At 37.9% G+C, this 72,089-nt stretch overlaps 1 pseudogene; it reads right to left on the reverse strand.

Annotated features, from left to right (window-relative positions):
- Positions 1-13,440: 13,440 nt before the first annotated feature.
- Positions 13,441-37,759, reverse strand: LOC121148212 (annotated as a pseudogene).
- Positions 37,760-72,089: the final 34,330 nt, after the last annotated feature.

Here is a 72,089-nt window from a genome sequence, read left to right on the forward strand (position 1 = left end):
ATTGTCATAAACTTTGCCATAAAAAGTGCAATAAAACACTTTTTTAGGGAATGGAGGGCGATGTATGAAGAGGGATGAAATTAGGCTCACCAGGTTTGTAATCAGCAGATCGCAAGGTTTGTGCTGTAGAACTGTCTCACTATTTAATGTTCCAATGAATACACATATTGTTGCATGTATTGGGTTGCTTCAGGCAACATTGCTGGCATTCCATTATAGGAATAGTGAGTGTACACAGAACTGAGTCTGTAGAGAAGTTTTTCTTCTCATTGCCAACAGAGTCCTCTGGGATATTCTGCTGTTGTTAGAGTGGAGTTGAAGGGGACTAAAAAATAAAGCCAAATAAATGACTAACGAAAAAAAGGAGTTTCCTTGTGTTTGTAAGAAATGGACCAATCACAGCAAAATTAGATCCTGAAAAATGTTGAGAGGGGTTTCAGATATCATTGCAAAGACATACAGATCAGGAAAAGAAAGGGCAGAAAAAAAAGCATCTCCATTTGTAAAGAAAATGTGTTCTCTTCCACAAAGGATTGGCCAAATAGGTTACAACCTGAAAGAAGATTTTGCTTTTTGTCCAGGTCATTGAGGTTCACAAGCCACTGACTCATTTAGTGTCTCTGTCAGCCCGTCTCTGCTCAAACTTTGCTCACCACCCATTGCCATTTAAACACACACACACACACACACACACACACACACACACACACACACACCATGGCTTTAAACATTGATTTCACGCTCTGTGATAATATAAGTCTAATTGTTCACTTTAAGATGTTTATCCCTTCATCAGTGAATCAGATTGGTATCTTATTCTTACATTACATAAAAGACTGAGTAATCTTATGGGCAGGAACATTGACTTACTTATCCTTCCGCCCTCAAAGGAAGTGCCTTCTAAACCCTAAGATAGTCTTCCTCCAGTAACGCGGATTTTTAATTAAGAAAGGCTGAATATTTGGCTATCATGAGTTAGAGTGCCATTGGATATGGATGCCTCCTATTACATTATGTAATCAAGCAAATAGTTCTAATTCTGCTCGATGGAGTAAAATATATAAAAGAATTATAGTCTCTGTGTCCAAATTCTGTGGAGTTTAAGTAAATAACTGCACAGTTTTCTATTGACACATAAACGTATTCATCAAGATTTATTAGACAAAACTTGGTAGTGGTGGTTCAATCAATTCTATAAACAAAGTAACGTAGGGCTTTCAAATCAGCAATCAATACAGAATATTCCTACTCATCCCTTTGCCCATCACCCACACTTGTATGCAGATGGGTGTAACTATGAATAGGAAGACAGTTGTGTGTTTACGTTTGCTTACCTTTTCTTCCAGTTTGGGTTGCCTACAACTTAATCTCATCACAGAGTGGTGCCATTCATTTATGCCAGAGTATCCATGAGTTTCCAGTAAAAGAAGCAGAGCATATAGTAATAGTGTTTACGCTTGGTGATCTCCTGTGTCAGACTCAGGACCAGGGCTCGATATCGTCTCTGATATTTGTCCTCCAAACTACTTATTTCTAAGACGAAGCACCAATCAAAGCACAGTAATGCCCAGATGTAAAGCACAAAGTAGAACCCGCAGTGGAAACAATCTTAAAGGTCTGAATAACAATAATAAAAATCAGTTACGCATTGCGGATCAACAAAGTGTAGGGCAGAGAGTACAGAGATAACACGTAAGTATCACACACACATTAGTGGGGTGCTATTATCAGAACTGTTTAATAACATGAGGAAATTCAAGCTCAGATAATTTGAGAGATTTGACTGGAAGCTTTCCCAGGAGCTAAATTAGAAATCAAATTCATGTCTGTAAAACACAATACGCTCATTTATGTCATCCATTTCTCTCTTATTATCTGTGTCATATCATGAAGGAAAATACTGTTACAACGCAGGAGAGACTTGTTGCTGGTGTCTAGGGTGTGTGTATTTGGAAGACTCTTTACCCCAGTATTTACTTCAGAGAGATAATTTTTAAAAGAAACAATTGTCTATAACTTGGGGCTCTGTGGGAACACATATATTTTACATATATGGGGAAGTGTATGAGGAACATGGGAGAAAGGAGAACAGCATTGAATAACATGCGCTGCTGAAATCTGATGACTCTCCATCCAGGGAGACTCCTTGTCTTCGTCATCCAAGAGTGAGGAAGAGAAAAATGTGGGGACGAAGACACGGTGAAATAAGGAGTGATGTTCTGAAGCTCATTAACAACACAGAGAACACAGAGGCAGGTGATTTAGTCCAGCTGTGATGAGGGAGGTGTAAGGGGAGAAGTGACAGGCGAGAGGGAGCAATCGGCTTGAAAACAATGGGAGTATGACTGATGTTGCCTTCCCAAACACATCAGAAATTCCTGGGCAGAGTAATGACTCAGGACACACGGGGATAAAGTCAAAGCAAGAAATACCCTTGCTTTCAGGCACACAGAACCTGTTAATCAGGGCCAGTCATATACACAGGCAGTGCAAAAGTAAAATTCAGTTAAAAAAACAGAAAAAATGTGGTGCAAGGCTTTTATTTTTCTTTCATGGAATCTCTCTTTTCATGACTTTAGATCATATAAGTGTCTTTTTATCTAATCACTTTTAAAACATTATTGGAAAGGCAGAGAGTGCTTAACCTCTTGATCATTCATCAACTGATGGGACTGGACTGGGGCGAGAGCCAGGACTGGGGGTTGCAGTCCAGGCCTCTTGCAAGGGGCAGGATTTCAATTACTTGTGCTATTACCACGATCTCCCAGGATCTGCATTGCCAAGAAACTGGAGTCAGGATCTGGAGCTGGGGATTGAATCCAAATCCTCGAATGTGTGATGTGACCGTCTTAACTGCTATGCTATGTGTCTGTACATGTATAGTGTTTTTATTTGCCGTTTAATATCATATAGGTAAATATCATTATAGGTAAAGAAAAATTTAAAGATTCAACTGTTAGCATGGAATACTATGCAGTTTATATTTTGCAATGTTAATTTTAAAGCAATATGAGTATTTAACTAGGATGTGAAATTAATGGAAATCCTCAAACCATATTTATAGCTTGTTTATATTTATGTGTATAAATATACATATATATATATATAGTTCTGCAGAAACACTGCGCAAAACTAACTCACCTATCTTTATTTTTTCTTATTGCAAGTGTAATCTGCCGATCCAGTATATTAATCTTGTTCTGCTCTGGAGGCTCTTTAATTCTCATGCATCATGCTCCTGGAGCATCACAGGTAGGCTATGGGAATAGGGTGGCAAGGGATGGAGCAATCACATATTTTGTGTATTTTCTCTTCTCATGCATGTTCTCTGCTATCTCATTGGATGTCACTTACAGAACATCTGATCAAAGACAAAATTATTGAGAATTTCCACACAGTGAGAGGAGAGCATTTATCAGTCCCTTGGAGCTTAGGCTTTGGTGTGATGGCAAGTCCGGAAACCCATCCTGCTGTCAACACAATTTCATCTTAGACAACAAAGCAAGGTCAAAAGATCAAACAGGAATTCTCTTTTCTTTGGTGCTTAGGCTGACGGAATCAACCATCTTTCATTTTGTAAAATTCAAGACAAGGAAAATAGAACATATTACTGAAAAGTAAGGACAGATGATTTTCTCACTCTGTACAGGGAGGACTTGAACAGCGGCACTCACATTGATTTGAGCATTATATTGGTTCTCTAGGTTTTCTAGACTGGAGAGCTTGAATTTCCCTCCCTGTTAATAATTTGGCAAAGAAACAATGGAAATCTGATGGTTGTCTCTCTTTTGTGTGAACTCAAATGTCAATCTGACAGTGGGGACCAATTAAGACAGGAGTCTCAGGAACACATTTCGTAGATTTTCACATACACACACACACACACACACACACACACACACACACACACCCCTCGTGTGTACACGAGCTGGGATTGGGAGGTTGGCCAGGCCAGGCAAGGCTACGCACTTGTCAGCATTTGTGTGGACCAGATCTGGTAACAGACCAGGTTAGGCCAGGCTGCATTATAGACTGGCATGAATGAGAGACAGGACAGGGTGTGGTCATACCCAGGTGCAACATTGTCAGTTAGAGCTGAGACTGCAGATGGGCCATACCAGACTGGGTCAAAGCATCTACCAGCAAGACCTTGAGCTGGGAACAGTGCTGGTAGAGTAATTCTGGAGACTCCCCTGTTAGGTTGCAGCTCCTGCTGGTGACTGTGAGAGCCAGGACTATGTTCAGAGCAGGTTGGGCAAGACTGTAACACCCATTATCATCCATGTGGCTGGGTCTGGGGGTGGGGCAGGCTGGGCTATACCCCAGCACCTGCTAGTCCTAGCAAGAGTCAGAATGTATGTGAGACAGGCCAGAGTTGACTGTGTTACATGCTAGGTTATATGAGAGCTGGTCTGGGGATGGGACAGGTCAGGCTAGGCTGTAGTACCCATTGGTGAGAGCCAGAATGGGTGTGGGCCAAAAGGGATAAGCCTCAGTATCTGCCAATGTGTGCCAGAACTGGAGGCTGCCCATTTCAGTTTGGGTGAAGCACTTGCCAACACACATGACATCCATTGTTGACAGCAGACCTGGTAGGAACTTAGGGGATTCTCTGGCCAGGCCATTGCTCCCTCTGGTGAGGGCAAGAACCATGGTTGGGAATAGGCTAGAGGAGGTTGAGCTGTATCACCCATTGCCAGACTTATGAGCTGGGTCTGGGGGTGGGCTATGCAGGGTCATTCCACAACATACAATGGCACAAGTGATAGCCAGAATTGAGTGCAGACCAGGCCAGGTGGGAAGGCATCACTCATTGGTTCACATGAGGGCTGAGAGTGGACCAAGCTGGGTTAGAACGCTTCATCTGTTAGCATGAGCTGAGACTGGGGGTAGGCTGGGCTGAGCCAGGCTACAGCACTTGCTGGTGAATGCTGAGACTGGGGATGAATCGTCTCTGACTGGGCCGCAGAATTTACTGGCACATAAAAAACCCAAGGAGCAGGCCTGGCGGGAGAACATTGGAGACACCTTTGTCTTGCTGGGCTGTTGTTTCCACTGATGAGCATGAGGGCTGGGACTGGATGTGAGCTGGTCTGGGTGTGGGTTAGGCTGGGCTATGCTGCTGTACCTGCTAGTTTGAAAGAGAGCCAGAATGGGTGCGGGTCTGCCAGACTAGGCCACGGCACCAGCTGGCAAGCGCCAGGACTCGCCATGAGTCATGTCAGGCTGGATTGCAGTACCCCATGGCAGGTACAGGATCCGGGGCTGGGAGCATGCCTGGCAGGGGAATTGTGGGCATTCCCTGCTAGGCTTTACTTACCACTATCAAGCATGAGAATCAGTGCTGGTGGTAGGCCAGGCTGGATAGAGTGACAGCACTATTGGCATACTTGAGGGCTGGGTCCTGGGGCAAATTGGGCTGATATAAGTTGAATGGGATAAGGGCTGGGATGAACTAGGCTGGAACAGATGCTGGCACACACAAAACTGGGTCCAGCAGCATGCCTGACGGGGAGTAATAGCATCCACTGGTAGTCTAAGGACCGGGTCTGGGCTGGTTACAGCACTGATCAGTTTGTGTGAGGTATGGGCTATGGGCAGAACTGAGCAGGCAGCTGTATCCACTGGTATGTGCATTGGCTGGTGCAGGTGACAGACTGAACCCGATTCTGCACTAGCTGATATACAAAAATTGGGGTCTGAGGTCACCCCAAGGAAAGTTTTGGGGAATTCCTTAACTAAGATGCCAGCCACATGGAAAGAATCAAAGCATGTGTTGCCCAACCTTGGATTGCATCCTTCAAGACTGGACCTTCTCAGTTTCTGATACCTGTGCAGTGAAGAGCACTGAGGACCACGATGGCCAGCTCATCTAGGCCGGCAGGGGACACTGACTGCTACATCAGACAATGGAAAGCAGAACAGGTTGGACAATTCTCTTGGCTAAGCTTTGCAGCATGTCCCTGGGTCTGTGGGTGCATTAAGGTGGACTTGGTCAACCAATAGATCTTGCAAAGATTTTTCAATACTGGAACAGTGAAACCCATGACTTCTCGGAACTATTAAAATCACTCATACTCGGAACTATTAAAATCACCCTTGCTATACTCTTTCCCACATTAGGGTTCTTAAGGCATAATTGCTGATGTAGTTTGACCTCAAGGAGTGGTCCCCTTTCCCTCCTCCCTTGTGGATGCAGGAGTAACAAACAAATATCCTGAAATATTTGTCTCACCCACCATCTTCCATACCTGATCCTCCCCACCCTAAACAGAGGCCCGCTTGAGCAGCCACCTCTCTCAACCAGGTAAAATATATTAAAAAGAAAAGTAAAAAAAAATTTAAAAATTGATGCTCAATCTAAGTTGAGACAACTTTTAAAATCCCTTATTTATTAAAGATTCCTTATTCTTTTTAAAATAAATTTTTCAAATTGCTGATTCTGTTTTTCTCCCATTGGCTCCTCTTCTGTCTTTTCAGAAGTGTTAGAATACGTTATTAGTAATAATGTGAATACTGAATGATTATGTAATATAAATGTTGAATGCTAATTTTGCTGAGGAAAAAAATACTTATCTGCTGTTCTTTTCACTAAACCATACTGAACTCACAGGAATGAAATCAGAATGACGTACACCTACATTTCCAATTGAATCCTCTTAACTCTGCTCACCTTGAGTAGAATACAGATGTATTATAAAATTGTCCTCAACGAATTATACTCCTTACAGAGTAATCTACTTCATTTTATGACATTTTTCATGAATTCCACATAATGTGTTATGATATTAATATGTCCACTACTGCTTTAAAGTGTTATATATATGTGTACATATTATTTAAATCTACAGCAAATATAATAAAATACTAAAAATTGTTAAATGTATGTGTGACTATTGAACTCTAATGTTCTGTGTCATTGGAATTATTTTAGAATGGAAGACAAAATGCTTTTGAAAAGAAATCAATGCTTATGACGTGAGAAACTCAGTTCTAAGTATTTTAGATAGGTCAACTCAAAAAACACCCCTGTCTTGCTGATAGTATTGCTAAAACTATTTTCAGTACAAGGCGTCTCCAACCAGTGTTTGTATCTTGGTTCAGCTATGTATCACTAAAATGACACGAACAAATCAACCTGTCGGTAACTCAGTTTCCTTGCTGATAAACAATGGTTTCTTGCTAGCCTTATTTGGACACTCAGTGAGGTACTTCTGTATGCTAAGGACTTAGAACAACTGGTGCACATAATAGCATTTGATGTTTCTGCCTTTTTCCGCTAGTCAGGGCTTTCTGCTAGTGGCTGTGTGTCTTAGAGATGGGTGTGTCACTCCTCCATGTCTCTTTTACTTTGTCACTGAATCTGTGCTACCCTGGGAACTAAATGGGATAATATTTGAAAAAGGCTGGACATGGTGCTGGACAGAGGAACTATCCTTGTGAGTTGCTGTGAATGCTTTATTAAGGAATTTCTGCTTCATTTTCACTGTTTTGTGGATTTGGATGCAACACCCTGTTGTATGTTTTGTCTTTAATGCCTCAGTAGTTCCTGCATCCAGTTTCGTGCCTGACAATTTTTTCTCCTTTCTGATTAAAACCTGACCTCTACTTAATCTTTTTCTATGCAGTTGTTGCCTTTCTGCCCCTCTCTTTACTCAAGTCCAATTGTACTTTTACAACAGTTTTAATGGCCTCTCCCACCACGCCCATTTCTCTGTAGTCCCTGTTTATGATTTAATTTTGAGAGAAAGCAGTGACCTAAGTTTGCAGTCCATAGGAGCCCAAGAGCTTCACCACAGATGTCACTATGTGAAAAGGATTTGGAAGTTGGACCCTGGAGAATAAATCAAAAAATTTAGGGCAAATTTTAGGTTTCCTGTCTTAATGAATTTTTCTGTTCACTTTTTGTATGTATAAAATTAAGAGACTATGGCCTTGGATTAATCTCTCTTTACCTAATCTTATATACTTACTCCATTTGTTTTATTCTCAAACACAAGTTTCCCTTCTATTCTATAAGGTGATGACAAAAAAGAAACCCCAAAATGCAATTACCTTGAAATTTCTTTGTGCACTAAGGTTTAAGTCAAGAATTAAGCTTATTTCTGTCCTTTGAATCCTGCCATTAAACAATAACTCATAGTTAATAAATTTCAGACTGTATCCCCTTTCATTCCATTTTATGACATGTGTCTTCCTAAAACTCAGCTTGCCTAGATGTACAATTGCATAATTATATCTTCTTCTGGAATATGATGGAAATAAATGATTTTGGTTCTATACAGTGAATTGAGTGCTAGTGGATTATTTCGAAGCTTCTTCAAATAGAACCATCACCATATTTTACAGTTTGAAATATGGATCTTCCTCCAGAAGGGCTCACTCCTTATTAGTAATTTCAGGTCATGGGCTTTGTTATATCTTGCTCTGCCGCCATCCTTGACTCATCTTGTCAGCATCTTGAGACCTCATTTGTTCAGATTCCATCAGCAACAGGTTTGTTGAGTCATCTAATTAAGTGGTAGAAAACCACTTTTTCTACACCCTCACATTTTTATTATTAAAATATATAAACATCAAATTTAGTACAAGTGTACTCTTTAAGTTTACTTGCAGCCTCATGGGAATGATATTTACAATGCTTACAGGGCCCTTGATTTTTAAAAATAAAGATATTATGATGCAGTAGATTTTTATCTTAGGAATCAAAGGTCCTTGATTTACGTACACATTCAGCCAATATTCAATTAGTTAGCCCTATTTTCCTGACGTTTTGTCATCTAACTACTGACTGGATATTTAGAAAAGAGAGTTTTAAAATATTTTTGGCTTATACTTCTCTATAAAGCCCTAATTTTTTATTTCACTTCCTGTAGTCTATCTCTACCTGAAATATTTATTCATAGTGTCCAGCTTAATTATTTCTATGAAGAAAAGGGGCCTAGAAATGAATTCTGAAGTTATCTGAAACAAAATCTAACTTGCTCTTCTGTAACAAACATAAATTCCATTTAGTCATTAGTTCGCTGTTTCCAGAAGGGCCGTTTAATCTAATTGGCTGTTTTGGAGGTAAGATTCTTTCCCCAGAGAGCAGAGCGGAGTGCTCTTTATCTGGAGCCATGAGCTTGCACAAAAATCAGAGCAGTACAGCTGCTCCGAGGCCTTTCAGGGGCCCCTAACGGGCCGCCATCTCTCTGTAATAATAGTAATAAATATCACTTTACTACTATGTATGGCTTTATAGTAAACGATGCTTTCATATGCACAGTTTCGTTTGATCCTGAGATGTTGCTTGGTTAAGTAGTAACCCTATTTTATAGTTGACTAATCAGACTCAGAAAATTTAAATGCCCTTTCTAAAGTTAAGGAACTAAAATGTGGCAGATCTTATTATTTCAAATTAAGCATCTTTTCCATCACAGAGCTGGTCTGACCCATATTATCTTTGGGAATTTCTCTGAATAATTAATTCCTGCCCATATCCCCAACACCTTGCCTTAACACATTCTCTTTTTCCCCATGATTATTCTTTTAAGTCATCTACTCTAACAAACCTTCTATAATTCTTCCCTTTCCAGATCTCATGCACAAACCTATTGAATAGTCCTTCCAAAAAATCATAGATAACCTTGATGCTTTCACTTCTAAATGTGATGTCCTAACTTCTTTTGCATGCCGAGTTTCCACTCATCCAATCTCTTCCATCTGCACCTTCAGCATATAATACAGGGAAGATAATATGCATTTTGAGTGGAGGTGTCTATGATAAGGAAGAGCAGAGGGTTGTGATGATCATTTGGACAGAGGAGGAAACAGAAAATGGTGGTGGAAGATGAAACAGGCAGTCCAGTTACACAGAGAACAGGGTGGGAGCAATGTCAGAGCATTGATTAGCCGGAATTTCATTCAGGAAAGCAAATATAAGCATTGGAGGCACTGGCAATAGCACTTCATGGAATAGTTTTACAGACTTAGGATTGCAACTCTGAGTTAAAACAATCTCTTTAGTATGATTAGGATAAGTCGCTCTCAGGTATTTGCTGCTTGATTCATTTGTTGTCATCACAGAAGTCGATACAGGAATACTTTTCTGACTGCAAAGGTATTCACAGTTGTTCCTGTGCAAACAAATCCTTTTTGGAATATATGCCTATGGTTAATGTTTCACCTTTCATTTGACTGTAAAATTGCAAGATGATCCTAAGTTGCGCAACAAGGCTTTTGCTGGTCAGGCTCACCCAGGTTAATGCAAAGCCATTGACAACTGCTTTCAGGATGCTCTGTCCAGTGGGCTGTGCATCCCCTGAGCAGTTGTGGGGTTGAGATTAGATCTACTCAGTTTGTTGATGAGAATGTCAGGTAGGACAGAATCAAAGGCTTACAGAATTCCAGGGAGATTACATCTATTGCATCCTTTTTATCTACAAGGCCTGTCACTCCATCATAGAAGGAAATTAAATTGGTCTGGCATGATTTGTTTCTCTAAGAGCCATGGTGGTTACTACCCAGTCTGTTACGCTCTTCTAGGTGATTGCAAATTGATCATTTTGATGATTTATCTTAGCAACTTTCCTGGCACTGCGTTTCCGGCAGACCAATGCTTCCTTTTCATTCTTTTAAAGATGAACACAGTATTTATCTCTTTTTCTTAAAAATTTTCTTCATGCATGACTTTAGTGTAACTGATCAAATCTGACAATATATTTTTATGTATTAATTCTCATGTTATAAATTAGCATTGGGTAAAAGTTCAAAAAGTTCAAAATTGACTATTGTTTCAGCCCATGTTCAATCATTGTCTTCATTCCTCTGTTTATTCAGGTATTAAACATTTATTGAGAACTGAGGAGATTGGAAAATAATAAACAGATAAATGATGAATTAATATATCTCTTGAGAACCTGATATGGGAGACATACAAATTAAAAAATGATTGTGCACTGAAAGCATTGTGCTAGGATAAGGTGGGACACTCAGTACAGGTATTATACCTATCTTAGGTACATCAGGAAAGCTCTCAGAGAAGGTAGGGCCAACCTGAGTGTGTAATGCGGAGTGTGAGTTAGCTGATATAACATAGGGAATAGGATGGAAAAAAGAGTAGTAGAGAGAGGAGGAAGATACGCCAGGAAAAAGGGACAGAACATACAAAGGTATGGCTGTGGGCCCAGTGTGATAGCCTAGTGGCTAAAGTGCTTGCCTTGCATGTGCTGCTCTACTTCCCCCCTTCCAGCTCCCTGCTTGTAGCCTAGGAAAGCAGTTAAGCATAGCCCAAAGCCTTGGGACCCTGCACACATATGGGAGACCTGGAAGAAGGTTTGGTTTCTGGTTTTGATCCGTCTCAGCTCTGGCCATAGTGGCAACTTTGGGGGGTGAATCAGTGGATGGAAGATCTTCCTCCTTGTCTCTTCTCTCTGTAAATCTGACTTTCCAAAGAAAATAAATAATAAGTTTCAAAAAACAAAAACAACAAAACCACAAAGGTATAGCTGTGAGGATGAAGTGGTATAGGGGACAGCATAGCAGTGCAGAATGAATGAGGCATGACTTGCTCTGTTAACCTTGGGAGAGAGACAGTGAAGGTGGAATGAGAAATATATATATATGTGTATATATATATATATATATAGAGAGAGAGAGAGAGAGAGAGAGAACTACAGAGTATATAATTGGCAAATGATGAGGCTCTTGAGTGTCAAAATAAGTTTGGGCATTTTCCTGAGTGTGGTGGAGATGTTTAAATGTCACTCACTTGATTTTTTTTATTGAGTATATATAATTTTAATTACATGGATGGCCTTAAGTATCAGATGCTAGAAAACATGTAGGATATAATCTCATCCCCAAGCACCTTGTAAATTACTCAAGGAGAGAGAACTTAATAGACACAAAGTACTTAACTGCAATATAAGTAATTGAGGTAAGAGCCAAATAAGTCTCTCCAAGGAGAATTACTGGGAGTTTGGAGAACAGTCTTTGAGGTTGAGTTTATCTATTTTATCTAAATTAAGGATAAAGTAAGAAGCACCTCTGGCTTCAATTATTTGGGTGGAATCCAAATAACATACACTCAAATGATAAATTACCTTTCAATTCCAACAGTTGTTGTCTGCCAAGCACACACTAAATTTGCCAGTGTCCCCAACTGCCATAGCAGTAATTGAGAAAAATGAAAGCAAATGGGAAAAGGTTACTTTCTCTTCTGACATTCAGAAATTAAATAGCTCAAGCCAATCTCTTGCTAAGAAAAAAAATTAGACAGGCTAGAGAAGCATCATTAGAGATGCACTTAAATATACTGGAGTGTTTCACAAATTAGAGATGAATTACTGGGACAGAATCGAGGAAGTTTGGAGGGTTAGGATAACAATATCACTATCTTAACCCTGTGTTTTTCACTACTCCCTCCCTTACCCCTACCCCTGCCAGATATGGAGAGACCGAGTGGCACTGTGACAACTTTGCAGGGCTGTGGTAATAGGAGAGGATATATAGGGTGTATTCCAGCCATGGACACCTGTAACACACTCTGGCATGAAGGTTGCATCCTGGGTATATGAATGAAGAGGAGTAGCTTTGCAGCTAATGATGTTCAGTTTTGTATTGTCTCAATCCCTAACTTTCAAGTAAGGATCTTCAGGAATATTCATGCATGAAGGCACCTGACTGACTCAAACTTAACATACATACATGATCTGGAGGAAGCTAACATTGACTTTTGTGGTCAACTATTTCCAGAATAATCCAAACATGAAAGACCTAGGCAATATGAAGAAAAACCCACAGAAGTATTTAGCATTTGAAAACGGTCTGTGGAGATTTGGATAATGGAAGGTTCAAATATAAGCACTAAGGAGTTACCATTGAATGATAATTAGGAAGCTTTTAGAACACTGGAAAGTATAAAAAGAATTCAAATGGAAATTCTGAATTGAAATAAAAATGTGTAGATGTGGTAGTAATAACAAATGAAATGTTGATTAAATAGTGTGTATGATATAAATTTAAAAAGAAACAGATTGAATTTTTTAGTTTAAAAGCCCTCATCTTTAAAAATATAAATCTCACATAATTACATAATGTGTAATGTAATATCACATCATACTTCATGGTATTTTTTTTTTCCTCAAAGATTAAGAGCAGAGATTATCTACTTCTACCACTCCGCTTTTACACTGTGTTGGAGGTTCTGGTAACGCAATAACCAGGAAAAGGAAAAAGCAACCATACTGGAGAGAAAGAAGTAAAGTTACTTGTTTTGTTTTTGTTTTTATTTGTTTTTTTGCAGAGGATGCGATCATCTATGTGGAAAAATCTACTTATCAAAAAGGATGAGAGATAATCTGCAACTCCATTAATTGTGTTGCAGATGCTAAGATTTAATTTCCTTTTTTTAAAAGACCGAATAAAATTTCATCAGGTATACATGCCACATTTTCTTTATCCAATGAAGTTGTGGCTAGCTAAGTTGCTATACCAGGAGATGAGCTTGACAAAGTGATCGTTGATCGAGATGATGTTCTGGACAGCCCCATGGCCATCACATCACAGATTCACAGAGGGACCGTCCACAGTCTTCTGCGTGGTGGTGATGGCGTGTGCTGTGCTCATGAGTCCCTCCACAATGCCGAAGTTGTCATTGATTACCTTGACTGGAGGGCTAAGCAGTTGGTGGTACAAGGAACATTGCTGACAATCTTGAGAGAGTTGTCATACTTCTCATAGTTCACATCCCTCATAAACAGGGGGTGGGGGTGATTATGACCTTTTACCTCCACCCTTCAAGTGAACCCCAGCTTTCTCCATGGTGGTGAACTCTACCACACACCTGGCAATAGTATTGCCCTATGTGATGTTGGCAGGATCTTGCTCCTAGAAGATGGTGTTGGCTTTCCCACTTAGACAAGCTTTTGCCTGTGTCTGCCATGATCATGCCATGAAACTTGTTGTGGGTGGAATCATACTGGAACCTGTAGACCATGGGAGTTGACATCAATAATTGGATCACTGATGGCCACAGTGCCCACTTTGTAGGAGTGAAAAGCAGCCCCAGTGACCAGGCGTCCGATGAGGCCAAATCCCTTCACTCTGACCTTCACATTGTGTCTCAAGGATACACTGACACTGCAGGAAGATGCAGCTGCTGTCTGTCCAGAAGGGAGAATGGAGCCCTTTCAATGTCTACATCTGAATGTTCATACCTATTTAAATGGTATTTTTCTGCTTACCACTTTTTAATTCTTCAATTAGCAGAGGGTTAAGCTTGTGATTGTTGAGAAAATTAAAAGCATGTCATTGAAAACACCGGAAAAAATTAAAAAGAAAGAGGAGAGAGTGTGGAAGTGACAGAGGAAGGGTGGATATATTGGGATATATTGTTATGTTATTAAAACTGTATATATAAAATACAAAAAATGGTATTGCTGAAATTAAGGGAAAAACGGGATAGAAGAAGAGTTTGAGGGATGGAGGAAGTGAGGTAAGTATGATAATCTATGAAATACATAAGATATATTATATGCACAGTCCAATCTTCTTTATGGACTTTATGGAGCAATTTTTTTTTTCTGGGATAACACGTTTTTTGTTACATGAAATGCAATGTGTTGGTAATTCTTTGGCTCTGGTTCTAAGTGAGCCAAGAAGTATAATCTCTGAGTGATTTCTTCAGTTGTAATTAATGTCAAAGTGTCTATGAGTCCAAGAGTTGCAGCATTTCATTGAGATAGTATTAAGCCTTTGTAGTTGTTATGGGCTTGCAACGCTATCTGCCCCAGAAAGCAGGGTGTCAATCATACCAGAGTTTGTGATGATTGCACCCATGATTTCGGGTGGGGTGGAATGCAGAGGTTCTGCCTCTTGTCTCATCAGACAAGAATGAGTGGTTCCTGTGGCCTTGAAATTGTGTCAATGAAATGGGACCTAACTCAGGAGCCACTGCATGATGCTGGGGCTTAAAGTACCAGAACTCCCAGTCCTAACACTGGAGGATGTGAAAGGGGTCTTGCCTTAACCACAACTGAATATAGGTTTTGCTGGGGGATTGTACACTGGCAGGTGGATCTGAAACAATAGAGGCATGTAGTGTCTTTGGATCCTTATGGAGGTTTCTAGTGAGTCTGAGGCACATAGTACTAATGGCTTTAGAGAGTCTTTTTTTTTTAATATATATACGCAATTATTTATAAGGGAGAGAGAGAGAGAGAGAGAGAGAGCTGTCAAGATCTGGAATCTGCTGATTCACTCCCAAATGTCGCGAGAGTTGGGGATGGTCCAGGCAGAATGCAGGATCCAGGAACCACATCCAGTTTTCGCAGCTGGATGATCATTCACTGCTCCCAAGCACATGAACAGATGAGCAGCGCAGCTGGAACTCAAATCAGGCTCTCAAATCAGGGGATGGGACCTCTCAAGTAATCACTTGACTGACCGTACCACAATTCACCTTTTAAAAACAAATTTGCAAAGTGAATTCAGGTGAAAAATTGTAATCTTCGGAAAACTGTTGGAACAATGGAGCATCCAGTTGGGAAGGAATTTTGATTCAGATCTCATGTCACATCTGAAAGTTAACTGAAAACTGATCACACACTTAACTTTTTAGCTTTAAAGCAAATTAATATCATAAAAATTATAAAGAAAAATATAGGATAAGATTTATTTTACCTAGTTCAGTTGTGTGCTTGTGTTGCTATAATGAATTACTGCAGATAAGGTGGTTCATGACACAGATGCCTGTCACAGAGCAGGAGGCCAGGAAATCTAAAATCAGTGTCCCTCTATTTAATGTCTGGCTCTTGTCTGTTGTGTGGACAGTCTCTTGTCCAGTTTTATTTTTACGTGTTGGTGGAAAAGAGAGAGCATCCAGGTATCTCCTACCATTAAAATACTTACTGTACTGGACAGGGCTATGTCCCTGTGATCTGATTTAATCTTAATTAATCCCAAATTCAATCATTAGGAATTAGGGTTTCAACATGGGAATTTTGAGAGGGGGCACAATGCAGTGTATATCAGCTAGGATTTGACTTGTTTCTTAAATACAATGCCAAGAGCCTATTTCATAACAATCACACATCGTAATTAACCTAAATGAAAGCTTTTTCATCTTTTAAAGTGGTAAGAGGAATAAGTACTAATTGGAAGAAAGACTCTCAAAGCATACATTTGTTAGTCTAGTATCTAGATAATATAACAAACTTCAAAATTTAGGAAGAAGAATTCAGTGCCTTTTACAAGATAAATGGGCAAATGGTTTGAACAGATGTTCATCAAAGAAGAAATAAGACGTGAACCAAAAAACGATGCGTGCACCATCAATTACTAGATAATTATAAATGTAAACTCCAGTGAGATATAACTACATATGCTAGAACCACCAGACTGGCTTAAACGAAGAAGACCAACATGAAACTGAAGTAGCAGGAACTCTATTTCTATTTCTGAGGATATCAAATGATGTTAATATAAAAAGCTACTATATTCTTTAGTCATGTCATGTATGAAGATTTATTTGTGAAAAAAATGAAAGCATATGTCAAATCAAAGATTTGCATGCACCTTATAATATTTCCGAACTGGGAAAAAAAAACAACCTCAGATGACTTTAACAGATAAATGGACAAAGAAGCTCCTGCCACCTGCATGCCATGAAATGCACTTCCACACGAAATGAATGATCTTCCATATAAGGAGCACACAGATTAAACTCAGAATAAATGTGATATATGGAAGAAGCCAGGCCCCAAAAGGCACGCTGTGTATTTCCATTAGTAACAGAATTCTGCAGAATGCAAACTAATTCATAGTTCAAAAAAGCAAAGCAGTGCCTGACTGTGGGCCAAAGGTCAAGGGTAAATGTTAGAAGGGTTACAAAAGAGCACAGAAAAACTTTTTGGAGTGATAGAAATGTTCATTGTCTTGATTTTGTGGAGATCTCTTGGGTGTACACATGTGTCAGTACTTATCAAATTGTATGTTTTAAACGTGTGTGCTTATGGTATGTGAATTAGACTTGAGTAAAGCTGTTAAAATCAGTTTACATTTCTATACACATGAAACAGGATATGAAATTGAAAGATATACATGTTATAATAGCATTAATAACAAGAACCATATTAGAATACGTTTTAAAAAGTCATAGTTGTCATCAGAAAATTAGAAAAATAATTGAAAAAATAGAAGGACTTAATAAAAGTTTGTTTAAAAAGTCAACTTTTCCCAGTTCTAATTAAATCACAAATGTACGTGAATATGTATGAGAATTGGGAGTTATTTTTATAATTCATTTAAAATCTACCTATTGAAAAACTTGCAGAATTTGTCTTTCTGTGTCTAACTGATTTAGTTAATATAATGTTCCACCCATTTGGTTGAAAATGGCAGGATTTCACCCATTTTTATGGCTGAGTAATATTCCATTGTGTATATATAAATATATTGTATTTCCTTTATCCAATCATCAGCTGCAGAACAACTAGGTTGAATTTACATCTTTGCTATTGTGAATGGTGCTGTCGTAAGTATGAGAGTTAAGGAATCTTTCATATACTGATTTTCTTTGCATGCATTTACAGAAGTGTCATAGCTGAATCATATCATGTATCTATTCTTAGTTTTGGAGAACTTTGTTGTTTTCCATAATGGATTTACTGATTTCCATTTTTACCAACAGTATAATAGGTTTCCATTTTTCCACATTTCCACCAGCATTTGTTATTTTGTGACATTTAGATAATCAATAGCCACTGTAGCTGGAGTGAGGTACCTCGCCCTGTTTTTCTTTGCATTTTCCTTATAACCAGTGCCACTGAGCATCGGTTGATGTATCTCTGGACATTTGTCTTTCTTCTGGAAAGTGCTGACTCAGATCCTTGCTCATCTTAACAGGATTGTTTGTGTTGTTGATTTTCCTGAGAACTTTATATGCCTGAATATCAATCCTTTATCAGAGATATAGTTATAAACTCTTTGTCCCATTCTGTCGTTTGTCTCTTCACTATATTAGTTATTTGCTATTCTGCACCGAAGTTTCTTGTTAAAATTCTATTTTTGTTTTATTGCTTGTGATTTAGAATTCCTGGCCTATACCAATGTCTTGGAATGTATCTCTTACATTTTCCTCTAGTAGTATCATAGCTTACTAAACATTTTTTCCGTTAGAAATAAGCCTGTCTTTTAATTCCAATTTTTCAAGAACTTTTTGAGGTACCATTATATAAGCCAATGAGCAAATGGCTAAAAGAATTAAAACTGATACTGTTAAAATGAGACTATTCAACACACAATACATTTATAAATGATATTCAATTTCATTAGCTGATTAAAACCACAATTACATTTTCATAACACTACTTATCCCTCAGAATGACTAAAGTGAAAAATTCAACCACCCGGTGTTGCCAAATATAGAAACAAGTTATTGTACTACATATTTTGTTTGAAATGTATTTTAGCATCAGCCATTCAAAGTGTTTACATTCACCATGATCCATAATTTTATTTCTTGGTTGAGCCCAGTAAAAGTGTGTCAATGCAGTAAACAAAGGCGTTCAATTCAGGATTATTTTTCCATATTAAAACTTAAATGTAACCCACAAACCATTAATACTAGAATAGACAAACCAGTTCCTTGGGATATGTATTGCAATGAAAACAACTGTATTTATGTTTTTCTCAAAAATGTATTTGGGGGCCTGGCAGGATACCCTAGTGGCTAAAGGCCTTGCACGCACTGGGATCCCATATGGGCATCGGTTCTAATTATGGAGGCCCCACTTCCCAATTGGTGCCCTGCCTGTGGCCTGGGAAAGCATTCGAAGACGGCCAAAAGCCTTGGGACCCTGTACCCGTGTGTGAGACCCAGAAGAGGCTCCTGTCTCCTGGTTTCATATTGGCTCAGCTCCAGCCATTGCAGCTTCTTGGGGAGTGAATCAACAGATGGAAAATCTTCCTCTCTGTTTCTCCTCCTGTCTATATATCTGACTTTCCAATAAAAATAAAAATGAATCTTGATAAAAGAACATAGTTGGTACCAATAATACCATATTGAGTGAAAGGAACTAGATAAGGAAGACTTACGTTGTGATCCTACTTTTAAAAAAGTTAGCAAGCAGTGATAGTGTGAGGAAACTTACAGATGTGTGCCTGTGGAGGGAACGTGGGCAAGGGGATCACCACAAACTGGGCCGATGCAAGTGTCCTTTGCAGAGTAACGTGGACTTTGAATGAAACGTGGTAGAGGGGGAATTTTAGGGAGAGGGATTAGAGTGCAGATGACAACACCTTATTCCCTGAACAGTGAGCATCTCCTTTCATTGATGAGAACCACTCAGTTGTGTGATTAAACGTCATATAATTTGCTATGTATGTCATAATTTTTTCAACGATCCATTTTCTGTAGAAGAGGAAAAGAAGCTTTGAAAACAAGGAGTATCTTGGGTGAAAGCAGCGTCAGAGGTAGATTTCTAGGTAAGCCTCACTTACCTGCATTCTATGGTGCCCTCACTGGCTCTTTTCCACTTCCTCCTGAAATAATACATGCAGTTTTGCCAATTGTAGCTTCATTCTGGCACACTAAGCACCTTTTGTAAAAACGCAAATACCTCTAGTAGTTTGAAGAGCTGTCATCACAAGTCTCCTGTTTCCAGATCTCAGAATTCTAACAAGTCCACAATGATTCATTTACATTATGGGTTAAATTGTCTTTCCTGAGCTAGACAGGAATTGAACTGCCATTTAGAACATTGTTTCTATAGGGATTAAATTCAGATTTCAAAACAAAGTATAGGAATATGATCTATTTGTCATTTGGGGAAAGCCTATACAGTGAGTGGCATACCATAGGAGAGATTTGACAGATTTAGATTCCAGCTAAGTGGAGTTAATGTTTGGTTTTACTTATTAGTTATTTGTTATTAGGGAATATCAAACTTTTATATACTAATTTTTCACATTTGCAGATGTGGGTAAAAATACCTACCCCTAAAACACTTTAAGAGACTCAAATTGATAAAATGCTATATAAATGTTAGAAATGGAGGTTTAAAATTCCCAACTGTAGGAATAAAATTGGATTTAAGAAAGAAAAAAACGGAAAAAAAAACCAGTAAAAATATACTACAGGACCAAATTGTTAGTCCAGTTGGCATATATTCTATCTCTCCCAGTGTCTATATTTTCAACTTCATAATTAAATCCCTCTGTGTCATTCTCAAAAGCCCAGGAAACAACCATGGAGTGTTTCTCACTCCGATTTTCATCTGAACTCCTCACCTATAGCTTCCACAGCGGTGGAGATAGGTGCCTGGCATAGAGTCAGCAATAAAATATCTGCTCCATTTGATAATTTTTTGGTTGAGTTGTTTTGTCTGTAACCTGAATCACATCTCTAGATGGAGTGGATTTGTAAGATGTTCATCTGCTATCAAATGTGTGTCCCTTTATTTTTGCTGTTGTGTAAATTCAGAATATTCCCCTGAGACTTAAGATATAAGGAAGATGGCCTTATAGTTGAAGTCATACTAAATGCTGAGGAAAATTTTGAGACTTTTTCTTTGAAATTCGCAAGTTTGAGGCCACCTATCATAGTTTGACTAATTTACATAGTTTTTTTTTTTAAGAGGGGCTACTCCAGATCATGATGAAAACGTTATGTCTGCTTTCAATGCTATGTGTTCATATTTGTCTAAGTTTCTGTGTTGCTGTGAAAGTCCTTAGTGTGATTAAGGGGCACAGTCTGTGTTGAACGTCATTTCACGTAAATCAAAGGGCAAATGAGTCCTTGAACTTCCAGGTCTGCCAAGCCAACAAGGTGTGCAATTGCCATTTAGAATCAGAGGAAGAAGTCACAAGAGTTCCTTACCTGTCACTGTAAAATGCTGCTTTTTTTTATCAACCACAACAGTTTTATGATAATGCATAACGAAATCAACATGTGTAGCTTTTCCATTTGGCTCAAACATCTCTTTCAGAGATGCTATGAACACATGCACGCGGCCATTAAAGTGGCCTGTGTCATCCTTCTCATGACAGCAACTGTGAAGAGGAGTGATGGAAGTGAATGAGTGTGGCCTACAAACACAGCAGGAGAGATAGCATCAGGATTAAATTAGCTGCATAAGCTGTTGGGCTGTGGTCTGACAAACTATTTGAACAATAGGAGAATCAATAGGACACTCCAAATGGCCCAACAGCCTGGGAATTCTATCGCTGTCCTTATGGAACTCTTACCAGAGAGCCTTCAATACATTATTTCATTTACTATTTCAATTTAAATTAGAGTGGAACTTAGCTGTTTGATCCCAATGGTGAGAACTGAATAAAACATAACTAAATATTACATGATGCATTTATAAAGTTCACAAAGGTGTATGTCTTCTATCTCATATGTTTACGTTTATATAATAAAATTATATTTGTTTGTTACCCTCCCCACTGTGGATGAAGCCATCCAAGAATGAAGAAGACCGAGAAAGAGTCTGCCTCTTGGTACTTGTGGTTTTTGTAGTTTTCCTAAAGCTTTCTTATTCTGGTTTTTGTTCACACTGACCAAAATGTAACCTGGTTGTGGTTCTGTTGCTTTAGGCGCACAGGGTCAAGGTTCCTTGCCGATGAGAAGCACGGTTAGTTTCATGGTGACCCAAAATTAGCTTGGACTTCAAAGAACTTCCTCTTTTCTCTGCATGAAGAACTCTTTTTAAAAAGTCCTTTTTCCTTTTACAAGGTGAATGCTTCAAAGCACGTGGGAGGAGTATTTCCTTCTCCGTGTTTACCTTTCAAAGGTGAGGAGTTCATAGACATTTCTCTGTTTGTTCAGTAAAATCTAATCCCGGGCTTTGAGGCCGGGGCTCTCCGCGATCCTCTTCTACTGTCAGGAGTTTCCCGTGCTCATTTTTCACTTACTGATGCACTAAAGAAGCTGTGCCAGGAGCCAAAAAAAAAAAAAAATACTCACATTAAATTCCTCTAGAGTATATTTCTGCCAACATTGTATTTCACCGAAAAAAATAACTCAGTCCTGTTTTCAAAGCCTTCCTTTCTTTCATGGGTTACAAATGTTCAGTGAGTAACCAGAAATGACAGGCAAAGTGCAGTATGACTGTGCCTTTGCTTTCCCGCTACACATTCGGAAGACTCATTCTAAAGCAGTGAACAGGTTTTATTTCTTGCTTTATTTTTAACCTATTCCACTGACATCCGTTTGATTCTCAGGCCCTCAGTGAAGATGCTCCACAAGACACTCTTCACTGTGTCACCTAGTACAAGAATGGCTTTGGGTATGTATTGAGCTTGCAATCTTACTTGATTTGCCCCTGGAAACAGTGTGAGGATTTTAAGTAAGCACTTTCCCTTCTTAGTCTAGAAACTCCCCTGAAACATGATAACAGAAATTTGTACTTCTCAAGAGTTGTTTTTTTTTTTTATTAAATGTGTACTTTTCTCTATTAGCATGGAAATTTTCTGTCAGAAACTATTTTTTAAAAAATATATATTAGGTAAAGTGGCAGATGGAGAAAGAGATCCTTCATCTGATTTTTCACTTGTCGAATGACTGCGATGGTCAGGACTGGGTCATTTTGAAGCCAGGATCCTGGGTTTCCCCCAATGGTAGCAAGTACCCAGAGATTTAGGCCATTTTCTGATTAGCATGCTGCTGGACAGAAAGCAAAGCAGCCAGAACTCTAGCTGGCTCTTGGATTTGGAATGCCGGTATCATAGGCGACAGTCTAATTTGCTGTCCCATGACACTGGACCTGGAAAGTATCTAATCTTTTGGTGAAATTTGTATTTGAAAAGAGCTCAAAACAACTTATAATAGACTCCAGAGTACATATTAATCTCTGAAATAGCACTTGCAGTTAGCATAATCACCAGTAAAAGACTAAAAATTGAGGGCATGAATTTGTATGTATATGCATATGCATATACGTGCACATCTGATCATGGATAATGAAATATCACTAGAAAATAAGTGGGAAAGATTATGGTAAATTTTTTAAATGTTCATACAGAGTAGAGAAAAAGTTGATTTTTTTGTTTTTAAACATAGCAGGGCAGATTTTCTTTTACAATGAACACACATCCTATGCTTGGAGGAAATTATTAGTGAATAATCAAGGATAATTTAAACAATTAAATCATCCTTGTGAGAAACTCATTGGAACAAAGACAAAGATAGTTTCCATTTATTAACAAGCTACTAGATAACAAGCACTGTGTTACATGCTGCATGCAAGTTATCTTCATGAGATTAATATTTTAATTTTTAACTTTGGAGTATGTCGAAATTAAGTCACTTACCTGAAGACATTTAGACACTTGGGATGGGGTCTGGTTCTTATCAGTACTCCTTGAGTGACACCGGAAAACCTCTTCTTCTATCCATGCACTCTTCCTACTGGTTAATGGCAAATGCCCTGAACTTTAGACACATTTATAAACTGACTTAGGCCTGACTGGCTGAACTTAGTCTTGCTCTGTAGTCCAAGCCACTGACTCCTTTTTAAAAAAGACTTATTGATTTTTACTGGAAAGATGGATATACAGACAGGAGGAGAGACAGAGAGGAAGTTCTTCCATCTGATGCTTCTCTCCCCAAGTGGCCACATTGGCTGGAGATGAGCCAATTCGAAGCCAGGAGCCAGGAGCTTCCTCCAGGTCTCCCTCGCAGGTGCAGGGTCCCAAATCTTTGGACCGTCCTTGACTGCTGTCCCAGGACACAGGCACAGAATTGGATGGGAAGCAGGGCTGCCTGGATTAGAAGGGATTCTGGTGAGTTCAAGGCGAGGACTTTAATTGCTACGCTATTGCGCAGGGCCCTAAGCAACTGACTCTTCACAAACTTTCCATATGCATTCTCATATCAACACACTTCTCTACCTTTTGCCATCTGCATCCATCTCTGCCCTTGTGGATCAGCTCGGGTTCTCTAACATACAGATTCCTGAACTCTCCAGTATGTTGTGTCCACTGTTGAGTTTTTATTAATTCCGCTAATCATCTGGCACCTGCTTTTTGGCAGATCTGTGTGATTTCTTATCATGAGTTAATATTTATAAGTTTTTGAGATCAGGTACATATATTTAGTTTATTTCTATGTTTATTGCATAACGATTGAGATAACAGAACCTGGAACCACTGAGTCAATGGTTCAACTATTTTTGAATTACATGACTTTTAGCAAGTTATTTAATCTCTCTGTACCATACTTTCCTCATCTGTAAATTATAGTTAATAATAAGGCCTCATACATATGTTGGATTAAACAATACAATAAATGTAAAGCTTTGCTGAATTTATGAAACATTGTAAACTTCCAATATATCTTACCATTATTTCATTAATAGTCATGCTACCTTTATTATCATTGGTAGTAACAGTGCTAATAATATGCCTAGGACGTTGTATACTAATGATAGAATGAATCTTTTTATGTCTTTTTTGAAACTTTTCAGCGTATATGGATATCTTTCTTTTAAAAACTCACTTTTTGTGCATCCATTATACTTGTCACAGTGTTAACTATGTCGAAAGCTTGCAAAATGTTCATGAATAAATGTAGCCAGTCTAAAGTTGTAACCAACATAAAGAAAAAATAAGACAGAAAAATAAATATAAAAAAATCAGAAAATGAACTTTCAAAACAACATACATAGGAAGATTTGTCTATATAAAATGAATAATTCTAGGAGTGAGATTTCAAGTGTCATGGCTTTTGCAGGTTCACAATTGCTTCGTTGTGTAGTGGTTCACAAAGGAGGAGATGGGATACATGGTTGAATTTGTGTGCCTGTTGGACGTGGGCAGTGACTCATCTATGGATCAGAGGATTGGTCTGTCTTGAGGTGATTATTAGTAAACTATGACTAACGTTTTTATGTCTCGCTAATCGGTGATTCTACAGCATTTTTCAAAGGAGTCAATTATGCAAGTCCATGTCTTATGAACCTTATCAGAGAAAATAAATGATCTCAACCACACTTTTCTTCTCCAAGTACTATAAACAGGGCTCTGGGAGATAGAATCCAAGTAAGCCTCAAAATTCCAAAAAATTAGGCAGGTGTTTGACAGAATGGTTAAACCACCACCACTTTGGATACTTCTATCCTCTATATGAGGGGTTGGGTTCGAGGTCTGGCAATGCTCCCAGTTCCAGCTGTGACACACCCTGGGAAACTGCAGGTGCAGGCAGCCTTGGGTTCTTGCCACCTGCCTAGGATGCTCATCTTGAATTTGAGATTCCTGGCTTCAGCCTGGCCCAGCCCCAAATTTTGTAGAATTCTAATTAGCAGAGCAGTAAATGGGAGATCCTCTTTGTGTTTGTCACTCTTTACTTTTTGTTTTTTTGAATGAATAAAATTATCTGATAAATTTTAAAAAATTAGAATGAGCAGGTCTGAAATAGGACTGTTAAACAAAGCTCCTGAAAATGACTGGCCAAACTGGTAACCTTTTATGAACATGGCATCAAAACTACCCAGCATCACAAGAAGACAAGAGAAGTGCTGTGGACTCTCAGGCCTTCAGTTTTCCACCTGGAGTTACGTCTCTGCGTGGGTCTTGTGTCTCAGATTTTATGCCTTGTGTAAATGGCAGAAGGTGACAAGTTTAGGATATCCTAATGAGAAATAAGAGGGACCAATCAACGATGCTCTCTACAACTGAAAACAGTCGAGTATTTAAAATACTGGTATCAATTGCAGGGATTTTTCATACTTACAAGAAGCCCAAAGCCTCGTTGACATAGAACCTGGATGTCTTTGGAGCAACCACAGAACCTGAGCTATCTACAAATTACTACATTATTTAAAATGGCTTTCACTGTTTTTGTTGATGAGTACAAGGCCAAAACCACAGCTACTTACACATTAAATAACACAAAGTCTCGGGCCCGGCGCGGTGGCGCAAGTGGTTAAAGGTCCTCGCCTTGCACCCCCGGGATCCCATATGGGCGCCGGTTCTAATCCCGGCAGCCCCGCTTCCCTTCCAGCTCCCTGCTTGTGGCCTGGGAAAGCAGTCGAGGACGGCCCAAAGCTTTGGGAACCTGCACCCGTGTGGGAGACCCGGAAGAGGCTCCTGGCTTCGGATCGGCATAGTATCGGCCCGTTGCGCTCACTTGGGGAGTGAATCATCGGACGGAAGATCTTCCTCTCTGTCTCTCCTCTCTGTATATCCGCCTTTCCAATGAAAAAATAATAAAAATAAATCTTTAAAAAAAATAAAAAATAAAAAAATAACACAAAGTCTCTCCATAGAGAAAAACTCACATGAAAATATCCATTGTAAATGAATGCCTCATCCCAATCAATGGAAGGGAATTGTGGTGATAATAGCTGCTAACCTTACTGGAAACTACTGAGGGACAGATTCTAATGGTTACAGCTAGTCTTCACTTTAGTTTTACTGATCATCCTGAACCTAAGACATGAGAATGTCTGTTCTCTTCCTGACCCTATTCCATGGTTTCCTGTCCCTTAATGACAAGAACCTAACTCAACCAAGCACTGGGAGTGTCCATCCAGACTCGACTGCTTCTTCCCTCTCTACCCTCTGCACCCGAGTCTCTTCATTTTCCCTTCCACTCACTTCATACTCTTAAGCCAATCTTTCTTCTCCAGTCATACTGATGCCTTGTAGATGCTCAGCTGTGTCTGGCTTGCCTACAGGCCATGACATTCCCTGTATAATGGCAAAGTCTTTTTTAATCCTGACCTTCTCTCCAGACACTGACTTCGGTGGGCATCATCCTGGCAGCCATTCCCTCTGCAAAGCCTTGCTTGAACATTTCTTCCTCCCCAAAACAACATTGATGTTGTTCTCAGACATTCTTTCTGCTTTAATTTATTCACCCCACCCTCACCAGGACCCCTGAAAGCATTTAGTGCAGGTTCATAGAACTTGTTTAACTCTAGGTCCTCCTCAAAAGGCTTGGCATGGCTTAAGGGAATGCGTTATATACCAGTAGTGTCTAGTGAATGTAAGAGTTCAATAAATATTCATTGATTAAATCCTCACAAGTACCTGTTCAAGATAAACACTATCCTCTTCATTCTGTGGAGGCAGAAACGTGAGCTTAGTGAGGCTAAATCATTGTTCCAAATCATGCGGTGAGTAGATGCTAGAACTTGAATTAAGCTTAGATTTTATAATTCAAACTCCATCCATTTTTAGTATTAGACCACCGCTGACCTGCAATTTAGCAGCAGGTTGAGTACATAAAAATTGGCAATGATTCAACAAGGTGATTATTCTGGAAACCTATTTTAATTTCATAAATATAAACTAAGTCACTAAAGGAATGAATGATGGGTATAATTTAGACTAATGGAAGACCTTTAAACTCATGCAGATTCTGTTCTATCCCATTCTACCAATGGAATGCTGGAATCTTGAAGAAGAATGGCTGAAGTTCGGCGCTGTGCTTGTAACAGTAGAATATTTCTTCCCCAGCAGAAGGTTTCTTCCCACTCCTGACTAGCCAATCCCCACTGAGCAATGAGTTGGATGGCCTCCAAATTCTTCTAAGTCAACTTGCCGCTGAAGCTTGGAGTCTGGTGATAGTGCAATGTGATTAGCAGGAATTGAGGGGCTATGAAGCGAGAAATTGGAAGGTAGGGGTGCAGTGAGGGGACTTTTACCAGCAGATGCCCTGAATGGCCATTCTTGATTTAGCTTGGATTCTCTGACCACCTCTTTATTTTGAATGGTACAAGAATCAAACTTCTTGCTTTTCTTTTCTTTTTCCACCCTAACCCACTGTTGCTTTCCTTCATTTGGAATTTTGACCATAACCTTAATAATCATGAGGCAGAAAAGAATTTTTAATTCACTTTTGTAACCCTCACCCTCTTTCCTTATATTTATTTTCCATGTAGACCTACTAGGCAGGAGAGGCATGTTGGAGGAGACAGGAATGGGTCTTTGAACAAACAAAGATATATATAGAGAGAAATTTATTTCATCATGAAGTAACCAAGGATTTAATAATTAAGGATGGAATCGTGCTCTGCAGTGGGACAGATGGGAACTAGGACAAGTGGATGAAAGAGGAATATATCATTGAGTGAAAGTAGCAAAGGTGAGATGAATGTGTAGACAGAGAATGAAGAATGATAGAATAATTTCCCTCCTCTCCATTTTTATTCTTCTCCTATAGAGAAGATATGGGGCTGTAAGCCGTGCAAAGAACAAGATACTGGGATAGTTTTGAAACAGTAATAGAGTTTTTATTGGTAAGGTGGAAGAAGAATGAATGAAGAAAAATGTCATTCGATAGCAACGGGGTCTGGGTATAAGAGCATTTCTGCAGAAGTGAACTTTTTTATGACAGTGTTTTCTGGAAACTTCCGGGTGAATATACAGATGAATTGTTTTTATATATTAGAAATTTAGTTGCAAGAGGTAGCTAAAATGAGGATTATTACCTTTATCCTTAAAGGTTTTGATTCAACAAATCAACGGAACAGAAGAATCTGAATTTTAAAAATATTCCAGTTCATTCCAATATACGTGGCTTATATTCCATGCTTGGGGATGTATTGTCTGTCCTGGTTTTTGAGATTCAGAAGTAACTTTGTGGCTATAAATAGTCATATGACCTTATGCTTTTCTTTAATGCAGAAAGTTACAGCCTATTAATTAGACAATAGCATTTAATTTAAAATATATACTGAGAACAAAAGACCTATTTTTGTACATCTAAGGCAGATATCATTCATCTTATTGTTGAATATTCTATGGTAATGTTATGCTTTTTCTCCAAATAACTGTCATTGTGACATTCTTCTATCTTCGTTTTTTTAAATGGTCTAATATGATTTTTCTCCCTGTTTGAGCTTCCAATTCAATCTGCTGTTGCCAGTTAAATCAGCTTCTCTTTGCGGCAAAGACTGAGGCTGCTTTTGTTAGATTAAACATTCTTCTCTTTATCTGGCCCAGCTTTCAGCTTCATCTACTTAGTTATATCATTGGTTGGGTAACAGAAATTGTAAGGATGTGACCCAGTGGGAAAATCGACTCAGGAGAGGAGGCACAGCACTGTGGGTTTGACTTCTTTTTCTGAGCATATCTGTCTCAGCACACCTGGGTATTCTTCCCCAGGGCTAAGAAGAAGTTTGAACCGCTCTGCTCTTAATTAGCAGCATTCATTTTGCCTTCTGCTACAGGTGATCATGATTCATTGTCTATGTTCCTCAGAGAGATTTACTGCTAAAAGGACGCATCCCTGTAAAATAAAGAGGTGATCAGTGGTGAAGGGCATGCATGAATCTCCCTCTTTTATTCTGGGAGATTTGGTATGTTCCCTGCGATATAATCCAACAGTCAACCGATGGTCTTGGCACGTTAATTCAGGTGGTTAAAACATATCTCCCTGACATCTCGTATCTCAGCTTAGGCACTGAACTTGGTTGTTGTCTATGTATCTTCTGGCTCAGGATACACCGTGTATTGACAGGCCTCAGTGCTATCAAATTCCTAACGTTGTAAGAAAATTGGTGTATGTGCATTTCTGTCTCTCTCTTTTTGGTTGATTCCTTTGAAGTATGTAACCAGATGATTAAAAATCAGTGAAGTAATGGCCCAATGCTTTGGACTATAAAAGCCTAATTCCATGATGAAATAGTATTTTTCCAGGTGACTCGGTGTTAGTTTCCATGAGAGCTAAAATTTAAATGGAAGTTTTTCCTCCTTTAAAGGATTTTGATTTTAGAAGGAACTGCAAGGTGACTTCAGTCCCTCAGAGCATCGGGAGTCATCTGTCTCTGAGTTAAGCTTTGTGATCATTCACAAACATCAATTGCAGGGTATTTAGTTGTTATGAACTCTGACATTTAATATTAAAGAATAACTTTTAGGGCCCAGCACAATAGCATAGTGGTTAAAGTCCTTGCCTTGCACCCCTGGGGTCCCATATGGGCGCTGGTTTTAATCCCAGCAGCCCCGCTTCCCATCCAATTCCCCGCCTGTGGCCTGGGAAAGCAGTTGAGGATGGCCCAAAGCCTTGGGACCCTGCATCGGTGTGGGAAACCAGGAAGAAGCTCCTGGCTCCTAGCTTCAGATTGGCTCAACTCCAGCCATTGCAGCTGGTCTGGGAGTGAAGCATCAGATGGAAGATCTTCCTCTCTGTCTCTCTGTCTGTATAACTGACTTCCCAATAAAAATAAACCTTTAAAAAAATAAGAACTTTTAAATGCATTCTTACATTCAGTTTTTAAGTATGGCGAAGGACAAAATTAATAGTAGAAATATATAGCACACAAATAATTTCACCAATCTATGGGATGTAAAACTCTGAAACAAAAATTTTATTTTAAAAATAATGTTATAGTCAAAAGGGCATGATATAGGCTCTTTTGAAAAGCAGACAAATTTCAGAGATATGTTGAAAAGAGATATGGGAACGTAATAATCCCTTCAAGTTGTTTTTCACTATTACTACCTATAACTTAACCTCAAGAAAGCTGTCTTGCATACCCTTGCATACCCTATAAAATATAGAGTAGGATAAAAATAAAGTGATTCAGTGTTCTCATCCTTCAAATGAGAACACCTCCTTTTGAATCTCTTAATGTGACCATTTAATGAAAAAATCCAAACAAAAGAATTAGAACAGACTGGATCCCTGCATATTTAAAATGCATTTATTATGGTTAATGCTAACATATCTACTGAATAAAGAATTATGAAATATGTAACTGGGATGCTTACACTGACCATGATCTTTCATTCTTTGGCTTAATTGTCATAGGTTTGGGCTTTTAGTATCTTGCTGGGGGTTGGTAGAATTGATGACAGAGTTCACCTGAACAAGACAAATTGTGTTTTATGTTAACTTTTATTTACATGCTTTGTCAATTAAGTTTAATTATTCTTTTCCAATTTCATCTTTTCTCACTGTGTCCACCTAATCAGTTACATCCATTTGTTCTCTACTCAGTTCCCTTAGGATTCCAACCCTTACAACTAAAAAATTAAAAATAGTCATCAAAATTGCAAATTACTTTGCCCTGCAGTTACAGCTTTTATGTTTTTGTGACCATTTACAGTTAGTGATGGCTTCTTTAGACATTGCGTATGAGAAGATGGGACTGTGCAGGAGAAATCTAGTGCATACTCAAACAACCTTCAATTTGGAAAAATTGTGGAAATGTTGTTCTCTCCACTAATGAACATGAAGACCACAGAGTATAGGGATAGTTGAGGCTCAGCTTCAGAGTTGGCATGCTAGTTCAAGATTACAAACTGAGTGAACTTGAACAAGCTGTTTAAACATTTTAATATTAAAAATATCTGAGACTGTACTTCCCTACTTCATCAGAACAGGCAACTAGCACGTTATTGGTGTGCAGGGAGATTGACACTAGTGGAGGCCTAATGGGCTGAATTTCTAAGGAAGCAAAAACTAAATGAATTCTATGTAAGATTTTATTAGATCTTAACACGACTACAATTTGTTTAACTAACAAATTTTCATTTCAATTTACATGTATTCTTTCATCTCCTTCCTCTTTCTTATGCATTTAGAGAGATGAATGAAGGTACAGTATTTGCTTAACACGTAAACTCAACTCAAATAAAACCATATACTTACAGAAGCACTGTGCATTTCTTAAGTCTATGTCTAATTGCTACTCTCAACCATCTCTATTCTTAAGTTTTCCATTATTTTCTTGCTTAAAGTACAGAAAATAATTTTTTTCTTTTTCCTTGCCAGAGTCCTATGTTTGTGATCCAATGAACTAAACGTTTTTGTCCTGGCCTTTTAGCAATGGGTCTAACCCATAGATTTTTGATGAGAAATGTGTTAATCTGGCATGTAGAACTACATATTTTTAATAGGCATCAAATACTTGTATGTGGAAAAGAACATTGTGGTTGCTCACTTTGGATAAAATTACAGGCCTATCAATCTTACTGCTGCGAAGTATGAAACCAGGAAGTATTTTTCACTCCACAGAGTATTATGTTACATGATTAGGTGTGTTTTGGGAGCAGTTCTCCTGTGTGGGAGAGAAGTATAGAAAGTAGGGCATACTAAATACAATGAAGTCAACCAGTTTTCACATTTTATGTTTTGGTCTACATTATGAATTTTCACTCTTTGCCCTGGAGTGTTCAGCTTGATGGATCATGCTCAACTCTTCTCTGTTACTCTAATGTGACTCTCGCTCAAGTTATTGACATGCTCCTCAGTGATAGTGTAGACACCAAGGTCATGGTTACAAGACTGCACCGAGGTTTTGGTTAAATTGCCTTCTTGCTTGAGAAGGAGGAAAAGGATGAAACTACTGACTTGCTGGTATTCTTTTAGCCAAATATTTTGCCTAACATAAAAGATTAAACGTTATTGCTAGAAGTAAACTATGATGTTAGAATTTTTTGGTTTTGATTGGATATTGAAGTTGTTGACTGATTTAAGATGGACAATTTTTTCTGGAGGATAGCTGTTGACAAATTAAATGCCATAACGATCTTATTTATGCAAATGCTTTTCATTGCTACTGCTTAAAGGATAGCAGGTGAAGCTGTACACCTGTGATTTTACAACACAGTGTCTGTTAGTTTCAGGTGACTACTGAGCGCTTGAAATGCGGTTAGTCTAATTTGACATGTGTTTGCATGTCTAGTGGAGATTAAAACTATAGAGATGGATATATTATATTAAAAATACATATTATAAAAAATCAGTGTTATTATTTCTTTTTCATTTTAAGTATGGCTATTAGATGGAGAACAAGATGGCAGATACACTCAAGCAGATGGAGAATTGTTACCCAGGGTGAAGCAGAGAGGGGACATTCCAGGAAGTAGAAGAGCACAGACCGATGAGACCGATGGACAAGAGAAAGCAGTGGAGACAACAGTGTGGTGTTACAGTGACAAATAGCCCCAAGGATGCAATAGAGCAAGTTAATAGAATGTAGGAGGCAGAAGAAGCAATCTCAGAATTGAAAGAATAAGATATCCAGAGAAGCTCTCCTTTGTCTTTGAAAATGAAATAAAATTCTTCCACATTAAAGAAAAGCTCAAAGAACACACCTCTTATAGACCTCCCCTACAAGTAGTACCTAAAGATATTCTTTTGACAGAGAAAAGGAATAGCACCCATCAAACCCAAAGGCAAATGTGAAGAACATCCCAGTAAAATAACAACAGAAGACTAAATCGGACAATGAACAATCCATTGCTAAAATGACAAATTATCACCTATTCGTATTAACCCTGAATGACCATTGTTCGCTGCTTTCCCAGGCACGGTAGGAAAGGGCTGGATGGAAGTGGAGCTGTCAGTATTTGAAATGCTTCTCACATGGGGTACTGTCATGCAGTCCTCACTACCACATCCAATGCCCTATCTTTTTTTTCCCCACCTTTCCTCTTTAGTATTTGTATGGACAGACTACTTCACCAAGCCTCAGTTTTTATCACTCGTAAGTTTAAAATAGTTCACCCCATCCCTACCCAGTTAGCATTGCTGTGACATAATGAGATAATACTTAAACGGGTTTTGACAAGTATGGTTCGAGACACCCGGAAGGGCTTAGGAAGTGAAAGAGAGCTGGAAATGAAAGTGGCATCATAGGAGCAGAGGCTGCATGTTAGTAAATGGCAAGATATGTGTTGGGAAGATGAGAGTGGGTTAGGTCTTAAAGAGCTGGAGATATTCAACTGTGCAGTTAGGATATTCTGCAAATTGCAGAGATGCATTAAACATAAGCAAATAAGAGGAGGATGTGATTCAATTTGTATTTTGCAATCTCACTATGCATGCAGTGAGTTGGTTGGTAAGGTGATTGGTGGCTGAGAATAAAGAGGGAGATTAAGACTCTGGCTATGGCAGTGATCTAAATGAGAAAGTGAGTGAGACTGCAGTGTCCATGTGATTCCCAGATTCCTGTATTGAGCAAGCTAGCAAGTGCAAGAGAAGGGAGGAAGAGATGATGGTTTCTAGTTGGAGCTTGCTGGATTTGAGATATTTGTGGAACCATCTCACAAGAGTGATCCAGTAGGACAGTGGGTTAAAATGTGAGACTCCTAATAAACCATGATTCAAGGCCATAAGAAGCATTCATTTTAGCATACCAATCCCTTTGTACAATCTCTTAGCTGTCAAAAGTTACAGGTAGAAATATAAAATTATACAGCTATTTTGACAATTTTTTCAGATCCTGAATAGTTTAACATAGATACATCATGTGACCCAGGAACAGCATATGCATGTATAAACATATTCACACACAATTATGTATACAAATGTTCTGAATGATATTAGTCATAATAATTTAAAAATGGAAACACCACAAAATGAGATTTTAAAATGTGGCATGTTTATACAACAAATAATTATTTAATAATAAAAAGAAGTGAATTCCTGGTCTATGTTACAACACAAATAGTTCTTAGGAATACTATACTAACTACAGGAAGCTAATTCAAAGGCCAGAAAAAGCATGATTCCATTTGTACAAAGTGTCCAGAACAGGCAAGTCAATTGAGACAGAAAATAGACTAGTGGTTATCTAAAAATGAAGGGTTAGGAATATAGGGAGTGAATACTAATTAAAATGAGGGGTTTTTTTTTTTTTGTCTGTGAAAAATAGTTTTGAAATTGACTGTTATGGTTGTATAACACATTTCATAAATAAAATTTAGTAGAACATTTTAAAGCTATCAATGGGATCTAGTTTGAAAAATAGTCCTTGGGTGCCAAATGCTGGCTGGGTAATTTTTGGTTAGGTGTGGTATCATGCTGTGTCTTAAATCCTTGTTTCTATACTAGTTTGCCACAGTACCTTATCATATAGGAGTACTGAGAAAATACATCACACTTGGCATAAATATTGCATTAGCTGCTTGAGTGTGCTGTCCAATTTGTTCTCAGGATTGGAATATTTAGTCCTCCAGCTGCTAGGCAGTAGTGTAGGTAGAAAGTTCTCAGCTGTCCATGTCTTTTGGGAACTGGGTGTGTGAAGAAAGTCATATTACCCAACCTCACAGTAGCCCTCCCTGCGTTCAGTCAGTGACCTGATGGTGGAGGAAGACTGGCAGTTCTGCTCTGCGGGAGATGCCCCTCAAGCAGGTTCCAAACCCTACTTATCATGAGCAATGCCATGGCTTCACTTTTCTCTGCATTGTCTTACTATTTCTCCTCCCTTCTGCAGGGGTGGAACCTACATAAAATCCCTAAGAAGGTCTGGCTTTTTTTTTTTTACTTGCTTAGTCTATTCCATGGAGACAAGCATGTGACAATATTTCTTCTTATTTGAGACAGATGGTTGATTCAAGTCTCTATATTGTATAGTGCACCTAAATGTTACTTAGAACAAACAAATTTGAAAAAGATCTTAGAACTTCTACATTGAAAAAAAAAATGTAACATTTGCAAACTTCAAAGCCCAATAGATAATACAAGTAGTATTTTAGATACACCTCAATAAATAAATGGAAGAGAAATAGGAATAAATTACCAAGAATATTAAGAGGCAAGGGAGATCATAATTTAAGAGCCATTCAAATAGAAAAACAAGTTTTTTACTTGACTCTTGGAAAAGGAATGTAAAAGTAAAAGAATATTGTTTGGTGAACTAGAAATATTTTTAAAAGGCTACTAGTTTTTCAAAAACAATGAGAAGTGCAATCTTCAGAATAAAGAAACAGATCAAGCTCCAGAAATGTACATAAAATATTTCTAATGATCTATCCTCCACAATACTACAAGTCCTCTGCAGGCCTTAATGAATTGATTGGCATGTTCCTGTAGAGCAGCTGGGCATGCTGTCCACTGCACTGGCCTCAGCAGCTGTGGAGACCCAGTTCTGACACACACACTCCATTGTCAGACCACAGATCCTGTGATTTTCATTGCAGCTGGAGTTCTGAGTCCAGTGATGCAGTTTGGAGGGTCCTCAAAGAAACCTTGCCAAAAGTGACCCTAGACCTGACTCCCATGTATGCCAGCCAGTGTAGTTTCCTGCTCAGTCCATCACCCACATCAGCCTAAATACATACTTGTGATTGCAGTCACCTAATCAGTTTTGACCTCAGACCCACCTCATATGTAAACAATATATGCTATGGCCCAGCCTAACCCTGTTTACCACATGCTCAACCCTCACTCACACCAGCGGGAATTGCAGCCTAGTTGGAGTGACCCCCAATAACTTCCACCCTGCCCCCAGACCTGGTTCCCATGCATGCCAGTATGTGCAGTAGACTGGTCCAGTCTGTCCCACATCCAATTTGGCTCCTTTGCAGATATCCCATTGAAAATCCTGTGAGAGTCTGGCAATACTGTCACTGGGTTTGTGGTAAAAACATGTTCATGTAATGTTTGAAAGGGTTATGCATCAGCAAAATTCCTCTGAAAAATAGTTCTACAGTATCTAGTTAGGTGGAAGAGGTAAGTAGATTTTTTAAATCTAAATCTTGATTGCAAGTTATTTCGGGAAAAGTCCATGGACATGTGCCAAAAAATATGTACAACAGCAAAAATTTAGAAAGACATATTTATACCTCATCAATGAGAATTTTATTTCATAATATTATATAATGATAAGAGCAAATTCAATAACTGTGCCTGAATTACTATGAATAAATGTGAAAAATAATTTGAAAAACCAAGTAGAGTTAAAAAAAAAATCAGGGATGGTGCTTTTACACAATTTTTGAATGTAGCAAATAGTTTAATCTAGTTTACTTAGGAATACACTCCTTAATACATAACTTTATATTAAAAAAAGAAAAACATCAAGAAAAATATAAAAGAAAGCAACTTGGCACAAGCATGGCAATTTGTAAATATCTTTTGCATATGGTGACAGATCAAATTCTTTTTATTTGTATCCTTACATATGTTTCAAGTATCTTACTACTAAAAATCAAGTAAGTCAAAGAAAACAGAAATATGAACTGTATGCATTATTCTTCCACAATAATTATATTTTTTATGAAATTTATTTCTATTTTCAATGGTCTTTCCATCTAAATATGGTAAATTTGTGAACAAGTCACATAACTTTATCATGTATGTACCTACGATGTTTCTCCTTGTAGTGGTTGTTTTTCTTATTAACACACAGTAAAAGTTATTCCTCACCTTAAGAACATAATTCCTATCTCTATGCGCTTCCTATCTCCTGCATAGAACTTTCATGTATTTTTCCTATAAGTTTCCTGTGATAATTCCTCTTTTGAAGCATCTCTTCGGTTTCTGCCTGCTATCCATATCAATCATGTTATGTGTGCATTAAATATGTTTTTAGTTTTTTCTTTGCTTTTGTATTTTTTTCTTTCTGCCCCTTGATTTCTTCTAAAATTCATTTTGGTGGCATCTGTGGGCTTCTGGCAAAGCACTTAGACCTGTTCATACAATAAATAATGTGTTTACCATTAAATCATAATTTTTCTGCCTAAATTGGAATGTGTATGTAAGCTATAAGGGCTTACTTTCAAAATCAAATGTTGGCTATTGCTCTATCATTTTTTTAATCATTGAAAAAGACTTCATCTTTTTAAATCAGTCTACATGATGACAGAGACATTTAGATACTACCTGTGTCCTCTGAGTTTTGCTTCCGGAACTGCCCTTCAAAGACTCAATGATACACTGAAGATCCTTGATGACTGGATCATTTCTTTCTACGTGAATCAGCAGACGGGGAGTGATGGTTGGTTGTTGCTGGCAGGTTGTCAGCCATAGCTTGCGTACGTGCTGTGGGAAGATGGCATACACCCAATTTGCTTCATAAGAATGATGCATGTTCATGACCCTCTTGCTGCAGGAGGGTGTTGCCACTTACGGATTCTCTTTTCTCTCCCGGATTCTCACACCTTTTCACAACATTGCTACTACCTAAAGACTTGAGTGTCCAATGAAGCAAATATCGCTGTTTCCCAAGAAGGTCACAGTGTATGCCCAAGAAGTAGATTGAAAAGAGTAGAAAAAGCTTTGGACAGTGACTCCAACAACCAGAATTTAGCTCCATTCTTTCATTATACAAGAATAAAAAGATACATTTGAAGATAAAACCTCGAATTTTTGAAGGAACTCCAAACCTTTCAGGGTTTCAATCAGGTTAGGCATATCCTTCTTTTTGCTGTGTATGCCCAGTGCACACGGGAACAGACAGATTCATGTTTCTTTGCCCTAAGAGAGCTTTTGTGTCGAAAAAACACTGACAGATGTAAACTTTTTATGAATTACAAATGAAAGCATCTCTAACCCCTATGCTGTCAAGAAAATTTACAATCAAGATGAAGCTCTTTTGCAGATTTTTATATATATATATGTTAGTACACGTTTTAATTACAGTATCAAGAACTCGTCTCTTTTGCTGCATCACGTTTCCCCATATTCCCAGCATTGGCATTTGTTCTGTCATCCCCTTGGAAAACTTTCTATTTCTGGCTTTCCTCCTAGAATTCTTTTCCTCTTGTTTAAGAATCTGTCATTGGAGTTAATAATCTGGAGCGATGATAGGCATTGTTTAAGACCTTTTATCTTGCCTGTTAGCAGGAAGATGAGCTTTTACTTGTAATAAATAGAGTTGCTCATCACCTCAGGCAGAGACAAGAGATGTGCCTGCCTCTGTCTGCCTCTGTAGACTTTCACATCTGTCCCTAACTGAACTCATATGTTTTGAATGTTCCCCCCACCTTGGAATCTCCTGAAAACTTACTTGGCTTTGTATGCATATCAGTGTCTTACTCTATAGGAAATAGATTCTGGGGAGAAAATCAGGTGAAAAACCAAAGATCTCTACAAACACCAGATGGGTGATGCCTGTTGCCATGATTCACAAAGCTAAACTCATTCTTATTAAAATAATTATAATCAGAAAAGGTAAATGTCTAGATTGTCCAAAGATCTACATGGGTGCATGTTAATAGTTTATGCATTCATTAACAGATAGTCCTCGAATAATATTTTATGATATTTAAAACAAATAAAAAGACTATTAAATTTCCCTTAAAAATAGTTTCTACTTATTGTAGAAAGTTTGAAATATGTAGAAAAACATAAAGTTTAAAAGATATGTTAATTTGCACCTCCCTTCCACTGCTTCCACCGTACTTTTAGTGGTTAGAGATCAATCATGTATTATAGGGTTATTCTACTTGATTCCTGGCTCTTTGCAGCATCTCTGGGACTGGGATGAGGTGCCAACATTAGAAGGTGCCACACAACTGTGTTTTTAATCCCCTGATACACTGCTCCCCACTGACAGTACTGATGGGTGTGCGTCTACAGTCCTAGAATAACTAGAATGCTAACCACCAAGGTGTCATGCATCTTACATGTGTCATCTTGGTTAATCCCTATAATAACTCCTTGAGATAGATACTATCATTACCCTTATTTTTTTTTTTTCCAGATTAGGAAACTGTGGCTCAGTGAACCTGCCCATAACCAAGATCCCACAGCCAGGGAATAGCAGAGCTGGGACTTCAAGTCAGTCTTTTGACCTGAATCTTTGTTGTTGGCTCGTGATAAAACATGCTGCATTTCTGAACTGCCCAAGCTGCAAAGATCTCAAAAGTCCTCTTTTCCTAGTGGCTGATTTTATAGAAAGAACCACTGGAAATCAAAGAAATGAAATTATTTGCAGAAGGAAACAAAATCCATGAAAATGACTGGTGTGTACATCTCCTGACTGGTAGCAAAGTATTCATGTTATTGGGTTGGGCTCCAGTTGGGACAAGTAGAGATAGTTTCTAGCAACTGGTAAGTCTCATTAAGGGGCACCACCTTTTTTCAAAGAAAATATAATTGTGTTAGCTCTTTGGAGACTTGAAGAGGAGAATCTGTATTGTTTTCTATATATTTTTAAAATTTTATGACAGCTTGTCTAGATCACTACCTTCTGAAATCCCTGAAAGCTTTTACTATTTCATCCTCTGGATATTTGCTTCTACAAAATTATTTTTTTAAAAAGAAGACATAAAAAAGAAGAGATTATTCTCAATTGACAACTGTTGCTGTTTCTATTTTTGCATTGAATTTTTGCTTTTAATTGACATATGGTAGTTGTATATATTTTTAGGGTACAATCTGATAATTTAATATATGTCTAAAACTGGAATCATCAAGTCAGTGTGATTAATATTCCTATTTTATTAAATATTTTTTATTTCTCTGTGTGGGAACTCTCAAACTCCTCATTTCTAGTTATAAAATATAAACTTTTAAATTATAATTTCCCCCACTGTACCTGAGACACTAAAAATTATTCCTCTATAAAATTGCATTTTGTCCCTGTTTTCCAAATTTCCTCTGTTTCGCTTTGGCCTTCTTTTTTACTTTAGTGAAACCGACTTTGCAAGTTTATAGGGGAACTATTTAATATCATTTTCTGCACATCATTTCTTACATCACTTTGTTGACTCACCTTCTTTGACACAGATCAAAAATTCTCCCATTTCACTTATTTTTACAGGGAACAAATTCAGCCAGGAAAGCTTCAGTTCAGCTCCTGGTTGAACTTCAGTTCCAAGAAACTCAATGCAATGTATGAAAGCCAAATTCCAATTGCATGTAGGTCATTAGCTGGATTTTAACTCTCCAGTTCCAAGTGTGAATGCATTGTGCTCATGGTTGAAAACAAAAAAATAGGTGAAATAGCTTTTTTAAAAGCATGTTGCTTGCTATGAAGAGGAAAACTTGCTTTGTGCCAACTGGAGAGAAGGTAACAGGCCCATTCTCATGCTGCAGATCCAGGTGATGTGTCTTCGTCATTTGAATGGCTATTGATCTCTTTTCTAATTTCTATTTTTCAGGTAACAAAAGCTTGGCATGTGGAAGAGAAGAGCAAAGTACAGAGGCAAGGGAACCAGGTAGTAGGTGAAATATTTAAGGTCACAAGGTGAATGAGTCTTGGAAGACAAGAAAAGAATTCCAAGGGAATTATTTGCAGAAACAATGGATTGTGTCTTCTCCAAACAGCATTCTGAAAGGACAAGCTAACGTTGGGCAATATCGCCGCTTTCTTTTTGAACTCCTTGTTCTCTGTCTCTCACCCTTTTACCTCTTACACAATGTATTGCTTTAACTTCATGCTTGCATCAAAGAACAGGGGAAAGGCCTGCAAAGTTTGTAGCTTACCAGAATGTTTGGCAGAAGAGTGTCAGAGGATGGCCAAATATTCTCATCGGCTGGGCTACCAATCAAATGTACATTACCCAATGCAGTGATTGAATTTCCCGAGTCCAACCCTTTGCTTGTTTCTAAGCATGCCTAGGGAAAACAAAGACTTTTCCTAGGCATTCCTTTGTTCTGGATTTTTTTTTCTTTTGTCTCATTCTTCCTGTAAGTAACATGGATTATGCTTCAATATGGCTGTATGTGTGCTTTTAATTGTTCTTTGGAGGCATTTCAGGAGCTGCCAAACATTTTATTACACTTTTTGAAATTAGGAACGATAATTCCTAAAGTATTTTACTTCTTGTATCAGAGTGTATTCTTAAAGGTCAAAACAATCAGTAAACAGAAGAAACTGGATCCTGTTGCAATTTATTTCACTTCTGTGATATTTAACAAAGACAAAGCCACCGGCAGTTGATAATTTTGGCAAATAATCAAATAAGATTTACATTATAGATAAATTGATTTGCCTCACTATAAAATTGGTTAGGTGAGTAGAGAACACCTTTAATATTACAAACTTGGACATCTTTTTAAAAGAAAAGTTCCAGAAAATTCACATCTACGGTGCTTTGTCTCTTTCAGTGTGTGGGTCACTCTTGCAAGTTTGGCACAAAGTGATGCATCCAATTTTAATGCCCTCGGGGTACTAAATGATACCTCTCCATTATGAATATCTGATGGTGGGTTGGTTTTAAAGAACCTACCAGACCTGCCTTCACCTCGCTTAGAGTTTATCAATTCCATTATCATTCAGCTAAGTAGAGTGACCTACTTAGTTGCCTAAGCTTCCTGAGGAATTAAAGATAACCATCACCAATAAATATTTATTGAGCACCCTCTTTATGGTTAAGAGACTGTGCCAGGCACTGTACAAAATCTGATTACATCTCCACAGCTACTGCCCATAGGGGCTTGCAATCTAATTATAGACAATCCAGATGAGATCAGCACAGATGACAAACTCTGGCCAGCTCTTCCCTCATTGTTCATCACACAAGGAGAAACACAAAGACACTGTATTTTATTGGGTTAAAAATAACTTTCTTTTTCTCTTGATCCTTTATGTTTGATTCAATCTGGCCTTGGGGGATTGAGCTTGAATTTGGTGTACAAATGAGATCCATGAGGTTTCATGCAGAAGTTACCAAGTCTGAAGCAAAGTTTACATGTTTTTTTTCTTTTGGCTCCCTCTCTATTTTTCTGGTGTCACTTAATGCCACTTAAAGCTGGAAGCAGGAATACACGGTCTGCCAAGTAACCTATCTAGTAGCACCAAGGCTTAGCCTTTTCATGTATTCTCACCAAGGCAAGAGAGAATGTTAACTGAGATACCAAACAATAAAGAGTGAGTCACAATGCAATCGTTTTCAAGAAGAAGTTCCTGGACTACTGTTGACACATCTGGGAATTTGTTAGGTATGTATCTCCTTGGCATTTACCCTGGACAACTGGACGCAAAACCTTCAAGCAGGGCTCATCCACCTGAGCTCTTAGAGGCTCTACAAATGATTCTGAGGCTAAGTTCAGACAAGAAGCTCAGCTTTGTATGCTCAGTGATCGCAATGTTTCAAGACAGGTCTGCTGTTGCTTCCATTGGTCTACTGACACAAATACCCCTAGGGTATTTGCGTGGAGCAGAAATGACACTGTCATCATTTTAAGAGGAGTAGATTTAGGCCATTTACAAGGCAGGATGGGTCAGATTTGTGGGACCTGAAAGAGGCTAGAGGGTAGCTTTAAGAGTTACTTATTTGAAAATCAGCTACAGGGAGAGAGGATGAGAGGGGAAGAGAGTGAGAGAGGGAGTAAGAGTAAACGAGAGAGAGAGATCTTTAATCTGCTTGTTCACAGGCTGTACAGTGGCAACTTCCAGGCTGGACCAGACAGAAGTTAGGAGCCAGATGCTTCTTATCGGTCTCCTATCTGGGTGGCAGTGACCCAGACACTTGGGACATTATCTCTGCATTTCTGAAGCCATTAGCGGAGAGCTGGATTAGAACACACACCCATATATAATGCCAACATCAAAACTAGCAGTTTAACCTGTTACACCACAACACCAGTTCCAAGAGACTTTCAGAAGAGCCTTATTCTTGAGAAGATAAAGGGAATAAACCTTTGCCATCTGATATGTGACTTGAGATTCCATCAGGGACTTCATGAAGAATGGTAGCCATTGCCAAGAATATTAGCCCCAGTGACCCGTAAGGCAATCAGTTCAACATTGACAATCTTAAGAGTGGAAAATTATCTCACATGTGCAAATGATAGCCTGCACAAAGTTGAAGGTCTATGGTTTTAGAAACAAAATAAAACAAAAAGGCAGGAGCTGGACAAAGGCAGCATAATGCTGGAGCAAACAAGAGACCAGGAAGACTGGATATTCCCCAGAAAGGTGGAAATGCAACCATATGACTAGGTATGGTCTATCATCTGAGGAAAGAATGAAAAGGAGATGGAAAGAAATGTGCAAGGACCAATGAGAGATACTGCATAGCAGTTAAAGGAGGCAATGATAACATTACAGACATTGTCTCACTAAATAACCATGCATGGAGAAATTTCCTGGAACAAAGGTCCTATACGTTATACTGTTGAAGTTGAGAATTGAACTCAAACGTGTTTGACTCATAACTGTAGCTTTATAAAAATCTTTATTCTCTGTGAGGCATTGTATTCAGAGCTAAATTCTTCATTAAATTTTACAACCTCTTTATGAATCTTCATTGAGGACTTCCTTTTTGGTGTCATTATCAGCATCAATTTGGGAAATAGAGTCAGAGAAGTGATTTCATTAGTAGTAATGGGGGTTACTGGAAGAGGGCTCTGCATCTTCCATGGTCAACTCTGGTCGGTGGTGGTGGGGTGGTTGCAGGTGGGGTGGGGATCATATCTTTAGATCATTCAAGCAAGGACAGAGCTCAGTAAAAGGTAAACAAGGGCACCTGAGTGAAGAAGCTTTGAGTTGAAAATATTAGGCCATGTTCTGATCCTCTGTTAGAGGGAGAAATTCTCTCATTCTGAAAAGATTTTGAGAGTCTAGAGGTCTGAGATTTTTCAGTCAAGTAGTAGTGTATCTTGCTAATGAACCTGGGAAAGCAGCAGAAGGTGGCCCAATTACCACCATCTATTTAGCTTTTCCTTCTGACCGAATGGACTCCTTGTTCTCCCACTAATGACAGTTTTACAAGTCTAAGTCCAAATTGGCCATTAGTTGCTGACCTTTCCATAGATGATTCTTGGTTTTGACTTTGTCCCATCCTGACTATTCATGGCTGTTTGGGGAATGAACCACCAAATGGAGGCGCTCTCTTTCTTTCTGTCTCTCTACTCTCACAGTCTCCCTCTGTCCCACCCTACATGTTTGTAACTCTGACTTTCAAATAAATAAATCTTAAAATCAAAGAGACCAAGGTATCTGTGGAACCCCCTTTGGTTCTTTCCATAGTCAATGTGTCTATTTTATTTATTTTTAAATTTTATTAATTTTATGATACAGTTCCATGGGCTCTGAAATTTCCCTTCCCCACTCCCCAGGCCTCCAACCCTCCCTCTGATAGCCCCTATATTATTGCAATAATATAGTCCTTCATAATCAGTCATAAATCCACCATTCTGCTGTCTAAGTGTATTGTGACATTGTAGGTATGGATAATGGCAGAAATTCCAGCATCCTATTATCAAGATATATTTAACAGTTTCATTGGGAGTCCATCTTTGATTTCAAAGTAGACATGCATACTGTGTTTAATCTTCACATCTGGATGTGATAGTTTCTGTTACACAATTACTATACATCCTTTCAAGATAGAAATGATTGGAAGGAAAACATTGTAATGCTATGACTGAAGATAGAGAAGCATCTTATGTTTTTTTTTAGATTTATTTTTATTATTATGTTTTTTTTGATTGGAAAGGCGGATATACAGAGAGGAGAGACAGAGAGGAAGATCTTCTGTCCGATGATTCACTCCCCAAGTGAGTGCAACGGCCGATGCTATGCTGATCCAAAGTTAGGAGCCTCTTCCGGGTCTTCCGGGTCTCCCACATGGGTGCAGGGTCCCAAAGCTTTGGACTGTCCTCCACTGCTTTCCCGGGCCACAGGCAGGGAGCTGGATGGGAAGGGGGCTGCCGGGATTAGAACCGGCGCCCATAATGGGATCCCGGGCGTGCAAGGCGAGGACCTTAACCACTTGCGCCACCGCGCAGGGGCCCAAGAAGCATCTTATATTAAGGGCTCAAGATTGCCCTTCCTGGAAGACTCTGACTGGAAATTTGTAGCATTCTCTGAGACTTCTGAAGACTCATCAATCAATGAACCATGTGGCAACTCTAATGGTGCTCCTTCCATTTTTTTGCAAGGATTATTCCTGAGGAATTGTTAAGCACTCCTGGGAATATAGAATTTGGAAGCACATAAATGTATTCTATTAAGAATTGCCTAAACTAAAAGAGAACACACAGATACACACATATACATATTTCAATTTATATTAACTGGGATATATTATGTATTCATTGATTTTACAAGAATGTGCAACATTTAATTTTAAAATGAATGTAAAAGCTTTCCCTTGCTAATGTTTTATACAATGTAGTTAAAAATAGTTTATTTAGCTATAATATTATGAACATATATATTCATTAATATAATTACGTATGCATGTCACAACTATTTTACAGAATTAACTGTGTAGTTTTCTAAATTTAAGCTTATACAAGCAAATTATTTATAAAGACTTGTTAATATTAAATACATCTATATCATTAATATTAAAATTACTGCAAAGAAAAAACTCATTTTCAGTTTATACTTTGTCCTATTTTAAGGAGGCATATTTTAAAGATTTATTTACTTTAAAATACCTCAGTGAAGTTATCAACTAATAAAATGCATTGGCTTGTTTGATAAAGAACAATGCTACTTAAGGAAATACTGGGTCATTATGTCCTAATGACAAGTGTAATTAGGAATGTCCACTCCAAATTTCACAAGAATAGAGAAAAAGTTTTTCAGCTGAGCAAAATCATGCTCTCCACCCCATCTGCGTAATTTAAGCTTAGGCTGAACTGGGGCAGGGACAGGTGTAATTGACCCAGTCTCTGTTACTTCCAGCCTTGCAATTACCATAATATGATCATCTATAGAGAGGTCAGAAGCTAACGGCCAGTTTGGACATAGACTTGTAAGACTGTCATCAGTGGGAGAACAAGGAGTCCATTCGGTCAGAAGGAAAAGCTAAATAGATGGTGGTAATTGGTCCTGGGGCAGGGGGATCTGTCAGAAGGCAACAGAAATAGACAACAGCCCTGAAAGATGAGACAGCGACAATGAAGTATTGGGAGGATGAATGACTTCAATGCCTTTCAATCATAAATAGGACTGATGGGGGGTTGAGGGGAGCCAGAGGAGAGCAGTTTACTGACAAACATTATGCTGTCAATTCATTAGGAAACAGAACCAAGGGCAGGCATTTGATGGAATTGTGGCGTTGACCTTTTGGATGCCTGCATCTCTTACTGGAGTCCCTAGGTGCAAGTCCTGGCACTACCCCCTCTTCCAGGTTCTTGATAATAGGCATCCTGTAAAGCATTGGTGATGGCCAAGTGCTCCTGGGTACAGCCTGCTCCATCTCTGGCTTTGCAGGCATTTGGGAAAGTAACCAGTAGATATCTTTGTCTGCTTTTAAAATAAAGCAAATATATATTAATTTTGAAAAAAGGGGCAAAAAAGAAGGACATTTTCATAAACAATTCTCTATAACCAATATGTCCAGGTTATAATGCAAACCTCCATGAAAGAAAATATTCTACTAGTTAATTCACAAAATGTCAAGACAAAACAAGGTTTCTTAAAAGACTGTTCTGTGGCAGAGTACTTGGGAGTGAGATTCAGAAAAGACTCTTTTTAAGCATAGGCTATTTTACCTTTCTAAAAAATAGCATTGATATCTCTTGGGTCTCGAATGGTCGATATTTATAATCCATGTGCAATGCAAAGCCTGTTTTGCAACCTTTACTCTCCTTCCGGATTTCATCTGGTAGGAATCTTTTTGTAGTCTGAATAGGTAGGCCACTGGTAAATAGCTTTTTCTGTTTCCACCTTTTTATTGCATGTCTTTTTACCTGTTTAGTCTTCAGCTTAGTCCCCTTTGTAAATTAACATGGAGATTTTTTGACTGATGCTTCCAACCAGCCTTGTAATCTCTCTGATTGAGTTTCCAACTTAATGAGAGCCTATCTTCATGTTGTTCTTTTTTGATAATCCTGTAACACTGAACAGTTAGCATAATAAAATTCAATGAACTGTTAATTGTCAACTGTAGTGCTTTAAATGTCAAGGACTATTTCATTAAAAGTATCTGTGTGCTGGGAAAAAAAAAGATAATTTGGAAGAGAAGAAAAGATACTATCTCTTTCCTCCTCCTTTCTCCTTCCTTTTTTCCTTCCTTCCTTTCTTCCTTCCTTCCTTCTCTTTTTTCTTTCTTCCTTACTTTTTTCTTTTCTTTTTTTCTTTTCCCTTCCCTTCCCTCTTTCCTTTTCTTCCCTTCCCTCTCTTTCCCTTCCCTTCTCTGTATGGAATCTTAAATGGCATATTAATCACTAGGAAAAACCTTCCCTGAATCTCAGTATTTTTTTTGGCTAATATACTTTAACAAATACTTTTACAACTTTATAGTTGAGGGAAAAAAGAAGGACATTTTGGACCCTTGGGTGTGTCTTTATATCGAAAAAGGTTTTGTCCTCTAATACAGAAATTTGTTTATTAATTAAACTCTGAAATGCAAGGGCCTATGATATGAAGTGTTAGGAGAGAGGAACATAAATAAGGATTTTAATGTTATAGCTTTTATCTCATTATCCCAGTAATAAGAAATATTGATGAGATCAATGCAATGGGTTGAAAAATAAACAGATTAAAGATACATTTAGTCCCCAACATGATAGCCTAGAGCTAAATCACCATCTTAGAAGTGTTAAGGTGTATATGGGTACCAGTTCATGTTCTAGATGCTCTACCTCCCATCCAGCTCCCTGCTTGTGGCCTGGAAAGGCAGTAGAGGATGGCCCAAATCCTTGGGTCCTGCATTCATGTGGGAAACCTGGAGGAATCCCCAGGCTCCTGGCTTCAGATGGGCTCAGCTACAGCTACTTGTGAAGTGAATCAGTGGACAGAAGATTTTTCTTTCTCCTCTATAAATTTGCCTTTCCAAGAAAATAAAATAAAACCTTTAGAAAAAAAACCTTTAAAATTTATAAGACAAAAACCTTCTTTGCAAACTATCAAATTGGTCAAGTTGTATATATTTTGTATGCTGATTAACTGAAGGATTCAATTCAATTAGACTACTAATAGAACTGAATTAGAAATGAGGCATTATTAGAAACTAAAGCTACTTGGGAAAAAGTAAAGAAAGTAAAATATATTATTAATCTAACCATATTTTACTTTTCCATATCCCTTGTGTCTTAAAATCCAAAGAGCTTAAAAGTTTGCACATAAATGTGTTCCTAGTCATTGTTTTTATCTAGCAGCCCAAAATTCTTCTGTGAATTACCAGGAATTGCTCAAATACTCTTTGCTGAAAAAAAAAAAACATCTCTTTGCTTTAAAACAATATTTTATTACAAATTAAGTGGGGGAATATTCTTTTTATCCAAATGTTTGAAAGTACAAGAAAAACTAAGGAACAAATAAGGCAAAAATGTAACAACGTTCTGTTTGAAATTATTCCACATCTTAGGACTGAAGACTGGCAGGTCTGTGTTATTTTAAGATTGGTTACAAATACAAGTAATTTAATAAGACAGCTTGTTTCTAGTTTTTGTGCACTATTCAGCCCCAATCCTTCCCTTTCTGTATACCAATCTAGAGGCCAAACACAGGTCAAATTTGCAGGACAAGTGCTCGTAATATAAGTTGCTAGGGAAGGTTAAGAAGCTAGTGTTGGGCCACTCTCTGGCTCCTTGTTTTTTTGTTGAGGGAAAGAGAGCATTGATTGAGGTATTTCAAAGCATTGTAGCCTAGTACACTTCCAATTTCTCAGCCCAAGTGGAGAAAGCATTTGGAAATAAGAAGTTCATTACCTCAATGTAAGAGTTTTCATGTGGTTTGTCAAGGCCCGTTTATTAATAAGAGTAAATTAATGTCACAAATATTGAAGGTAGAATAGCATTTTTACCATACTTCATGAATGTATTAGGCCATGCAATTGCGGTGGAGACATAGCTATAGTATCATCAGCAGGGATATTCCCAGATGCAGAAGACATTAAAGGTTCGAAGACCAGTTAACTAAAAGTCAAACTGCAAGGACTTCATAAATAATTGCTTACTCATTTCTATGACGCAGACAGATTTGTGAGAACCTGTTCTTTCTGTGGAAGATGAGAGTCCCTCCACCTCCCACTCCCCACCCATAAATCCATGTTGGAACAAAAATCTCATCTCTTTTCTCCGTTAGTTTCCAAAGAGTAGAAATCTGCTATGCTTGATGAGTCTGTCCTACCTTCTATGAGGTTGCAATCAATTCTTCCTTCAATAGCTACTACTATGAATGGGATGTCCGTGTGGAACTTGACAGAAGCATATTTTATTTAGATTATGTGTGAATTATGATGACTTCGGTAACTTGCTTACCTTTTTAATTAGGTACAGATATAACAGACATAAACTAAAGAAAGGAAACTTGGCCTTGGGAGACAATGCTTAAATTAAAATCTTGCTTTTAGGTCTTTGGAGAAAGATCCAATCCATCTTGGAGATGTGAAAATAGATTCTACTTTCCTTGCCTTGCACGGTGAGGCATTAAAGACAGGTAATGAATTTTTGTGGACTATATGTGGGTTGCTATCACTTTCAAAAATTCTGCCACCAGTCAGTTTTTTTTTCACTTTCTGAAAATGGAAAAAAAATCAGTTTGTGCTGCTGAATTTTGAAAATAAATAAGGAAGATATATTGCTTGAAAAAAAAAAAGAATTTGTAAGTTAGACATATGTGAAATGCCTAAGATTAATATCATCATTCAACTGAGTTCATGGAAAATGAAATGATTAAAATATCTGTTTTGAGGAAACACTTTGGATAAAGGCCTGATGATAGAGTGACTTTTTAATAAGGCAAAGGTCATTACAAACCCGAAGGAAAGTGTATGTATAGGGGTGTTCTAGTCCTCTTAATAGTTTTTGGAAATCTTCATCATCTCACATCTGATTTTCAATTCCCTTAAGAAACACAAATTTATCAGTTTTCCATACAGCTTTTTCCCACTATGAATGGAAGACTTATAATCTGCCATTGATTTGATAATTTGAGTAAGAGATCAGTGGTTCATGTTTCCTAATAACACTTTTGGAGTAATTTCTGACTAGCACTTTTTTTTTTGCCTCTTATTTATTTTAAAGGTATATTTTACAGAGAGAAAAAATCATCCATCTACTTGTTCACTCCCCAAATGACTGCAATGGCTAGAGATAGGCTGATTTGAAGACAGGAGCTAAGCACTTCTTCCTGGTGTCCCATGCTGGTTTGGGGGCCCAGAAATTTAACCATTCTCTGCTGTCCTCCTAAGCTGTGAGCAAGCAGTTGAATCAGAAGCAAAGTAACTGGGACATGGATTGGAGCACATATGGGATTTTGGCACCAAAGGTCATGTGTTAGCCGGCTACACCACTTGTATAAACCCCACAGCTTTCTTTTCGAGGTTTAATTCAGTCGCTAGTCTAGCGTATAAATGTTCTCAATATGAATATCAAATGGTATATTGAATAAAGTTACTTTCTCCCCATTGACTCTGTGGACAATGTAGTTAGATACTTGTCACAGAGGAATTGACAGGACCCAGATAGAAAATGACTGTCCTGTATTCAAAAGTCCTGCTGTGATGCTTGCCTTGAATGATCCTGGACCTGCCATTAAATCTACAATTTGCTTTGTGTATTTATAAAATGGGGTTGGATTAATGCCAGAATAGGTATCCCATAGATGAGTGTTGAATGTATTTTCCTTCTATTCCTAAATTCTCTAATTCTATAACTATTCTTATTTTAAAGTTACAGAATCTCAGGGTGAAACTAAATCTTCATTTATACTAGTTCAACTGTGAACAACATTTCCTCCATTTGCAGTCAAGATGATGGAAAGAAACACTGGAAGAAAAAGCAGGTGTTTTAGTTACAAAGGCAATTTATTTTCTCTCGTTTATGTTATAAATGATAAAATATCCTCAGAAATTTTGAATTTGATTACAAAGTAAAACTTATGTGTGTGTGTGTGTACCTTTCAAAACTTTGCATAAAATTTGGCCCAGACAGGGATTTGGCTAATTGGTGGTTATCTTGAAAGGGCTCCAGACACTCCTGATTTGTCATACATTTGGTTTTTTAATTAAAACAGGAAATACTGAAGCAGATTAAAATAGAAACAGCAACAAAGCAGTATTTTCCAAACATGAATGCAAGATTGGTTTGAAGTGCAGGGGATTTCCATGACCAAAAACTTTTTTCATTTCCCTAATTTCATTTGAATTGTTTTCCTAATCTGGAATTGTGATATCTCACTGACAGGAGCTGATGAAAGATGAGCAGGTGACGAATAGATGCCTCAGGAGGAAATGAAGTTGATGTTCACTCCCAAGGGAGGGGCTTGGTGCAGCTGAAGAATGCCCAGGAGCCACAGGGCTTGTTGTTCACTGTTTTTGTTTTGTTTTTGAAGAACATTTCAACTGTGCCACATATTTGTGGCATCATGCCCATGCTCAGTGCAGGGATTTGATTGATAAAGTTCCCACTAGATTAGCCCTTGAGGCTGGGCTTAGCATCTGGAGCCAGGGCATGGGATCCTGTTTTTATATCACTGGTGAAAAATTGTTCTCTGCAAATCTGCAGAGAGACCAAGAATGTTCTTTCATCAAGCAAATAATTGATTTGGGCATTGTTTCATTACCTTCTGTATTATTTTCCATTTCAGATGGAGAGTGAATTAGTACTTCCCAAGAAGCAAATGCCTTTTAGGAAATACTTTACTATTATTCTTACTAATTTTTCATGATATGGCTTTATAGGCACATGGATTTTCCCTCCACTCAGCCCTCTCATCCTCCACTGTTTGGTCCCTCGTCGTTACAGTAGTAAGTGCTTCAGCAGCAGTCACATGTCCAACACTTTGCCATTTAAGCCTATCATGGCATCGTAGGTATGGATAGTGTTACAGAAAGTCTAGTGCCCTAGTGTCAAGGTGTATTTAACAGTTTCATTGGGAGTCCTCCTTTTACCAGGAATAGAGATTCATACTGCAACTTATGTTCATTTCCTGGTATTCTAGTTTCCATTATGCAGTCAAACTATGAGAATGTTGATTTATATGTCTATTAATCTTCTATGTCCCATGAATGTTGCCTATTATGAAAAAGAACATGAGATATTTGTCCTTTTGGGAATGGCTTATATCACTGAGAATAATGGTCTCCAGTTGGGGCCATTTTGTTGCAAATGGTAGAATTTCATTCCTTATAATGACTGCTTCTCAAATATTAGAGTTTGTGTCTAAATGATTTCATATTTTTAAAGATACATAGATGTTTCAGTAACATCAAACAGAGAGCCATTCATTCTTCTTGATATTTTGAATAGTTGCTGTAAAGTGCTGCATCTACTACATAATAAAATATAATAACTTTTTTTTTAAGCAAATGTTAAGTCCTGGGTGGAGTTTAGAGTTCTGGGTGGAATTAGTTCTGACTAACACAAACACCTACAGTTAAGAAAGCAATAATACATTGATTTGAGAATAATTTATTTCTTTAACCCAAGGGTTGAATAATTGGGTTGAATGGCCTGTTCGAGGTATTTTGCAATGGTAACTGGAGTAAATGATGTCTTTCTAGAGAAATTACAACGGGATCAGCTTTAAGTTTTTCATTTGCCAGTTCTTTGCCCTTGTTAAGTCAGACAAGACTCACGGAAGCTTTTTTGTTTATATGCAGAACATAGGTGTACATGGTTAGAAGGTTAATTGGTTTCCATCTAGTATATAAATGAGTTAATCGAATGGAATAGTGGATGTGAAAGCCCTTTGATAAGTACACAGTGTTATTTATTATTTTAGCTTTTATAAAGGATACAGCATATTCCTAATAGCAACCCCTAAGTTGATCCTCTTTTGTGATAAAGTTGTTAAGAAAACCCTGCCTCCTTGCTTTCTCTTGTCCTTATCCTACACTGCACAGGCTTTCTTTGCAGCAGATTCAATATACTCATTGGCCCAAGTCTAGACAAGGAAAGGTACTTAGAAGAACCAAAGAGGCAGTTAGTGTGGCTAGATTATTATTAACTTAACATTTCAATAACACATAGCACTTTGGATGGCAAAATTTTAAGAGATCTCACTTTGTTGACCCTATGGCTGAGAAATATTTTATGTTAGGCTATTCCTGACAGTCAAATTGTACTTCCTCCAAATACAGGTTATATGATTCTAAATAATACAGTACGTTCCAAATGGCTGAAACAAAGAAGCTCAGATTTGCCTCTAAAATATCATCTTAATTAGGGTTCCACAATTTTGGAATGAAAATTAGTAATATGTATATCCATATTATTCAAGAGCAAAATATATATGTTTGAATAGCATAGTACAGTTATAGCATTGAAGATTTCACTAATATTCATGAAGCATATTTACTACAAAGAAATGTTATTTGTGTTCTGGACTAAACAGAGTTGAAATATATATATATATGATTACTATCTATAATTATTAATATGAAACACAAATTTCTTTCAGTAAAAAGTAGATAATTTTTTTTGTTTCATCTTGCATTTCAAGTGTTATTTATCTAGAGGCCATAGGTTCTAGTAGTTATGATTAAGAAAATGTCACAGCCTCACATTACTTGTAGTTTGGACTGGAGAGGATGAAAACCAGGACAGGTACAGCAGAATATGGCTATAATTAACTTTGTGTTGGTTGTCAAACTGCAATCAGAAATGCTGGGAGACGAGGTCAGTTCACAGAGAATACATGTTTTGGTCTCCTGCAAGAAACAGTAAAGTTAGTATTTGTAATTTTTTTGAGTCAAAAGAGAAGAGGCTCCAAATAAGAGGAGTAGGAAAGCCTTCCTTAGACTTACTTGAAAGTGCACCAACAAGGGTGAACATTTCAACTAAAGAGAGGAGCTCTGGGTCCGGGGCTGGCCTACCTGTGTCACAGTGGGCAGACACTGACACCAGTGCTTCAATGCCCCTCCTGTTGTCTCTGAACAATCTATGTTGTTCTCTTCTGGTCTTAGCGTGTCATCTTCTTTTTACCTCTAGTGCTTTTCTTGTTCTCTTACTAATTCCTTTTGGTCCTTTTTTTTTTTTCCTAAGACCTATTTTTATTTAAAAGGCAGATCCACAGTAAGTAATAGAGACATGGAGAAAGGTCTTCTATCTGTTGGTTCAAATGGCTGCAACGGCCAAAGCTGTACTGATCCAAAGTCCGGTGCCTCCCCCTGGCACCGGGTGCTTATTCTCAAGATTAGGTAAGAAGTCACTTCTAGGAAGCTTTTACTGAAAGCAAGTTTGGATTAGGAGACTTTTTGCGTATCCCTTCAAACACCAGCTGCTTTTCCTATCAGAGTGGTTATCACATGGTGTGTGTTTGTCCATTGATTTGTGCCATTCACTAGATGGGAAACTTTCTAACATCAGGGAACATGTCTCTATACATTTTTTTGCCATCCTTAACAGTTCTGTGAATTCTTTATGTTCTGTCACTTCTTGTTATTTGCCTATTCATATCCCAGAGCTGTATAACTTTTCTCACACATCTCCTCTTTCTCCGTTTCTATTCCAAAACCTCTTTAGAACTCAGTGGCATTATCAATGACTATTCAAGAATCAGATTAATAGCAGCTCTAGATTTTCCATTTTCACCTTATCTATTATAATGCTTACAAATGCAGTAGATTGCAGTTAGGAATAAGAAGAGCTCATCTATACGAACCTATTAAAACTCACTATTAAGATGTCAATCCTCTGCTTATTTAGAAACAATTATTTCCTTTAGAAAAAAAAAAACTTCAATAATAGGTGGTGAGGGGTATTGCAAGTTAAATTGCCACTAAGGGAGCCAACAATTCATATGGGAATGTCTGAGATCCGGTCTCATCTCTGCTTCCAATCCAGTTCCTACTAATGTACATTGGAGGGGAGAGGTGAGGTGGTCCAGGTTCTTGCGTCATTGCTGACTGCTTGGGAGATGTGCATGGGGTTCCTGGCTCCTGATTTTGGTCCAGCTCAGCCCCAATTATTGTACTTATTTGGGGAGCAAACTAGCAGATTAAGTCTCCCTCTCTCTGAGATAAAAAAGAAAAATGAAAGGTACTAGTTTTCACATGTAAAAAGGAATTACCATGAGTTCAGTATTGATGTTTAATGAACATTTTTTTTCTGATACTTCTCTGAAGATTGGGGAATGACTGCTGCAGATAAGAGTATAAATATTATAAACTAGACAAAGGAAGACAAATGATACCATAAGAAATTTATAATAATAGGATCATAGTATATGTACAACTTTCAAAACAGCTAAATGTTTCATTATACTTAGAGAAATTCTTAAAAATCAGATTTATTTCATGAGGGATAGTGTTTCTTGTACTGTCTCTTAATATTTAAAAATAAATATAGCAAGAAGGTCATGAAATTTAAATGATCTGCTCCAGTTTTGAGACATTTCAATTGACCATCTTCTAAAAAAGAGTTAATAATTTGCTTATATGTCTCCAATCCATTGTTGTTTTATGTTGTGTGTTACAGTGATGATTTGTGGATAGCTGTGTTATATCAAATAGTTTTTGTTCCACCAAAAGGGGCTCAAAGGCACTCCTGAGGCACATTCATTTCGGAGCATGGCTGCTACTAGCTTGACATTTTACGGACAAATGGGACTGGCATTCTTCCTTGCCCTGCCAACTGTGCTCCCTCAGAACATGACAGGCGCCTCTCTGCGGTCTTGTGGCAGAGGGCTGGGTAAGGGAACAGAAGGGTTTCTACCCACTGCAGTCCCATTAGCAGAGTTGCTACTGTGCTCGCGTGTGTTTAGGGTTCAGGGTGAGGAGCTGAGTAAAGGAAAACCAAATTACTCAAGTAGGATTAAAGTGGACAAGGAGTGTTTTAAATAAAAAGAAAAAGCTGTTACGTCACTATACCACATGTTCTCAGGGAACCACCATCATGTATGCAGTCTATCATTGATCAATGCCTTGTTATGCAGCACGAAACACGTGTGTATGTGTGTGTGTGCTTCTTGCATATCTACCTCCATGTTACAACAGTAAGTTACTTAGCAAGAACACTTTCGCTTGGTATGTTATCAATGAGGCAGAGGAGAACAATCTTTTCCATTAATCACAACTTTAACAACATAGGCAGTGACAATATAAACCTATACTTCAGATTATAATTCAGAACATGATTTGAAGACACAATTACAGCTAAGATCATTTATACAATTATTTTGTTCACTCGCTGCTTTCTAACTATTCACAATCTTACTATTGAAACACAATTTAAACATCACCCCACACATCGTCTTCCCACCCACATCACACTGGGGAGCAGATAAAGCTATGAAAGATTGACCCTTTGGAAGGCTTAGCATCAAAAACTCTTCCAAAGAGCTTTTATCGCCTATCAATACTCTCTCTTTGTATCACTCAACGGGAATCTCATTTCTATGCTTGATTTGAGAAGTTTATTTAAAATGACAGCATTGACCTTCATCTCCTTTGCTTATGCTTTATGCTTTAATTGCTTATATGATTTTTGTTCTACAAAAATTATATTCTTAGACTATGTGTAAACAATGGAAGTCATTTTCTATTCAAGTCAAAGTATTTCTGATTTCCTACCTGATCACCCTTTTATCTTCTTCTATATACATATGTATTAGTCTTTTCAAAAATTTTCTTCTGTCCTTGATAGTTCCCAATAATGGTTATTTGTGACTTAGCCATTCTCTCACTTCCTTTTCAGCTTCATATCCTAGTGTCTTTCAAAGGGAGCATATTGCTTTTGTAATTACTGTTGGACTTTTCAAGTGTCCCTCTGAGTGCGTTTCTGTAGCAGATTCTTGCGCTAGAACTGCATTGCACTATAAGGCATACTTATCAGAGAGAAACTTTCTGTAACATTATGTCATTGAAAATTACTAATGCCACATTTTAATCTGACAATTCCATTTTAACGTAACTATCAGTGGTATGCATAAAGAAGATGCGTAACAGATATTCTTTTTTTTTTTTTAAGACCTGGAAATAAGGCCTGGCGTGGTAGTCTCGCAGCTGAGGTCAGGGGTTGCATGCATCTGGATCCTCTATGGGGGATGGTTCTAATCCCAGAGGCCCTGCTTCCCATTCAGCTCTCTGCTTGTGGTCTGGGAAGCAGATGAGGATGGCCCAAAGCCCTGGGACCCTGCACCTGTGTGAGAGACCCGGAGGAGACTCCAGGCTCCTGGCTTAACTCCTGCTGTTGCAGCCACTTTGGGACTTCGGGATGAAGGACCTTCCTCTCTGTCTCCCTTCTCTGATTAGCTGACTTTCCAATAAAAATAAATAAATCTTTTTAAAAATAAGTATAAGAGCTGAAAATAATTAGCATGTCCAATCAAAACTGTTTATTAAATGAAGGCATGCTGTGGAATACAGTATGTCCATTAAGTCATATTGCCAAATTGTTAAAACATGGTAAGATGCTTACATTAACACGCAATGGGACCATTGACAAAAGGCATAGTTGTACTCAGAATGACTTTTTTTTCCCTCTTCTCCGATTGGACAACATTGCCACATGAAATAAAATGCTGTATTGTGGCTTTCCTTCTGATTGGTGGGCATGCACTTCCCTCACTTAAAGGCATTCCTAGGAGAGAGAGCTTAGATTATTCTTCAATACTTTTAGTCTACTGGAAGAAAAAAAAGCCATCATAATCACACAAACATGTATGCAATCATGAGTAATTTGAGTTAAAGCTTTTTTAAAAGACAGCTTAGCTCAAGATCTTTTTTTTTTTTTTTGGTAAAAGGTAATTTGAATTTCCCCAGAAGATAGGTAGTATGACAGAGCAAGATGACGGAAGAATCAGCCCCAAGTCAATGCCTAATCCATACCTTCAGGATTTTGTTGTTGTTTTCTGTATGATTGAATATGGCCAAATGGGACATCTTCTCCAGTTCTGGTAAGAAATTGCCATGAACTATCAGCACTACGCCAGCTTTCGTGCTATATTTATATACATACAAAAACGTAAGATTGCACAGGCAGATAAATCTTTTGTGCGCATATTTAATAACTTGTGCTTGAAATCCTGTGTCTCATAATATGTCTCACCTTTAACTGGAGAAGTCAAGCTTTATTTTTGTAGTGCTCTGCCCTATTATGTTCAACAATAATAATTCACAGTGACAGATGTAATCCACCAAACTCATTATTTTCATCCAGGATCCATTTATTTTGCATTACCAATACTGTGTTGATGCCTATCATTCCTTGGACCGCAGTGCTTGATGAAATGTTTCATTGCAATATGTCAGAGTCAAATTAATTAACAGCAGGAATAAAGCTGAAGTCTACTAAAGTTACTCTGTGTATTATAAAATGATATACAATGCACCCTGCTTTCATAGAAACAGGTTTTAAAGGTGTGGCTTTGAGAAGAGGATAACTTTTCAGGAAAGAAAAGAGTTTATTTCCTCCACAGGGATACATCCCCTCGAAAATCCTATACATCTATACTTCATACACAGTCACATATTCTCACTCGCACAGGCACAATTCATCAAAGAGAAAATCTACGGGATTGGAGAATTTTCTACTACAGAGAAAATCTTCAAAACTAGGGCATGAAAAAACTCACTCATAATTTACCACATTGTCTTGTAAAAACAGTTGGTGCTTCTAATTTATATTGTGTCAAAATCCTGCTGTCGTCTGCTAGGTAGGGAAAAGGTTTGTGACTCCTTTTTACCTTAAAGGAAACACAGGGAAGTTTGAACTATTCGACCTTGAAAAGAGAAAAACTCAATAAAACACCTGTTTTTCTGATTACTGTGGCACAAGAACTTTTAATTAGGTTGTAGAAATAAAAGCTTTAGCCATTGAAGCATATGGTTATTTTCCTCCTAGAAAAATGGACATGTGACCACACACCATTAATTTGCTATTATTATTAAAGCAAGAATGCCATCTGAAGATTTTATATTAATAGATGCATTTTTTGCACCAGGAAAGAGCTAGAGAATGAAGCAAGTGACAAATGAATATAAAATGTCAATCTTTTATATCAGCACTATTGACTACTTTCATAAATCATATGTTTACTGGTTAACTTCAACTGGATTTTCTGAATTAAAATATTGGTAATTATTTCATGAATACTTGTTCATTTAACCTTCTATAAGTTCCCATCCTTAAATATTTAGGAAGAAATAAATCAGTATGTGAAACTAAGGCTAGGAAAATGGGAATGCCCAAGGTGAACATATCCTTGAAATATTTCTTCATAATATTTGGAACATTCGTTTCATAGCATCGATATGAATATGTCTCCCCATTATGTTCCTAAGCAATGTAGAAGCTTTGAGAATTCTGTTGGACTAGATGATCTTGTCACTGAGTTAAGAAGTCAGCGTAGGGTGTTCTCACAGGCATCAACTCCTTGAAGTCATTGTAAAGAACGAAAAATGTTTGACTCGTTTTTGCTTAGTTCTTAGACATCTCTACCACAATGTTGTGAGAATGTTTCTTTTGAGGCCACTTAGATCAACAAACCCTGATACTCTGCAGGTACTAGTTAATAGATATTAATTAAAATCAAGCATCATTGAGTTTAAATTTTTATTGATTTATGTTGAGATGAGAAAGTGTGTGAGAGAATCTCTCCCAGTTGTCAGTTAAATTCCCAAATGCCTGTGATAGTTGAAGCTTCATGAGGCTGAAACTGGACACTGAGAACTTAACCATGTGACAGAAACACAACTGCTTGAGCAGTTACCTGCTGCCTCACAAATGTGGATTAACAGTAAGCTAAAACTGGAAGCAAGAACAAGAATTGACCCTAGGTACCCTGAAATTACATGTGCCAAGATAGTCACCTGAAGGACATATACTGTATCAGCTACTCTGTCACAAAGTTTCCCATGTGCCTCCGCCCTACCCTCCCTGCATCCTCCCTGTCTGGACACCACCGCACTCAATATGTGCTGCTCAGAAAAGCCTCCATGGAGTTACTTATTAAAAATTAAAGCAATCAAGTAGCATGAAGGGGAATGCAATAGTCTAAAAGATAATTTCAAAAGATCCAGAACAACAACAACAAAATGTTTTTCCATTAATAAAATCAAGAGACCACAAATAACATCCAGTATTCACAGTGGCAGAAATGACTCAATGTTGTGAAATTTGAATTTCTCTCATTGTTTGTATCTAAATATAAAACATACCTGGCAACGGCATGAGACAGAACATGCCTTCTCATTTTTCCATACAATTTACACCATGCATTTGGCTAAAGGTTCTGATTACAAAATTGAGCTACAATTGGATAGCACGGCAAAATGGATTTCCACACCTACCACATAAGGCTTGGTTTGTTTTGATTAAAGACATAATTGTGATCGAATTTCATAATGTGGATCACAATTTCATCACCTGTGCCTGGAAGGAGAGGAAAATATATGAGGGGTATAGCAAAGTGCAAACTCATTAAAAATTGTTTACAGGAAATTACAAGCATTACATTTAAAGCAAAGCTGTGGTATTGTGCTTAATTAAATAAAGTTTGTAAAGTGTTTTGTGGAGTTTACTTGTATTGTGAAAACTTGAGCAAGGTACTTTCTTATGTTTATGTTTAATGGAGTATTTTGAGAACATTTAACATAGGAGCACTAAATCATCCTGAAAAAAAATGTCTTCAATAATGTTTTTGTTTAGCAAAAGATCTTATTCCAAGATGGTGTGCAGCGTGACAATGCAAATGGCAATGATAAAATTGACATATTTGTTCATAAGATGTCTACAGCCTTCTTCCCACACATTGCTACATTTTGTAGGATACAAAGCAGATTCTTGAGTATTAATTAGTATTTCACAGCAAGTTTTTGATTTTTCCCCATTTTAACACATGCAAGTACTTTCTCAGGCAATCCCTTAAAAACTAATAAATAAAACACAAGTTCTAGGAAAACTTCATCACAGTTCAGCTAATCTTTGCTGTTCCCAATCTCTCTCATTCATTGTTTGATCTCTTGGTGCTGAGGTCTGCAACAGAGACAGTCACATGTCCTTGCTCTATTACTGTCGATGAGATGATCTGGACTGAAAAAAAAAATGTTCTAAGTATCTGGGGAAAAAGTCTGCAACTTTGGATAAGTTTTGCATTCACATCGTTTGGAGCATCATTTTTAAGCAGCTAATTGAGTTCATTAGTCGTAAATTCTGTTCTTTTCTGTTCCTTGTCTACAAGTATTGATTTGAATAGATGTAGACAAAGCCTGAAAATGAAAATGAGAAATTAAATCTATGGTGACAGCCTTCATGAGTTTTAATGCAAATAACAAATATAAATTAAAAACCTGAGGTTATTTAAAAATATTTTCATGTGCCACAATAAAGTAGCTTATGCTGCGAGGCTTGGAGAGGGAGAGAGAAAAGGGATCATCGTTCATGATGAAAGCGAGCGGCCTGAGGCTGACACAGAAAGGAAGAGCTCTGGGGGGGTCAAAGGAGACCACGTTTCTGCACCTCCCACAGACAAGTACAGGAGTCTGGCAAGTTGTGTATTTGAAGTGCAATGATCAATACATCAGATTTATCACATGCAATTCACTGTGTATTTGGAGGTGGCAGGGGAGGGCGAGGAACACCAGTGGCTAGCAACATTCTGCCATGTAATGCCTGGTGACGGAGCTCAAATGGATGAAAACAGTAAGGCAAAGAAGTTCAGCCGGAGGATCAGAGACGATTTCTGGGAAGAAACTGCGTCTAAGTCGGTCTTTAAGGATGAAGCAATTGCAGCAAGTTGAGAAGAGGATCTTCATGTACAAAGATGCAATTATAGGAAAGAGGGTGAACTTAAGCAGATTAGAACAATTACGTGTGAAATCTGCAGAGCACATTGCAGCTTAGGGAACATTTTCACTAGCAATATCTCCTATGAATCTTACAGCAACACTATGAAACAAGTGAGACAGCTATTGCTGCACAGTTTTTCACATGTGCAAACTACGGGTTGACAAGGCTTTCACAAATGGTAGGCTTGGCTAGCAGACACAGGTGTGACGGGACTTCAAAACTGTCATGGCAAATGCAGTTAAAAGATAAATTCGTTTTGTTGCAAAAAGTTTGAGATTCACGCAAAAAGAGCATCTTCAAAAGTTCATGGAAACTATGTGCTATGAAAAATTCTGCATGGATTTCAAAAACTTTCCACCAAAACTAATTTATCTTTAAGTTGCTTTTTTCATAAATTTTTCGAAATACCTTTGTACTTTGATAATTTCTGGCTTTTGGGTTAATAACAACAGCCAAGTCATAGTGTGAGGAATGCCATAGGAATTAGATTATGTAGGAAGGGAATCAGACTCAGGCAGCAGAGTGCTGAATGAGCCCAAATTCAGCCCCGAACGAGAAGTTATTTTTAAAAGACTAAGAATTACTTTAAAGAATTATTTTCAAGTTAAATCGTGAATGAAGATGCATGATGAAGATTGAAGTAATAGAGAAACAAAGCGCAAGCAAAACAAAATGAAAACAAAAATAGGAAACATACCAAAGCATAACGTAGCTTCTCTGGGATCTATGTTTGTTAGTTTTTACTGTCCCTGTGGATGGTAGCTCACCTGTTCTAATTCAACAATCTCCTTTCATTGCAAAGCAGAGCGCTACCTGTAAACATTTTGCCATACACGTTTCTGACCTTGATAGTTACAAATGTGGCCGTAAGCGTAAGACCATCTTTCTAATATGTCAACAGAAATAGATCATGTAAGTAGAATGGCATGTATTTTGAGGCCAATTTGTCTACCAACATTAGTTTGCCTATCTCAGAACAACATACAGAGAAGAAAGTGTTCAAAATGACTAAAATTATATTCAATCCATAATCAAATGAAAGTGTTTTGGGCCTGGTGCCAAAAAAACTTCTTGAATTAGACTTTCTTCAGCTCCTAAATTTAGCCATCTGGCTTTCTATTTTAAGAATAATTCAAATTCTTGAAATGAAGGATTTACCTTTTGATGAACAAGCCATAATTTCATTGTAAATGTGGAACATGCTGTCCTTGACGGTGAATGTGCTATATTGTATTCAATGACATCATTAGTCACCAATTTCATTGCCAGAAGTGAGGAGAGAAATTTTAAGCCTAATAAAGTATTCTTACAAAATACTAATACAAATTTGCTGTTAAAGATGCACAAAGTTGTTAAGGGCTAAACAACTAAAATAAATAAGCGTGGCCCTGCACAGTAGCCTAGTGGCTAAAGTCCTCTGCTGTATGTGCCAGGATCCAATATGGGTGCCAGTTTGTGTCCCGGCAGTCCCACTTCCCATCCAGCTCCCTGCTTGTGGCCTGGGAAAGCTGTGGAAGATGGCCAAAGCCTTCGGACCCTGCACCCATGTGAGAGACTTGGAATGAAGCTCCTGGCTTTGGATTGGCTCAGCTCCGGTCATTGTGGCCACTTGGAGGATGAACCAGAGGACGTAAGATCTTTGTCTCTTTCCTTCTCTCTGTATATCTAACTTTCCAGTAAAAATAAAACAAACAAACAAACAAAAAACATGTGTAAGTGGAGCACACATAAAGTTTCTTAAACTACTGTTCATTGTGGGAAGAAGTTTTGCAAATAACTAAGTATTACTGAATTTCATTTCTTTTAAGAGTTTGTTAATCATCTATTTTTATTTTATTTGAAATGGAAGGAGACAGAGCAAGCTCTTCCATGCACTGTTTCATTTGCCACTTGCCAGAAACAGTAAGGAATGAACCAGGCAGGAAGTAGGACCTGAGAAATCAATCTAGGTCTCCTTTGTGGGTGGTGGGGACCCAAGAATTTAAGCTGTCATCTGAAACCCTCAGGGGCATAGTTGTAGGAAGCTGTATCAGAAGTGGAGGAGCTAAGCCAAGAACCAGTCATTCTGATCTAGGATGCAGCATCCCAAGTGGCTGTTAATTTTTTTAAAGATGTATTTATTTTTATTGGAAAGCCAGATATTCAGAGAAAAGACACAGAGAGGAAGATGTTCTGTCTGTTGATTCAGTCCCCAAGAGGCCACAACAACAGGTGCTGAGCACCGATCCGAAACCAGCAGCCAGGAGTGTCTTCTGGGTCTCCCAAGCAGATCAGGGCCCCAAGGCTTTGGGACGTCCTAGACTGCTTTCCTAGGGCAGGCCACAAGCAGGGAGCTGGATAGGAAGTGGCATCAAGATACAAAGTGGTACCCATATGGAATCCCAGCCTGTGCAAGGCGAGGACTTAAGCCACTATGCTATTGTCCAGGCCCTAAAATTCTTTATAAGCTTAATTATGAAGATTTTGCAAAAAAAAATAATTTGATTTGGGGTCAGTACTGTGGAATTGAAGGTTCAAGTCTGACTTACTCCACTTCCCATTCAATTCCTAGCTGATGAGTCTGGGAAAAGCAGTGGCAGATGGCCCAATTGCTTGGATCCCAGTATCCGTGTAAAAAATGAAGGGATCTGACTGTAAAGGACTTAGGAAAAGTTTAAATCTTTTGAAACTGAGGGTCCATGTAAAAAATGAAGTTATTCCTCCATTTCAAAAGATTTAAACCATACACTTTTAAAAATAATAGTTTCCAAGGCTGAGAATCTGAAAAGTGGCTTATCTGTCTGGTTCCAGGTTATAATTTCTGTGGTAGCTACAACTGTTGGGTCAGCTTTATTTTTATAAAGAAAATGGGGTAAATTTGGATCTGAGACAATAACCAAAACACTGGGAGTGATATAGCGTCACCTTTGCCATGTTTTATTAGTGACAGACATTTTCTGCAAGTACTGAAGCAAGGTTGGCACAAGAGGAGGCAGTGATCATTGGTGACCATTTTGGCACCACACACCTCTAACACTCGATGAATCACGGCCTCACATACAACACTGGTATTAATTTTCCATCACTTTTACAATAAATTGCCACCGATCCAGTGGCTTATCTGGGACAAGATATGTTTGTTATACTTCAGTATTTCAGAATTTAGACAGGATTCACAGAGCAAAAATAAAGATTGGACTGTTTATCTTATTGAAAGGTATAGGAGAGATCCTCTTTCCTTGTTGATTCAAGTGTTTATAATTTTTTTTGTAGGAGAAATGTTGTGTTTCCTAGTTATGAGATGGGTAGAGTTTTATCAGCTTCTAGAGGCTGATCCAGTTATTTGGCTCATGTTTGTCTTTCTCTGTCTCCACTGTGGACACACGATAGAGATAGCACTTCTCACTCTGTTTCTTTTCTGGCTAGTTTTCTATCATTAGATTCTTTCTTGTGGTAATTCCATCTAGTAGATTGGACCCACTTGGATACAACCGAATATTCTCCCCAATTTCAAAATCCATGGCTTTTATCACAGCTACAAAGCCTCCTTTTCCCATTTTGAAGAATAAAGCAGCAGACTCTAGCAATACTCAACAACTCTCCAGCCCTCCCCTGCACCCCTGCACCCCTGCCCATCTTAGCACTTAGTGCAACATCCAGAAAGCCATCATCTAAATCATATTTGCGTGTGAATGAATCTCTCGGGGTATGGTTATACAAGTGTGACTCCTCTGGGTGTGTTAATGAACACAAACAACAATGGTGAAACTGGGACAGGCTTTGGGGTGTAAACCAGTGAATGGAAATTCTTTCCTTGTCTCTCCTCTCTGTAAAATTTACCTTTACAATAAAAATGATGAAATCTTTAAAATATTGCAAAAGTCATTCCTTTCCAAACAAAAAAGATTCAGGCAAATAAAAAGGACTGGTCCATGGTAGTTTTGAAAGCAATCTAGTCAAGTTTTAGAAGTTGTGCAACAACAGCTCATTTAAGAGTACTTCTCAGGGCCAGTGCAGTAGCCTAGTGACTAAAGTCCTCACTTCGCAGGTACCAGGATCGCATATGGGCACAAGTACTTCTAATCCCAGCAGCCCCACTCTCCATCCAGCTCTCTGCTTGTGATCTGGGAAAGTAGTCAAGGACAGTCCAATGCCTTTGGATCTTGCACCCCGGTGGGAGACCTGGAAGAGGTTCTGGCACCTAGCTTTGGATCAGCACAGCTGCAGCTGTTGTGGCCGCTTGTAAAGTGAATAAACGGATGAAAGATTTTCCTCTCTGTCTCTCCTCCTCTCTGTCTTTCTGACGTTCCAACAACTGAACTACTTTCTAGCTCTATTGGTTAGCTTTAACAGCTAGAAGTTTACATAACACAACATAATATGTTTTAGAAGCTACTTACATTGTGGGATTTGTACATGTATCAATATTTAATCTGTTCTACTGAATCATAGTATTCATTTGTCCAATTACCCAATTGATGAACATTTAATATTTTTCCCAGTTTGGGGCTATTTAAAATATAGTTGACTGAAACATTTCTGTGCACATCCCTGTATAAACAGCCAAGGTTTTTACCTAGAAGGAGAAAAACAAAATTATGCAGTAGCTATATATTTAACATTTTTTAAAAATGCTAGTTATACACAAAACTATTCTCACCTTGTAAAGTTGTTTTGAAAAGCTTTTTTCCACATCTTTGTCAGTATTTAGTGCGATAAAACATTTTAGCTCTACCTAATGTAATAGTTACAACAAAATCACGATTCATTGAATAATAAATTAACAATTTGAACTTCATCAAAATTGAAGACATCTATTTTTAAAATACACCAGTATAGGAATGAGAAAATGTCACAAATAAAGATATTTGCAAAGAATGCATTTGGAAGGTAAGTTATTGAAATACATTTTAAATTTTCAAATCACAATTTAAAAAGAAAGTAATAAATTCCTCCTTGTAAACATAACGGTCAAAAGATTTGAACAGATTCTTCTTGCTACATTTGGTTAGTCATTTGATTTGGTCTCCAAAGGAGTGGATAATGTAGCTACCTATTGAAACTACACAATGAGTATGCTTCATCTGGTACAAGACAAGTATACTGCGACCCTAATGTTTGTAATTCTAATATTTATAAGCACATTATGAAATAAAACTGTTATGAAAATGTTAATAAATTGTAGAAGTCAACTAAAGTAGTCTAATTTGATTTACATTGGATCAAATTTTAAATAATTTCTAACTTATTGCATATGTTTTGAAATTTTGATTTTCATGTACTCTACTTTGCTTTATTACAAAACACTGTCCTGAAGAAATTATTTTGTCTGTTTTCTCCCATCATTCATAAATAACTCTAGTTCAGACAGTGAAGTCTGTGGTTTTACAACATTTTTCATATTCATATTTCCTTGCAAATGACTCTACCAAGGTGATAGTAATCACCACATTTAGTTTGGTTTAAAAAATCCAGCACAGTAATTTCAATTGAATAATGGGTTGTTTCTGTTGATGACAAATGAAATGCTGACTCAGCAGGGAACACGAATATGAAGGGAAAGCCACAAACAAAAGGAAATGATAAAAGAGAAACACTTATATGATCTATATTAAAGGTGTTGTTACATCAACATGTGCAGTATCTTTAAAAACATCAGTTTGCCTAAAGTAATTAGAGTGTTTTGAAAGCATTGAAGCCTCTGCCTTTCCAAAATATACTTTCTTTGTAAGCATGTTCATATAACTCATACTAACTTACTCGCCGTCTCCTGAAGCTAGAAGCAGCAATTATAGATGTACCTCAACATTCCATGAACATCAAGATAAGAACTATTGACCAGGGACCAGCGCCATAGCGTAGCAATTAAAGTCCTCGCCTTGGACGTGCTGTGATTCCATATGGGTGCCAGTGCTTGTCCCAACAGCCCCGCTTCCCATCCAGCTCCCTGCCTGTGGCCTGGGAAAGCAGTCGAGGACAGCCCAAAGCTTTGGGACCCTGCACCTGCGTGGGAGACCTGGAGAAGGCTCCCGACTCCTGGTTTAGGGTTGGCTCAGCTCCAGCCATTGCATCTGCATGGGGAGTGAACCATCGGACGGAGGATCTTCCTCTCTGTCTCTCCTCCTCTCTGTATATTTGCCTTTCCAACTATAACAAAACAAAACAAAACAAACAAACAAACAACAAAACCTGTGGACCAAATGTGAGTATTTATGGTAGTTCCAGAATCTTACTAATAATGGTGATTAAGAGGGTTTTTCAAGGTGATTTTGTGCAAGATGACACCCTTCTTTACAGTGAAATGTTTCTAGATATAATACGCTCTATTAATGTGAGCAATAGATTATGAGACAATACTTTGTATTTTTTTGGTCTGACACCTCAAATATGTCTTACTTTATGTGTATACGCCCCATGAGTAACACTTTCTGGATCCCAGTGAACCTCTATTCATTAATCTTCCAGGTTTTTCAATGACTGTAGAAATTAGACTAGACAGATTAGGTTAAACTTACTTAGAAGACACACATGTTATCTGAGTTAGACATTTCCCGAGTGTCAATTAATTTTCCTCTAGGTATAGCATGTCTGATGGACAGCGTAGGAAACCAAACAGGATGGAATAAAACACAAAACTTATAGATGTAGAGGGTAGTGGTATTAACTTCTGAGAGAAAATTGTCCCAGAAAGAAAGTTCAGCATAAAGTAAGACAAGCCAGGACAGAATTGTGCACATTCCTGTGAAAGTTTCCAAGAAATTCTATCCATGGTTCTATCCTTGAATGATGTGACCCAGGTGAGGCTTACGTGCTGACGGCAACTAATCCACATTGAGCAAATTATCCTGCCCCGGGGTATGAGCTGCAGTGTCAGCCACGTGCTTCAGGAAGAGACAGTCATGTGTTCCTATAAGAGGAGGAAACCAGGGGCTAAGCAGGGGCTTGTCCACAGGTGAAATTAAACCATAAGCCTCAAGTTTTGGTCGATTTGGAGCAGGGGGGTATTCTGATTGGGTTTCTGACAGGCAACAGATTCTGAAAAACAAAAATCAGTAACATCACACGAAAGGAAGTTAACAAATTTTGGCATGTTTATGCACCCCAAGGATGTGGTGAAAAACATTTTCAGTTATTTGCAATATGGTGTGTGTAAGAGCTTTTGACACTAAATGAACTATAGAAACCATCTAGCACAAAACATGTCTTCTTCATTCTTGTAATCACCTCATCCTTTCCACGTGTGTGAAGCTATATATTTTCCTTTCTTTAATTCATAAACTGCCATAAATTTATAGGAACTGAAAAGAGTTTTGATTTTTTTGAGGTAGGCCTAAACATTCTATCAAAAATGAGACCTCCCAGTTACTGACTTCAAAGGTTATACCCAACACTTCCATGTAATATGTGCATTAATGGATAGCAAGATTCAAAAAAAACTCCCATAATTTTAATATGCTTTTGAGTATATAAGTACAATGACAAGTGAAGCCAAAGAAAGTACGCTTGTACCTTAGAAATTTAAAAAGCTGTCAGTTGTGTGATTGTCATGATTAGATTATTAATGGAGTCTATGGTCATACCACCCACCCTGAATGCGTCTGATCTTGTCTGATCTCAGAAGCTAAGCAGGGTCAGGCCTGGTTAGTACTTGGATGGGAGATTATGAACGGAGTTGTTAATGGAAGTGTCGTTTTTATTAGATCTAGTCACAGAAATTTTCCGTTTACTTGTTTAGTAAAACTTAAGGCACTATTTACAGCCAGTGTGTCTAAGTCAGCAGACACTGACAGCTGGAGATCAAATTATAACCATAACATTCCAGCTATGTCTTGACAATGCTGAATATAAACCACAAATGGCTGAACAGGTAATACTCATGACAGTTGACCTTTTTATCAACTTTTAACAGTAGATTTTCTTAATATATTTTCTAAATGATGGTTAGTTTTAAAGAGAAGCTATAGCAGTGTCAGGAAAGACAGGACAATAAATTTAACTTGTTCATGTGGGACCATTAATGCTGCTGCTTTGGATAAATAAAACCTTCCTTATGATTATGTGAATTATTTCTATTATCAGAGATGCATGTTTCTAGATGACAAATGATAAAAAAAAACTTAGATATAGACACAAATAGACACACATATGTAGGAAGATAGATACTTGCATAGAACTATCAACGTGCATGGAATGGCCACATTTGCTTTAGTTAGTGCTTAGATACTTATGTATACAACAGCTAGAAGATATTCACAATAACATCAGGAAAGATGCAATTGTAATATGTTCCCATATTTGATCATGTGACCATTCCTTTTAGTAGGGCATACATTTGCAGGAAGCTGGAATTGGAGTCAGGACACTAAACACTCCAATATGGGATGCAGGTATTGTAAGAGACATGTTAACTACTGTGCCGTATGCATATTCCATTTATCATTCTTCAAGTCAATCTTTATCACAAATAATTTCTATCACTAGCAAATACATGTATTTATAGGTATATGTGTGTTAAGGGTGTGTGTATGCAAATAGATAAATATGTCTACCATCGCCACACTTCAACACATAATACATTAGCATATGAGAACAGAAGTTGCATTCCTGGGTATCGATACTGAGCATGTAGGTAGGGGCAAGAATAGAATTTAAATCTTTATATCTAATTTTAACAAATTCATTTTTATAAACTTTTTCAACTTGGTTATCAGAACTCCCTTTGAGCATGTTCAGAATGCTAGTGACTGAACTCTTTGTTATAAATTTAGTAAAATCTAATTACATAGTATTTCTAATGGAAAGATAGCATCAATTACATGATACTAATATATACACCCATGCTGAAAATTAGTACATATTTGTGTATGTATTACGACTACACATGAAATAAATGTCAAAAATGTTAAAATTAAATGTATATGTGCTAATTGAACTAGTCTTGATTCTTTTCTGAATTGTTAGAAGGATTTTAAATAAAAGAAAAAAAAATGATCCAGATTGAATTATGCTGTAAGTATAAGGCACACATGAGTTTTAAAGATAATGGAAATGAAAACTGTCTCACTTGCACCTTTTAAAATAAGATTTATTTATTTCTATTGTAAAGTCATATATACAGAGAGGAGGAGAGACAGAGAGGAAGATCTTCCATCCGTTGATTCACTCCCCAAGTAACCACAACAACCGGAGCTGCGCCAATCTAAGTCAGGAGTCAGGAGTTTCTTCCGGATCTCCCATGTGGATGCAGGATCCCAAGGCTTTGGGCTATCCTCGACTGCTTTCCCAGGCCACAGGCAGGGAGCTGGATGGAAAACAGGGCTGCCGGGATTAGAACCGGTGCCCATATGGGATCCTGGTGCCTCAAGGTGAGGACGTTAGCCACTAGGCCACAGAACCCTCAATTGCAGTTTTTATATTGATTTGTAATTTATATTAGTTTTTTCTACATATGGTTTGACAAGAATTAAGAGTTAATGTGATTATCCTTATGTTTTTGTCAGGATTATCATTTTTTGTCCTTCAAACAAGCATTCATTGGAAAATGATCTATGCTGAAGTTAGAATTGGTTAATTGCCCAACGTCTGCACTTCCCGCTCCTCCAGTACAGTTGCTCTGATAGGGGTGAGCTCTTGATGAAGTGTCAACATCTATAGAGATCCATAAACCTTTGTACTCTTAATGCTTTCCTCATGTCTGGATTTGCCCTTTGTACAAAGGAGTTCCTAAAGTATCAGAGAAGAAAAATGCCTTTAAAGAACAATTAATGTCAATAATTAGTAAAGTTTAAGCTTACGTGACTTTAAAAAGAATGTACGTAGCGTTTTCTTTTGGTTTCACTTTGAAGCATTACTA

Source organism: Ochotona curzoniae, unplaced genomic scaffold, assembly GCF_017591425.1.
Source record: "Ochotona curzoniae isolate NIBS_2020 unplaced genomic scaffold, NIBS_Ocur_1.0 scaffold_4683, whole genome shotgun sequence".
In the NCBI taxonomy this organism is placed as follows: domain Eukaryota; kingdom Metazoa; phylum Chordata; class Mammalia; order Lagomorpha; family Ochotonidae; genus Ochotona; species Ochotona curzoniae.